General features: G+C 47.7%; 2 protein-coding genes across 7 annotated transcripts; one reads left to right on the top strand and one right to left on the bottom strand.

Moving 5' to 3' along the window:
* The first annotated feature begins 14,581 nt into the window (after positions 1 to 14,581).
* Positions 14,582 to 21,695, top strand: AGT (angiotensinogen). Its single transcript, XM_022553236.3, has 4 exons — positions 14,582 to 15,656; positions 18,729 to 18,996; positions 20,626 to 20,770; positions 21,414 to 21,695. Exons 1-4 carry the CDS (start codon positions 14,747 to 14,749, stop codon positions 21,603 to 21,605), a joined length of 1,515 nt encoding a protein of 504 aa, XP_022408944.2. The 5' UTR covers positions 14,582 to 14,746; the 3' UTR covers positions 21,606 to 21,695.
* Positions 19,908 to 67,009, bottom strand: COG2 (component of oligomeric golgi complex 2). Of its 6 annotated transcripts, XR_016388010.1 has the most exons (20): positions 66,829 to 67,008; positions 58,318 to 58,479; positions 57,123 to 57,188; positions 54,849 to 54,929; positions 52,886 to 52,989; positions 49,924 to 50,032; positions 48,691 to 48,870; positions 46,883 to 47,007; positions 43,174 to 43,300; positions 39,723 to 39,862; positions 35,402 to 35,463; positions 34,027 to 34,178; positions 32,219 to 32,416; positions 31,289 to 31,361; positions 30,846 to 30,988; positions 29,106 to 29,245; positions 27,680 to 27,863; positions 25,142 to 26,125; positions 21,900 to 24,386; positions 19,908 to 21,811 (listed from the first exon to the last, which is right to left on the bottom strand). XR_016388010.1 is itself a non-coding variant. In XM_022553235.3 (18 exons), exons 1-18 carry the CDS (start codon positions 66,898 to 66,900, stop codon positions 26,024 to 26,026), a joined length of 2,217 nt encoding a protein of 738 aa, XP_022408943.1. In that variant the 5' UTR covers positions 66,901 to 67,008; the 3' UTR covers positions 25,013 to 26,023. The 6 variants fall into 6 exon arrangements, 5 of the variants coding, with proteins under 5 accessions (XP_089753516.1, XP_089753515.1, XP_022408943.1 ...); XM_022553235.3 differs by lacking the exons at positions 19,908 to 21,811; positions 21,900 to 24,386 and having other exon boundaries at positions 25,013 to 26,125; positions 30,846 to 30,985; XM_022553233.3 differs by lacking the exons at positions 19,908 to 21,811; positions 21,900 to 24,386 and having other exon boundaries at positions 25,015 to 26,125.
* Positions 67,010 to 70,904: the final 3,895 nt, after the last annotated feature.

The raw sequence follows: 70,904 nt of genomic DNA, 5'->3' as shown, positions 1-70,904 counted from the left end.
AATCAAATCGAGCTCTCTCCCACCTTGGGTGGTAGGGTGACATGTAAGGCCAAGCCTTACGTCCAGTTGGTTTGACCATCTGCCACTGGACCAGTTGTAAGGCAGCTGGGCCCTCTAATGGTGAAGAGGAGAAAAGGGACTGTGGTGGGTGCTCTCCTCACACAGATGTTCAGGCAGGAGGAACCATTTAACTCTCTGCACAACATCATGGGGGTTGGGGGCGCCCAGCGGTGCCTGGGAACCCCCCTCCCTGCTGCTGTGGCCGCCAGCCTTCCCCGCAGACCCGCAGTGACGGCCTCCCCCAGGCTGAGTCCTCCGATTTCTCCTCCTTTGCAGTAGGAAGGCACTAATATGTCTCTTTCCAAATCTCTCTGCATGTTCTTCCTAGAAGAGAAACCGATCATTAAATAAATATTATCTCTGGAGCTTGGTTTCATAAGAGATAGCATCTCAGGCTCACAGCACAGAATTTCTACCATCACAAACAATGCTGCGCTTCAGTGGGAAAAGGGTGACAACATTTTTCCATTTCAACAGCCACGTCTTATCTAAACTTATTAAACGGTGAGTGGAACTGTCCTCCGTAGACTTTTCCCAGCTGCGTGAGCGCCAAAGCAAACACCTGGAGTTCAGCCACCTTGCTTGCAGTAGTATAAGGGCCAGAGAGTCTGAATGGAGAAATGGATTTAGAAATAGTACTTTCTGTATCTGCTTTCACAGCACCTCACTCTACTGACACAGAAATGTCTCCCCAGGCCTGTCCAGGGCCATTCCTGAACTAAGGAGGCACCCACAAAACAAACAGGATACCCGAGAATGTGTCATTTTATTATATTTTTAAATAAATTTATTTATCTTTGGCTGCGTTGGGTCTTCGTTGCTGCGCGCGGGCTTTCTCTAGTTGTGGCGAGCGGGCTTCTCATTGCGGTGGCTTCTCTTGCTGTGGAGCACAGGCTCTAGGCGCATGGGCTTCAGTAGTTGTGGCACTTGGGCCCAGTAGTTGTGGCTCGCGGGCTCAGTAGTTGTGGCGCACGGGCTTAGTTGCTCCGCAGCATGTGGGATCTTCCTGGACCAGGGCTCAGAACCCGTGTCCCCTGTACTGGCAGGCAGATTCTTAACCACTGCGCCACAAGGGAAGTCTCGCCATTTTAAATAAGAATATTGTATGCACTTTTATATGACTCCTGATGAATTTTCCTTGAAAAATGTATTTTCTGGAATAAAACCGATTAAGCCAATTTAATTCCTTAATCAATATCTATATATTGGTTAAATCATTTTTATTTTTCTAAAATTAATTAATGAAACATTTTCCAGGTTGATTTTTCAAAAGTACTTTTCATCAGGATAAATTCTTTTCTCTTTAGAGTTTATAATGAAGAGCTGATTGATCAATTAGCTTTTGTCCTTATCAAATTTTCCTGATTATAACTTCTGCCACTGAAAGCTTTCTTTTATGGCCAGATACAAAATTTCCTTTTGTTTTTCTTTGCTTCCCACCCCACCTTGGTCCATTTTCTAAGGCTTAAATTTTTTTAATCAATTTTTTAATTTTTAAAATCAATTTTCAGGTGGTGACAAAGTGTGTAAGGTGCAGTTTTAGCCATTGTCTGTGGATAGGCTGTGTAGACTATTTCTACCTGTCATATTCATTATGAGTTGAATAAAATATGGTATCTAATTTGTGTGTGTCATTATATTCAGAATTCCCTGAGTAGCCATCCCTTCATGTAGGAATGAAATAATTAAATTATACATGAAATAAGTGCTGTAAATACAGTACATGTTTACAATGCTAATTTTTAAATAAAAGGAGAGAATATACAAGTCTAGATTCATCGCCTCTGTCACTGGCAATCTGAATTAACAGAATAGGTTAGGGGTCAGCAAGTTTTTTCTGTAAAGAGCCAGGTAATAAATATTTTAGGCTTTTCAGGTCATACATTCTCTGTGACAACCATTCAAGTCTGCTGTTGTAGCCTGAAAGCAGCCATAGACTGTATGAAAACTACTGAGCATGGTTGTGTTCCAATAAAACTTTATTTACACATGGTCCAGATATGGCCCGTGGGCTATAGTTTGCCAATCCCTGGAATAGATGTTCATTCTATTTGTTTTATAAAAGTATCCTTTCTTTGCCAAGATTGACCATAGACTACTATGAATAGGGAGGTCCTGGAATACACATTAGAAATGGTTTCTTTTCACCCAGTCATTCAGGATGGTAGCTGTTATTAGAAGACTGTACACATTAGAGAGTGGCAAGGACATATATACACTCCCAAACGTAAGGTAGATAGCTAGTGGGAAGCAGCCGCATAGCACAGGGAGATCAGCTCGGTGCTTTGTGACCACCTAGAGGGGTGGGATAGGGAGGGTGGGAGGGAGGGAGACGCAAGAGGGAGGGGATGGGGGATATATGTATACGTATAGCTGATTCACTTTGTTATAAAGCAGAAACTAACACACCATTGTAAAGCAATTATACTCCAATAAAGATGTAAAAAAAAAAAAAGAAGAAGAAGTCTGTACACCAACAATGTGTGAATCGTCAGAGTCATACCTAGTTTTCTTAGAAGACCTCAACACCCTGCAGTGCTAAATTAAGAACCATAAACCTCCTGGGAATGGATATAGGGAAGGTAACCATATTCCCACCTTATTGAAAGTGAAGGCAGAACGATTGTCCAGACCCTCATCACAGGGTTAATTATATGATAAAATAAAAACTAATAGCAAAGCAAGGTATGACACTTACCTTGTTATTCATTCAAGGTTTAGAGTCATTAACCTCATCTGCGCACAGCAGATTAAGTTCTGAACTTAATTGGGAAATTGCTACACTTCATTACACTTTGCATGCTCCCTTAAAATTAAAACCAACTGAAACAAATATGAAACAGAAAACCCATTACAAAGAGGCTGAAATTTGACAGGAAATATACTATACTCAACGGAGTCGAATTTTTAAAGAATGCTCTTCTGGCCTCTGGGTGGGAGTAAAAGTTGTATTTTTTAGGGGTGTTTTCAGCTGCACATAACTGTCTAAAAATGCCACTAGTTGGGTCCAGACAAGTAGAGGTTAGAGACGGGCAGTTGTTGGTACTAGTGTAGCAGCTCTATATGTCAATCAAAAGTCCAGGTTTTTTCCGTCGCTCCACTCAATCATTCTTGACTTGTTGGCCTTTGGTCCTTACGTTTGTTGTTTCATGGTTGCAGGATGGCTGCTCTGTCTCCAGACATTACATCAACATTTGAGGGAGGAAGAAGGGGTAGAGTCTGAGCCAGTGACTCTGCTAATAAAAGGAAAGCAAAAGCACTTCCAGAAGCCCTCAACAGATTTCTGTTTATGTCCCACTGGCCAGAACTCTTTTATTTGGTCACTAACGGTTACAGAGGAGGCTAAGAAAGCGAGTATTTACTTTTCTCAATTTCTACACGGATGTGGACAAAGGAGAAAGGTGTAGGGGGAGAATGTGTTTTTGGGGTGCGTGTGTTTTTTTGAATTATGGTTTTCTCTGAAAAGTGGTAATAAAGTTTATGCCAAGCACTATTTACAATAGCCAGGTCATGGAAGCAACCTAAATGTCCATCAACAGACGAATGGATAAAGAAGATGTGGTACATATATACAATGGAATATTACTTAGCCATAAAAAGGAATGAAATTGGGTCATTTGTAGAGACGTGGATGGACCTAGAGACTGTCATACAGAGTGAAGTAAGTCAGAAAGAGAAAAACAAATATCGTATATAAACGCATATATGTGGAGTCTAGAAAAATGGTACAGGTGAACCGCTTTGCAAGGCAGAAATAGAGACACAGATGTAGAGAACAGACGTATGGACACCAAGGGGGGAAAGCGGGGGAGGGGGTAGGGTGAATTGGGAGATTGGGATTGACATATATACACTAATATGTATAAAACAGACAGCTAATGAGAACCCACTGTATTGCACAGGAAACTCCACATCGCTGTACAGTAGAAATTAACACAACATTGTAAAACAGCTATACCCCAATTAAAAAAAAAAACAACTTTATTACTACTTTTCAAAAGAACATGCAACTGAATTCACTAATTGTATCACCTCATGTTAAAATTGATAGGGACAAACAACACACTTCTTATTTATAAAACTGTAATTGGTGACCAAGAAAAGCCATCAGTTTGGCTATGACACCTGAAACATGGTCCAATCACAAAATTTCCCAGATCTCATTATCCCAAATCACCATCTTCTCCACTCCATGGTTTGCGGTGTCCAAAGTGGAAGCCACACTTCTGCCAGACAAAGGCGGCCTGCAGCAGTCTGCAGGGCACGGCCCGGAGCATCCTGAGAGGTCTAAAAGGGCTACACGGGGGAGCAGATTCCTCCTGGGGAAATGGGGGAGCTGGGACTGTTTTGTTGTATTTACCAGAAATCTAAAGCTCATTTGAGCCAACTGAGAAAACTCTTTGTATGTGAGTGTTTATTAGAAAGAAGTGGACTTTCCCCTAAAGAGCACATGTTACAAATGCAGAGCCCTCTGGTCTGCCCCGGCTCTCCTGATGCAAGGGAGAAGCAATGAGGACTCCGGAGGAGTGGAAACAGTCCTTGTCATAAACGGAAAACCTTGGACATAGGACAGCGAGCCCCTCCCCATCCTCTGGTTCCAGTAAATGATGAGTTTAGTGGCCATGGGTCTTGCACAAGGCACGTTCATGGTAAAACAGTCTGGTCCAGGCAGAAACAAATCCCCTGTGAAACAATTAATTTTTTCCTAGACGCAAAAATGGAAACCCAGTTCCTGTGTTGACCCCTCCTTGTTTCCTTACCTCGTGCTAGCTGGTTCCAAGCAGGATTGCCTCACATATATAAATAAAGCACCTCCTTCTCTCCTGGTTTGGCTCTGTTTTACTTCACAGCAGGAGTCTGTGTGTATTTGTCCCGTGACTAGCTGGTTGGTCAGGAGCTGGGAAGGCGGGGATTCTGGTTTAGATCAAGCTTCATCTCACAGCCACAGAATAGACTTGAGCCACACAGGCGTCAGCCCGAGGGGCACCTTCTGACCAGTATGTCACCACATCTGCCGACTGTATCCATGGCTGGGTCCCCGGTCCGACTCTGAGAGAAGCCTCCTCCACAGCCAGCGCTCGCTTTCATTCAAGTCTTTATTTAGCCACAGATAAACTGTCCCCAACATCCACTGCTGGGATGAAAGCACGAGAAATAGCACCTATTGCAAAGAAGTCGTCCTAAATCTGACTGGGTCAAAAGTCTGTGGTTTGTTGGAAGGGGCTGCTCTTTCCAGGGATAATTTACATTCTTGATAAAATGCTCTAGCAATTTTCTGATTTATTTTAATGAGCTTAAAAGCCTCGCTTAGAAAACCCACCCATCTGATAGTCACTCTTGAAAGTTGATGAAGGGCCTTGAACCAATCCTGCAGAAAATGTAGGCAGGCGTCCTTTTATTGAGTCCAACCCGACAACGATTATTTCCTTATTTTTCCCCAATATCGTGTCATTACCAAGAGAGAATGTTCTGCCTTGTTTTAGAGCCCCACTCCTCATGACAAGGCTGAAATGAACTTTGACATGGGTTGTGATCCCTGAGAAGCTGCTTCAAATATACTAAAAGATGTATGATCGTGTGGCAGGCTCCCTCAGGGCTGAGGGGGGCCCTCGCCAAGCGGAGTTACACCAGGGCAGGGTTTGCAGAAGCTCCCGGAGCAGCTGGAGGTGACCTGGGTCTGGGGGGTGGGTGGGCACAGCTGAGGCTAGAGATGGGGAGGAGAGCATTTGGTCTGAGGGCTCAGAGGACTGGCCGCCCAGCACAGGCAGGAGCTGCAGGCTTGAACTGGGAAACCGGTGAGTTCACAAACAATAAGATGGATAGAGGGGGCAGGACCCGCAGAGCCTGGACCCAGGGAAAGTCTGGAGAAGAGAGGAAGGAACTGGGCAACGTGGTGTCTATTCCCCTCCAGCTGACAGAGAGGCTGGGGAACAGGCCGGGAGACAAAATTCTGGGTGACCCAGGGAGGCGACGTGTGCACAGAAGAGACACGGGATGGGCAAACACCAGTCAATATGCCCAGCTCCCCACCGCTACACACACCACAACACACACACACACCCTACCGCACACGTATGTACACACAAAAACATACAAGCACCACACACATACATATACACACCACACCTCACACATACAGACACCACACACATACATACGTACACCACACTACACCGTACACGTACATACAGTGCATACACACACACCCCACCACACACATCACGTACCACATCACACACACAGACCATCACATACCACACCCCACCCGCACCCAAACGTATACACACACGTCACACCACACCCACACACCACTCATATGTACACACACCACACTTGTACACATACACACACCCCACATCCTGCTACACACATACAGTGAAGGAAACCTTGTGCCGGGCAGCAAGAGTGACCCTGTTACTAGATGGCTTTCCTAGAACTGGGATACTCCATAGGCAAGAGTCCTGGAGCTACTTGGACATCTGGTCAACCCCTGGTGCCACTTGAGGGATGAGTGCACTGAAGGGGAAAAGCAGCCACCAGGGGCCACACAGGTCATGGTCCTGCCACCCTGCCGGTCCCAGGCACCAGAGAGCTTGGAACACTTAGAGGAAGGTGCCCTGGAGCGTGGCTTGTGGGATCTAAGGGTGGCACTGTCGGGAGGCCCCTTCCGGTTCTGTGGTCCCAAGATTCAACTCTTCACACCTCAGTTTTCCCACTGCTGTTGGGCCATTTTGAGATGATGCAGTAAAACCTAGTTACACACATATTTGGGGTTCAGGGCCCCTCCCCCAAATTCACTAGTTTAATAAAAACCTGTGCATTATGATTTGTCTAGATAGCAGATGTCTCCCACCACCTCTTGATACTATCATTTTTGTGAAACACTTGTGGTCCTTTTGAGAGCTGGGCTAAGACCCATTTCAATGCGACATCAACAAGCACAATCTAAATTTTATCTGTAATGCCCAAACTAAGTGCCTGAGGGGCAAGTGGGGTGCTCAGTGGGAGAGCACTTTCCTCAGCCCAGACCCTCCCCTGGGCTGGGTGCATCTTTCTCTCAGGGCAGGGAAATCTGTGCGGCCAGGTGAGTTGACACGTAGATAAGGGACTCCTAGGGCTAGAAGGGTGCTTGTGGTCACTCAGGACAGAGGGAGGAGTGAGGGGCAGCTCCCAGCCCAGCAGGACAGAGACCTGCCCAGAGGACTATGTTGTCCCTTGGTCCGTCCTGTCTCTGAGAGAGTCGTAGACTGTTAGACGTGGGTCCAGGTTGACCCCGGCCAGTGCAGGTCCGGGCCCCACCAACATTGCTCCCGGGGCCACACCCACTCATCCTCAAGGCCTTGCCCTGCCTTCTCCTTTCTCAAAGTGAGTCTCCCTGACCGTACAGCCTAGACCAGGCTTCCTGTTCTATCCTCAGGTTGCACACGACTCTTCTTCTTCCTAACGTTTATCCCAACTGCAAATAAATCATTATTTATGCAATTACGGATTAATTTTGACACTTTGCAAAACTGTAGGTTTCATGCGGGTGGCGACTGTGCCTGATCTGTTTCCAGTTGTCACCTCAGAGATGAGTTCCATTCTTGGCATGTATTCTAATAGGTTTTCCATAAATAGTTGTTGGGCAAATGAACAAAAGTGGTACAAAAAGAATGGGCGTTGGGGTCAGACAGACCTGGATTCCTTCTGGGTGACGTTTAGCAAATAGCTGAGCCTCTTTGGACCTCAGTTTTCTCTCCCTAGGTGGTGGGTAGAGTAGAATTTATACTGCAGCCATGTTGAAAGATTTATATACCTGGCATGCAGCTGCTGCTCCATAAATATTAATTCTCTCTTCCTTCTCTTTTAGAGTTGAGGATACAGAATAATGCCTCTTCTTTCATTATCACATTCAATAAAAGAGCTCACGGGACTTCCCTGGCGGTCCAGTGGTTAAGACTTCACCTTCCATTGCAGGGGGTGTGGGTTCGATCCCTGGTCAAAGAGCTAAGATCCCACGTGCCTCACGGCCAAGAAACCAAAACATCAAACAGAAGCAATATTGTAGCAAATTCAATAAAGACTTTAAAAATGGTCCACATCAAAAAAAAATCTAAAAGAAAAAAAAAAAGGAGCTCACAGTTCAATCTGCCCACTTCTCCTTCCACTGTCTTCTCAAACCATCTGAGCCTGGTCCCTCCCTCGTCTTTCCCTGAGGCCACTCTCCAACTTGCCCATGACCTCAACCCACCTCCTCTTGGCCTTTGACAAACGCTAAAGGGTTAGTAAATGTTTGATCAAAAATGCTTTGTGTGGACACATCTCAGTACCAATGACTCTAAGCCATGTGACACCCTGCTCAGAAGACCTCTTTCAGGCTGTAACTCCTCACTTATCAGAACTGCCCCCTGGCCTCTGGAACTCCACCTCAAGCTTCTTGCACTGCCCCCTTGGACCCCTCCTAGGCTGGCTGACTCCTATCCCATTCCCTCTCCCCCTGGATTTCCCTAGCGGCTCCTCTCCTCACTTTGACTCTCCCTGGGTAAAACACCTCCTCCCACTGGTCTTGGATTACGTGCTGGTGGTGCACTTGTCTCCCGTGTCTGCGTCCCCAGCCTGGACCGCCCTCTGGAGCGTCAGAACCGTCTCCCCAAGTGCTCAGCACTGGGTTCCGATAGACACCTCAGAAGAAACCCATCCAAACTCAAACTCTGTGCAGTCCTTCCCCAGAGCTCTTGTACCTCCCGTGTCCCTCTCGGGGGTTATTGGTTTCATCGTTCTCTCAGGAGCCTCAGCTTGGAAATGTGATGCCTGTATGTTCTTCGTTTTTCCTCCAGACCTCCTATGACGGTGTCGCTGTTAGAGTGAATTTTTTGAAGGAGAAGTCCAGCATCATGCCCCCCGCTTTGCTCAGAGGTCTTCAATCCCTCCCTCTCCGGGCGTCACCTCTACCCTCCGAAGTGCTCTTCGGGCTCTAACCAACATCCTTCCTTCCCTGTCACTCACTTTACACAGCCCAGACCCAGGCTGGCATCTTGTGTGTCAACTCCAGTTCCTGCAGACTTTGGCCTGAAACTCTATGTCTGGGGGATTCTCGCCATCCCCGGGGGGTGGGGGGCAGCCCAGGAGCAGCAGTAGTTTGGTTGCCATCACTGCCCCCCGCTTCCAGCCCCTGGGCTGGCTGGTGACCCCCAGACAAGCCCCATGCTTCCCCACCTCTGTTACTGTCATATCTGTCTCTACCCTTGAAAAGTGCTTCTTTAACCTCCAAGCCCAACTTATTTATCCTTCAAGGTTTGACTCAAGTGACAGGGAGAACCCTGAGACCTTCCCCAGCTTTGAGGGACTGATGTGTCTCACAATCTGAAAGCATTTTGTGGGCACCTTCCCACCTGTCTAAGTCTAGTTAGTGTCTAATGGTCTCCTCAGGTAAATCACGAGATTCTAGAAGATGCTTTTGCTTGGTTGTGTGTTTCTCCCTACGCCTGTCAGAGGTCCTCGCGTGGAGTGGGCGCCCAGTGGCTATTTGGACAACGGCTGGGCCGCTCAAGGCCGTCGGGTCAGGCCACCCCCAGGCCACCTGAGCGGGGCTTTCCCCTTCCCGCTGCGCCCATGAGCCCGCACGTTCTTGGGGCCTCTCAGAAGCACATCCCAAGGGGACTCCGGCCCAAGGCTTGGGGGGCTGGCCTCGGGCCGTCACATCTGGGGGCCGAGATGCATCACACCACCACACGGGACACTCCTGTGTCCCATAGCAACAGCTTCTGCTCGGGAGAACTTCAGTAAATGTGTAACTCGACCGTGTACCGGCTCAGTCTGTCAGAGGCAACAGCGTGCATCGATCTCCCTGGCTTCCTGGACGGAGGCCCAGCATGAGAGTCGCCTGGCCTGGGGTCTGTCCCCCTAGGCGGGCAGCTGCCTGAAGCTCCCACCCCCATGGCCCGGCGCCGTGATGCAACCCCTCCCCCGAGCCTGAGCACAGGGCAGCCTGGGAACGGCACGGTCCCCACCCTTCAGACATAAATAGGGCCTCAGTGGCCCAGCCAGAGGAAGAGGCCACCCCTGTCTTGGGGACGAGAGCAGAAGGTAAGCGGGAGCCTTCTCCACACCTACCCCTCCCCAGCTCTCTCCCTGCGGGGGGCTTGTCCGCTGTGGGAAGAAAGCTGGGGGCTCTGCTGGGGGCAGGGGAAGAGCTGCTGGAAGGCCACGGCTAAACAGCACCCAGGACGCAGGCGCCAGGGGCCAGTGGCGACCTGGGCTGCGGCGGACATTACCACTGAAGACGCTGAGGCTGTCTCTTCCCCCAGGCCTAGGCGGTCCTTCCTCTGAGCCCACCCTGGGTCTCACCAGGGGACCTGCTCCCCTCAGCGACAGGCAGGCTGGCCTTCCTCTGAGCAGGGCTGGGTCCTGCGGGGCTGGCCTGGGAGAAGACTCACTGTGGTCAACAACAGTCCACTGGGTCCTCTTCTGGCCAGAGGGGCAGCAAGGCTTGTGCAGGCAGTGGAGCTGGGGGGAAGGGCAGGCTCAGTGAACCCAGGGCTGTGTCCGCACAGGGCTCAGGGGAGCGGTGGCCTCGTCTCCTGCAGCTCTGTTGAGGCAGTGCTGGCTCTGGTCCCGGGCTCCCTGAGCCTTGGTTTGCTCATCTATAAAATGGAACCAATGGCAACGCCTGGCTTCCCTTGCTCAGGGACTGTGCTAAAAATTAAGAGTGCTAATGCAACCTGAAAGTGCTTCCTAAACTTTAGAATGAACGAAAAAGACACGGCCTTATTATTTTGGCTCACGTGTAGTATAGATTAGTGCTTGAGAGTGTGGACTGTGGAGTCAGGGGCTCTGGGTTTGAATACTAGATCTGTCTCTTACTGGCTGTGTGACCTTGAGCAAGTCTCTGAACCTCTCTCTGTTCCTCTGCACAACAGCACTAACCCATTCATTTAGCCACTACTTGCTGAGTACTTGTTGACACATTTTGGGGAACGTGGGACACATCCGTGAACAAAACAGAGCAAAAGCCTCACTCCTGTGGGACTTGCATTCGTCGTTTAGCGTTGCAGTACACGCTGAACAGAAGAAATAAAAGAATAACTCAGTGATACAGAGTGTGGCAGGTGACCAGTGGCATGGGGAAGGGAAAGGAGGGCAGGGGGAGTGAGTCCAGAGTGCCAGGCGTGGCGTGGCCAGTCGCAGCATGAAATCTGGCGGCGGCGAGGCGTGGGCAGGAAGGTAGGGCTGCTGTGAGGGTTGGAGGACGATCCTTGAAATCGCTACAACAGTGATCCTCCTTACACATGCCTTAGCTGCCGTCCTCACCATTACCCTTACGCACGGGGCCCTGAGAAGTAGGGAAGCCTAGAAGGAGGGGCTGGTGAAGGGGGAGACCAAGGACGGGTGGGTGGAAGAGAATGGAACCCAAGGAGAGGGCGTCAGGCCAGGCCGGCCGGGTGCCGACTTAGAACCGGGGCTGCGGCCACGGACCACAAGTGAGAGCCAGCGGCAGGCTCGGAAATCACCTGGAACGGTGCTGTGCCTCCAGGACGCCAGCATGGGGCTGCGATCACCTGCCTGGCCCCCACCTGGGACCCTCAGGCCTGTCACTGAAGGAATGCCGCACGCTCGGGCCCCAGCGCTTTCCCCGGCGACCTGACTTGCTGTGGCCTTTTACATCCTTTTACACGAGACGTCAGCCGGCAACTTGGGCCGGCGTACCAGGAGGGCCTATGAAGAGGGGAGAATCTTCTGTCCCTTGTTTCCGTGTCGCGTGGTTCCTCGTGAGAACAGTGGGTTGTGTCAAATGCCTTGGAAGGAGGGGAGGCAGGGGCTGAGACCAGAGGTCAAAGTTCCCTTGGCAACCCGGCGCCTAGAGCAGGGCGAGCACACAACGCGTGGGGGCTGGATACCGAGGGCAGCTGCAGTCAGCACGCTGACCGGCCATGCGTGGGTGTGCAGGAAGCGTCCAGGTCTCGAGGTGACCTGGAGGCGGAGGGGACGTCCCACAGCTCCAAGGAGGCCCAGGCCGGCTCTGGGAGGGCAGCGGGGTGGGGGGGGGGGAAGCTGAGCAGTAGGCTGGTAGCACAGCACATCCCTTCAGAGCCACGAGGGAGGCGTCGTGTGAAAATGGCTAGAACTGAATGAAGCCGTACAGGCGGCATTCGCCCTCTCAGTGAGAACCATCACAGAATCAACGGGCAGAGCTGCCCAGGGGCCTCCTCTCCCAGGGGTTCGGCCCACTGCCGTGCTCTTGGCCAGAGGTGAGGCTGGGGCAGGGTCGCAGGGCTCTTGAGCCCAAAGGGTGCTGGAGACTGTCCCGCCCGCCCCGGGTGACCCGTGTCTAGGGAGAGGCTCTAAACCATTGCGGCACATCCGTGTCGCCTGGGAGAACGCGACCCAGACCAGTGAAATCGGGCTGTCGGTGGGTGGGGCTTGGCGGGGTGACAGAGCTCCTCGGGGATTCCACTAGCAGGGAAGAGGGAGCTGGCGTGGGGTTGACGCAGGTGAGGGATGCCTGGGCTTCCCCGGGCTGAGCCCACGGTGCTTCATCCCAGCTGCATGTTGAGACCGCTGGGAGACTAAAATCCCCTCCCCAGACCCCTCCCCAGGGCCACTTAGCTAGCATCTCTGGTGGTGAGGCCCAGGGCTTCACAGTTTCTAAGGCTTCCCGGGTGAGTCCCCTGAGAACCGGGGGAGAGTAAAGTAGGGTGGAATCGGTTGTCTGTTCCATCCTTGCTGTATGACCTTGGGAACATTTCTCCACACCTTAGAACTCCCCTTTGTGTGTCTGCAAAGGAGGGAAACAATTCCTTCCTTACGCTATCGTGTAACGACTAGATAGGATGATCTATGGGAAAGGGCTTTGGTGAACTGTCACGTACCAAACAAATATAAGGTCTCCTTTCTTAGATTATACACCATAGCTGGGAAACGAGGGGAACATGCCCCAGGGATACTACACAGCTGGATTGCTCTTGCCAGGCTGATTTATAACACAGGAAGAACCTCTGTGTGTGTTAGTCTTGTACTCCAAGCTGGTGTACCACCTACCCTGGGGCTTGGAGGCCCACAAAGACCTGCTGTCTGCCCCACGTTTTGTTCTCTGGGGAAAACTGATAGCCATAACCATGTGGGCATATTAGTGCCGTGGGCTGCCACGAGTACCACACGCTGGGGTCTTAAACAACGGAAATCTATTTTCTCCTGATTCTGGAGGCTGGAAGTCCGAGATCAAGATGTTGGCAGGGGTGGCTTCTTCTGAGGCCTCTCTCCTTGGCCTGCAGGCGGTCGGTCTCCTGGCCGTCTTCTCCTTGTATTTTCGAGTGGTCCTCCCTGTCTGTGTTTTAATCTCCTCTTCGTATAAGGACACCAGTCAGATTGGATTAGGGCCACCCTGATGGCCTCATTTAACCTACACTACTTCTTTAAAGACTCTGTCTCCAAATATAGTCACTTTAAAATATATTTTTTTAAATATTTATTTTTTTTTGTTTTGGCCGCGTCGGGTCTGAGTTGCGGCACGTGGGATCTTTCGTTGCGGCGAGCGGGCTTCTCTCTAGTCACGGTGCGTGGGCTTAGTTGCCCCGCAGCACGTGGGATCTTATTTCCCCGACCAGGGATCGAACCTGCGTCCCCTGCACTGAGAGTCGGATTCTTAACCACTGGACCACCAGGGAAGTCCCTAAATATAGTCACACTTTGAGGCACTGGGGGTCAGAACTTTGTTGATGAAAATAATCAATAAACAATCTATATTAGGAATAGAAAAAACTCTTTGATTTGAGCCAAACTGGGGACTATAGCAGGGAGACACGGATACAGGAAGCACTTGAATTGGGTTCCACCAGGCAACTAAATAGAGGAGGCTTGTAAAGGCAAAAACTGCAAAATTACATAAGCTGTTTGTCAAGAATTAGGATGGGCACTGGCAAGAAGTAAGGGTGTTTGTTTAGCAAGGATTGGTTGGGGTCCAAAAAGGTTGCATAGTTACAAGGGGAGACCTTGAGACCATAAGGCGGCAGCTGGCAACGGCTAGCTGATAGGATTTTGAGAATGGCTGGTGGTGTCCTTGAGTCTGATAGAGTTCAGAAAATTCAAGTTCTCAGTGATGCACGAACATGTCTGAAACCACAACCGCAGTGGCCACCCAGCTCCACTTTGGATAAGCCAGAATGACTTCCCCATACCTCAGTATGTAAACATTTCTCCCATCAACTTCAACATTTGGATTTTTAAATTTTTGCATAAATATCATGATACTTTGTGACTCAAAGTGTTCCTTTAAAAATAAGTTAAAATGTTTCCAGATCACTCTTCTGTTAACCATGCAATTATTGACCAAAGCATCATATCACTAGTTAGCACAAGGTAAAAATAATGCAAGCCACTCACATATTCTTGAAGAAAAATGCTTGCGATATTTTGTGAAAACATTTGTTTACATTTTTTACTTGACTTAATGAGCCATTTCATATTTTTTCTTTAAAATCTACAAATGCCTTCGTATTCAGGCATCCTCACCACTCTAAAATTTAAACAAAACAAAACCCAAACCCAACCCCAAAATAAAACCCCACGAAAGCACAACTCAGCCCATGACAGTGCAGTTTGCACCTGGATCATAGACATAGATATTTTCCGCAGAGCTTTGAACCACTTCCTCTCTGACATTTGTTAAGATGTGGAGGGATTTCTCCTGTGCTGACTGGTTGTAGGGAATATGGCTAGAGGGCATTCAATAATCCTCTTTCACCCTTCACAAAATATTTCAGGGTCCGCAGAAGTGAGCACCCCGTCAGAGATGGCTCCTGCTGGCCTGAGCCTGGGGGCCTCCGTCCTTTGCCTCTTGGCCTGGGCTCGCCTGGCCACTGCAGACCGGGTGTATATACACCCCTTCCACCTCCTTGTTTACAGCAAGAGCAGCTGTGACCAGCTAGAGAAACCCAGGGCGGAGTCGCCCCCAGACCCAACCTTCACACCTGTCCCGATTCAGGCCAAGTCGTCCGCCGTGGACGAGCAGGCCCTGCGGGAGCAGCTGGTTCGAGCCACCCAGCAGCTGGAGGCCGAAGAGCGGCTGCGGGCCGTGAAGGTGGGGGTGTTGCTCAACTTCATGGGCTTCCACATGTACAAGATGCTGAGCGAGACACGGAGCGCGGCCAGCGGGGCTGTGCTCTCCCCGGTGGCTCTCTTTGGCACCCTGACCTCTTTCTACCTGGGGGCCTTGGACCCCACGGCCAGCAGACTACAGGCATTCCTGGGCGTCCCGGGGGAGGATCAGGGCTGCACCTCCCGGCTGGATGGTCACAAGGTCCTGTCCGCCCTGCAGACCATCCAGGGCCTCCTGGTGGCCCAGGGCGGGGCCGGCAGCCGGGCCAGACTGCTCCTGTCCACGGTGGTCGGGCTGTTCACGGCCCCTGGCCTGCGCCTGAAGCAGCCATTCGTGCAGGGCCTGTCTTCCATCTCCCCTGTCACCCTCTCCCGCTCGCTAGACTTGTCCACGGACCCAGATCTCGCTGCTGAGAAGATCAACAGGTTCATGCAGGCTGTGACGGGGTGGGAGATGGGCAGGCCCCTGACAGGGGTCAATCCAGACAGCACCCTGCTCTTCAACACTTACGTCCACTTCCAAGGTAAGGCCAGCCCTCGGGGGGGGCTCTGCCCCCGGCCGGTGCAGGAGGGTGGCAGTTCTTTGTCTGTACGGACTTCATGTCCGACGTCTCAGTTCAGCTGAGCAGGGCTGGGCCTGGAGAGGGGCAGGGTAGCAGATGTGGAGAAGTACCTGGGGCCACCCTCACGGAGGATGAAGTGGCTGCCCCACTGGGCTCCTTGGATGGGCACTGGCCGAGCATCCGCCTCCCCCGCTGCTGCCCTACTATGTGCAGCTACTGCACTGCATCCTTTTACATTCATCGCTGAATCCCCACGTGATGCGGTGAGAGGTGTGATTTGCCTTTGTTTACCAGTGAGGAAACAGACTCAGAGAAACAAAGGGACCGGTCCCAGGTTCTAAACTCACGTCTCGTGGCCGTGGCCCAGCTCCACGCTCAGAAGGGACGGGTGCCTGTCTGTTGAGAAGATCAAGGGTTCTCATCCTTGAGAAGGTCACTGTCCCATGCAAATATAACCAGTTTGCTTACATCACTTTCATATTGAGAGAGGTTATTACCAAAAAAAATGCCTAAGACACAGGCTGTTCATTCATTCAAAAACAATCATTGAGGATGTAGTACTTGTAGGACTCTGAGCTGGCGCCTCAGAGGGGACAAGCAGGGAGGCTGCACAGGCCCCGCCCCCAGCTTGCTGACTGTGGTTTACCAGAAAGCTGGATCCCCCGGACCAGTGCCTCAGCCCCAGAGCTGCAGGTAAGGTGCTCTGGGAAGGTGGCCCGGGGCTCAGCGCACTCGGCGAGGGGCGTCACCTGGGAGAGGACAGAAGGAAGGCCTGGGAAGTGGCACAAGGCTGCCAAGGTCAGGGCGAGGAACCAGAACAGGAGTGGCTTTGTTTGGCCCGAGCTCAGAAGGAGAGAATGGGACAGTGTTAGGCAAGGCCACAAAGATGGGTCAGGGCCAGACTTTGAGACTTTGGATGTGATGCTGGGAGTTTGGAGCTGTGGGTGTCTGGGAGCTGAGTGGCAGACTTTCTGTGCAGAGGTCATCCCTGGCCTGCACTGTGGGGACTGGAGGCTGGGAGAGTGGTTGGAAGGTTATGCAATCGCCCGGCAAACTCTCCTGGGAGCAGGCCCTGAGGTCTCGGCTCTGTGAACGGAGGGGCAGGCTGAGGAGGGCTGCGCGTGAGGTGCTATCAGGACGTGCAACCTAGCAGAGCCGAGAGACAAGGAAGGCGGTCGGAGGGCAGGGCTGTGGGGACAGGCGAAGGCTGAACAGAGCGCGGTCCTTTCCTTACTCTGACAATATCCTGGAAGGCTGAAAATCTACAAAGAAAAGGCCTCCAGCCTGCCTTTGGGAGCAGGGGGATGGTGCTAACCCCAGGAGGGCGCAGGTCCCCGCGCTGACAGGTCCCGGGAGCAGAGTCCAGGCAGGGGCCATGCAGCCAGGGGTGGCCGCACCCCATGGAGGGTGGAGGGGGCCTGTGAGCTCGGCCCGCCGTCCCTAAGAGGAGCCTGGGAGGAGAGCTTAATGCGAAAGGCCTGCCCCCCATAAGGCAGGGCCAGAGAGCCACTGGCGCCAGAAAGGGCCTCACCAGTTTTCCTAACCTGGCGAGACGTCCTTAATCTCTGGATGAGAACAGGGTGCTGTGTTCTTCAGTCGAGCAGAGAGTAGCGGGCAGCCACCTTTGTTTCAGACTCCCATATCTTTTTTGGAGGCAGCATCCTTCTTTCCCTTTTAGTTTGTTGGTGGAAAAAATTTAGTCCTTCTTTCCCTATACACAAACCAGCCGCCTGCCAGGTCTGTGGGCCGGCGTGGAGGTGCCCTGGGGAGCCAGAGGACGGACACTGCAGCTCCTCGTGAGCAGCCCTCCCGAAGCCGAGTTTGTCTGTACACACAGGGCTCCGAGGATGGAGGATAGGGCAGAGGCTGGGTGCCCTGGCCACTCCCTCCTCACAAGACCCAGGCTCCCTGTCCCCAGCTCCCTCACCCCTCTTTCCTTGGAGACCTCGGGCTCAATAAGAAGGGACCCCTGACTCATTTAAGTCACATCTGCTCAGATCTCCCAAGTGCCAGGTGCCCCAGGGCCCCTCTGCGATGGGCTCATCTCTCAACCTCACCTGTTCTCCCAGGGACAACCACACTGGGCCGTTCAAGGGCACTGGGATGACCGCAGAGGGAGGGATGTGCTGGTGCAGCCCCAGGTGCCAGCGCCTTCGGCAAGCTGCTCAGCAACAGCTCAGCTCTGCAACCCCCATGCCACAGCCTGCCCCTGGGGGTGGCAGGGGGCAGGGAGGGCTCGGCCCCCTCAGGGCGCAGCACACAGGTAGCACGTAGCACTTCCGCTCACATCCACTGGTCACCGGATCATCTGTCTGTCCCCAGCAGCAAGCAGTACCGAGAAACGTGAAACGATTCCGTATGCTAGTGTAACGGTGGACACGCCATTGAGCGTTTGTCCAAACCTGTAAAACGTCCAGCACCAGGCATGAACTGTGTGAACTCTGGAACTCTGGGTGACGATGATGTGGCCACATCGGTTCCTCAGTGTTACCCAACGTACCGTCTAGCGGGGATGCTGGTCGTAGGGGGGCTGTGTGCTGGGGAGGGGGGAGTAGCGGACATACAGGAAAGACCTGCACTTTTCTCGTAATTTTGCCGTGAACCTAAACGGCTCTAAGAAATAAAGTGGTTCTTCTGGCTTGTTGTTTGTTTTTTAAAGTGAGCATGGCAGAGCTCAGGCTTGGGGCCAGGACAGCTCTGGGTCTGAGTTTACCTGGTTATTAGCACGGGAGGATCCTCAAGCTCGGCTCCTTTGTGGGCCTCAGGCTGGGGCCTGGTGTGGACTACGCCTTCAACATTGGCCGTTGGTGGATTTTGCAGGAGGAAGAATTGATGGTCAGGGGTCCTGGGGCTGGTGAACTTCGGGGGCCGGGAAAGTGCAGAGCAGCCTGGGGCTGGGGCAGGGGCGAGGCTTTGGTGGGGAAGGGGAGGGGGACGGGAGGGGAGGGGAGGGGAAGGGGGTCTGCGGCCCAGCCCTGTCCCACGCCTTCCCTCTCCTGACTCTTCCCTTCCTGTCTCCTGCCGGGTCCCCAGGAAAGATGAAGGGGTTCTCCCTGCTGCCGGGGCTCCAGGAGTTCTGGGTGGACAACACCACCTCAGTGTCGGTCCCTATGCTCTTGGGCATCGGCACCTTCCACTACTGGAGCGACACCCAGAACAACCTCTCCGTGACCCGCGTGCCCCTCAGCGCCAATGCCTGCCTGCTGCTCATCCAGCCGCACCGCGCTCCCGACTTGCGGCAGGTGGAGGCCCTCACCTTCCAGCACAACTTCCTGACCCGGATGAAGAATCTCTCTCCCCGGTACGGCTCCGGGAAACTGCTTGGACCCTCCTGGGCTGCGCCCCTGGAGTGGGGAGCTGCATGGACGGCTCTGCCCGGGCGGTGGGGGGCATGGGTGGCCACGGGCGCGGTGTGGGCCGAGCCCTGGGCACCCAGAGGGTAGGGTGGCGATGGTGCCTGAGCACCCTCCACCCACCAGTGCACCCTCCATCCGTGGACCCAGCTCTCTGGGTCCTTCTCTGGGTGCAGGAGAGGTAGGGGAGGAGGCCCGCTTTTCCCCGTGCTTCCGTTTACCCGCAGGCTTGGGCGGCCCACGGTCAGTACTCCCTCTGAGAGGGGACCTTTGCCATGTGTGATCCGCTGCATTCCAACAGATTCCTGGGGGCTAACTTTCCAGGAGCCCTGGGGCTCCTTCAAGAGCCCTGGGAGTAGGCAGGCTTTCTCGGGTGCTGCTCTTGACTCCAGGACTCCCCTAGTTTGCTGCCTGGGTCATCTGTTCCTCTTTCCTACTGCGACTGCGGCATCAGACTTGCTTACGTATCAGGCCCAGAGCAGCGGGTCCAGATTCTGAGACAGGCACCAAGGGGCACAGAGGGCCTCCTGAGGTCAAGTCTTTTTAAGTCATTTTTTAAAAACCGTGGTAAACACATAACATAGAATTTATGGCTCAGCCGAGCCATTTTATAGTGTGTATCTCTGTGGCATCAATACCTTCACGTTTTTGTGCTACCAACCATCTGTCTCCAGAAACTTTTCATCTTCCCAAACTGAAGCTCTGTCCCCATTAATCACTAACAACTCATTTCCCCCCGCTGCAGCCCCTGGCGACCACCCTCCTACTTTGTCTCTATGAACTCGACTCCTCTGTGTACCTCCTGTAAGTGGTATCACAGAGTATTTGTCCTTTTGTGTTGGGCTTATTTCACTGAACATAATGTCCTCAAGCCTCATGCATGTTGTATCACGTGTCAGAATGTCCTTCCTCTTTGGCGCTGGGTAGTATTCCAGTGTGGTATCTGCCACGGTCTGTTTATCCAGCCATCCGCTGATGGACACCTGGGTCACTTCCACCTTTTGGCTGTTGTGAATAGCGCTGCTCTGGACATGGGTGTACTGTCAACCCTGTAAGGGTCTGGTGCATTGCTGGAAACATCTATGGGCTCTCAGGGTTGCCCAAGGAAGGCAGAGGTAGTACATGGAGGTGAACTGACTTGACATAAGTGACATGCCCGGCACAGAGGCTGACATCGTACCTTCTCCCCCTCCCACGGGGAGATCACCACTGAAAGGTAGTAAGACACGACACGTTATTTTAGAGGACAGCGTTTTAAAATTAACCAACGAGTATGCTTTCAATGCAGCCAACCTAAAAAAGGAGCAGAAAAAAGAATAGACAACTATTCACATCAACCCCCAGAGAGCACCGTTGTTAAATACTGTACATCCCTCCCGCAGAATTTCAAAGAAAATGAAGGTTTTTTAAATTGCATTTGTTGCTGAAAATTTTCCCGAGACACCCTAGCTGGGTGAGGCTAGCAAACGCCCCCTCATTCGGGGACACACGCCACCCGGCTTCCCGGGTCTTCCGTGAGTCCGGTGTGGCCTGGGGCTTCACAGCTGGAGCTTGGTAACCGTGTGTCATCTCCCCAGGGCCATCCGCCTGACCATGCCCCAGCTGACACTGAAAGGGTCCTACGACCTGCAGGACCTGCTTGCCCAGACCAAGCTGCCCGCCCTGCTGGGCGCCGAGGCAAACCTGGGCAAAATCAGCGATGCCAACCTCAGAGTTGGAAAGGTACCGTGCCGCCGGCGTCTGTGCCTGACGTGGGCTCTGTGTTCCCGGAGTCGGGAGGCACGGGTGGGAGGCAGGAGGAGAGAGAGGAGGGCGTGGCCGGGCGGCTGGAGGCCCAGGGTGGCAGAGAAGTGACCGGAGCTCTCGGGGGCTTGCCAGGGACAGCTGGAGAGCGGCAAACCTCTCCCCACCACGTGCTCTGGGCTCTGTCCCACCTGCCCAGCCTCGGGTCCTCCCCAGATCCTACAGCAGGGTCAGGACGGGGACCCGGGGACTAGTGCCTCTAGGCCGGCTGCCGGCCCTGCCACACAGCTCCTGGCTTCAGGGACGCACTTAGCAGCAGACGGACGGTCCTGGGGCACAGGGGGCGATGGACGCCCGCAACCGAGAAATGCCTGCACGCTGGGAGGGAGGGGAGGCCGGGTGGCTCACAGTCCTGGGCCCGGAGCCCTCTGCGCTGAGTTCGCAGAGAGAAGCACCCGCCCGGGACAGCAGGGGAAGGTGGAGACGGGCGGGTTTGGGGGACACTTTGGGGAGGAGCCATCACATCGTGTGAGTCGGGCCGAGGGAGGGCAGACAGGCTGGAGAGCGGTCCTCCCCCGGGCCCGGGCCTTCAGGAGCGACCCCCAGGCTCGCTGCTTTGCAGGTGCTGAACAGCGTTCTCTTTGAGCTAAAAGCAGACGAGGGAGAGCAGCCCACGGAGTCTGCACCACAGCCAGCTGGGCCCGAGGTCTTGGAGGTGACCCTGAACAGCCCATTCCTGTTGGCCGTCTTGGAGCGAGACTCGGCTGCCCTGCACTTCCTGGGCCGCGTGTCCAACCCGCTGAGCGCTGCGTGAGGCCCGCTGCCCGTGTGTCACCGCCGGTGTCACCACCCGTCCCCGTTCTCTTCCACGGAGTCCACCGAGAGCGGCCGCTCCTCCTGGGAAACGCGCGCTGTGTACAATGAGCATCCTTCTCAGGCGGCTGGGGGGATGCAGGGCCATGAGCCCGTGTTCGGTACAGGCCACTGCTCCTGGAAGAGCTTGAACACACCAGCTTGTTTCTGAAACCCAAAATGGTTTCCTTTATCATCGAGGACAGAAATCGGGCTTTAAGATTAAAACATCCCTTTCTCATTGCCCCAGGCTCACCTTTGGCTTATTGAGTGTGACGATGACCTGCAAGTGGTCCACGATGCGTTCCTTTCTCTGGGTTTCTCAGCTTTTCTTTCCCCTGATACTTGTGGTTTTTGAAAAACACATTACGAAAAACAACACAAGCGTCTGAATGTATGTTAGACTGTAATCCCATGGCTGGCTATCCCTGCGGTGTTAATAAATGTCTTGCAACAGTAAGCAAAAATGAAAACCTCTTTCACTCAGCAGCAGCAGCGGGACTAATGTGTGCAAGGCAGCTGACAGGCTGTACCGACAAAACGGCCTTTTCGGCCTTGGAGCCGTGTCTGGACGGGGCTTTCACGGAAGGCACAGGCTGTCCTCGCCTCATCTGGACAAGTTCCAGGTGCGCAGACCAGCTGCGCGGAGCCCGCTGGGAAGCACCGGGCGGCAGACAGCCAGGCCCTTCCTCCCAGACACGTCCCGGGATTGCTACTTACAGTGGCTGGGCTTGGAAGGCGGAGAGAGAAACCTTCACCCGTGAACGTGGGCACGTCCCTCTCCGTCTGCTGAGTGCCTGCCTGTCCCCCACTTTCTAAGTCTCAGACAGAGCCCGAGAGGGAGGTGGGCCCTCGCAGGCTGGCCCATGCTGCTCGCCCCGAACTGTGAAATGCACGCAGAGCACCTTCGGTCCCTGCCTTCCATGAACAATGAAAGGACTAAGCTGTCTTGAAGTGTGGCCACTACCCATAAGGGCCAAGGAGCAGGGGAGGGAGCCGGAGGCTCGAGGGCTGGGAGTGGACGGCGTCTTTGCTCTGCTTGTAGGAGCTGCCCCGCCCACCCCAGACTGGGCCCCTGCAGCCGCTCCAAGGGCCCGGCTCTTCCGGACGGAACTGTGGCAACGGGGTGGGTGTCTGCTCCTCCGACCACTGAGGCCAGCAGGGGACAGCAGCTCAGCTTCTCTCCCCACACGCCCAAGCCCCCCTCTGTAGTCTAAACACCTCTCCCTAGTTTCGATGTCAGGGGAGACCGCTGTCCTTCCCAGCCGTCTGCTGCGCCGGGCACATGAGAGGCATCCCAGAGATGGGCGGCTGGGCAGGAAGCCCAGCTCCAACACTTACGAACTGCTGTGTGCCCCAGATCCAGTTACTTTGCCTCTCTGGGCCTCCCTGCCTTTATTTGTAAAATGGGAAACACCTGAACGAAAAACTGAATAACCACCACCAATACGTCAATGGCCCTCAGTCCACACAAAGGCCACGACCTCCCTGTCTGGAAGTCCTGCTCCGCAAAAGTACGGCAGGAAGGGGGTGCCTATCTGTGGGCAGCTGTGGCAGGCTAAATAATGGCACCCAAAGACGCCCAGGTCCCAATCCCTAGAACCTCTGAATGTGACCTTAGATGGCAAAGGGGGCTTTGCAGATGTGATTAAAGGTCTTCAGGCGAGAAGGTGATCCTGGATTATCTGCGTGGGCCCTGGGTGCAGTCACAGGTCTCCTTGTAAGAGGGGGGAACAGAGAGACTGGAGGAGGAGAAGGGAGATGTGACACGGGGCCACGGGGCAAGGAGTGAGGACAGCCCCGCGAAGCTGCACAGGAAGGGCAGGGTCCTCCGCTAGCGTCCGGGGGAGCACTGCCCTGGGAGCCTAGGAGAAAGGCAGGCCCCGCAGGCCCCGCCCAGACCTCCTGAGTCGGAATCTGTATCTTTGCAGGAGGCCCGGGGATCACCTAGAATTTAGGAAGCACTGCTTTAAGCGATGCTCAAAACCCCCCCTCCAAGCACATGCTTCTAGACGGGAACGTGGCCACCACCCGTCAGGACCCACCACTTGGAGTTAGGGTCTCGAGGGGACAGAAGCACCTGCAAATCAGAACCACAACCATCGTGGTGTCTCCTGTAATTCCTAAAACAACTTCAGGCGAAAAACGGTTTTTATTTTCAAAACAGGTGCTGACTACTGGATTCAGAGCTGCCTTTCAAAACAATCCTCCCAGCACATGCCTTCCTGCATCTGACAAATATCTGTGACGGCTGCTGGGTGCCCAGCTTTGGGTGAAGTCGCCTGGATAGACCTGGGGCAGCCCCACCACGGCGGCCAGAGGACGAGGATGTTTGTGCTCTGGCCTTATTTCCAAAAGCAACCGGCAGGACACTAACGGACTTGCCGCTCTCCGCTCCGGAGCTCTTTCACAGATGCGCAGAAGGCTCAGGATGCTGCAAGGATACTCAGGACCGACGTCTTGTGCACCACTTGACACAAAAGGATTAACGGATTAACGGTAGGGGTTTGTTTCTCTTACACATTTCTGCAGCCAACCGTGCGTCTTCCCGGGGTTGCGAAGTGCTTATCCAGTGACAAGGTCATCTGACAACTACAGGTCCCTTCAATCTGACATTCCAGCTGCGCACGAGCCCCGGCCCAAGGACGGCCAGGGGACGCGCCTCACGGCTCCCGAGGAATGTCATCAGATCCCAAACCTGTTACCGACTCAACTCCTTAATTTCTGTTTCCTCACCTGCAAACTGGGAACAACAGTGCTGGAGTTGGAGGGGCTAATAAACTGTATCCCTGTCCACCACGTCCTGAAACAACCGATAAAGGCAAAGCAGCCGGGGAGACGGGGACAGCACCGGAGTCTATCGCTGAGACCGGGCCACGTGGCTGCCGAGGCAGGCTGTGTCAGGCGTGCACGAGGCCGCCGAGGCCCCGAGGGAGCCCGCACGATGCGGAGGCAGTGATGCAGCGCGTGCAGCACACCCCGTTACGCCGAGCTGCAGGCTCGCCTCCTGGCACGAGGCCGCGCCCCAACTCCCAGGTGTGCGTGCAGCTCCGGGGCGGCGCCGAGGGGCCGGCTCTCCCCGCCCCGGCCCCTGCTGCCCAGGGGCCCAGCACCGCACAATGGGGCGCCGGCACCCCCGGCCAAGCGGGCTCAGCCCCTTCGCGCCAGGCCCTCCCACGGTCTCACTCGCCCTCCTGTGCCTCTGGCCAGCTTCCTCATGTTGTGCAGAGTTAGGATGCCCATCCGTCCAAGGGCGGGGCCCGGGGCCCACCCTGCGGGGAGCGGAGGAGGCCAGGGCGCTGCCCAGCTGCGCCCGCTGCCCTCCCGGGGGCTCCCCTCCCCTCCCCTCCCCCGCCCCTGCTCTGGCTCCGCTGCCCAATCCCCGCTGATGCCTCCCAGGTCTGCTCCCTTAACTCCCGGTCACCCTTCTCCCCCACAGAGCTAACCTTCGACCAGACTGAGCCACGAGGAAACGCAAAGGCAGAGCAGGAGGCGTACCTGCTCTCGCATCGTCGGCGGGCTCGCACGCGCGTGTGAACCTGCGAACCGACGAACCAGCCACGCGCTTTCAGTACCTCTTTCCAGCACTCCCAACTCTTCTCCCTCCCCGACACGCAGGCGTCGGTCGCCGGGAAGGTGCGTCGGGTCACCCTCCCCTGGACCAGAACTGCCACGCGCCTGAAGGGAGGCTCTGGGTGGACAGGACCCTGCAGGTGCCAAGAAGAGGAGACGTGCCGTCAGAGGCATGACTGTGGAGGAGCATCTGACTTGTGCGGAATTCACACATTAGAGGTACACAGGCTTTGGCAGACTCTTCTTTTATTTAGGAGACCGATCCCCCCGCTGGTTCCCGCTCCTGACAGAGGCCTGGGTGACCTGCACTCTTCCTGAACGCCTAACGGGGGAGTGGGAGCCACCAGGACTGCGTCTTCCAGAAAGTCAGCAAGTGGGCAGTTACTTGCATCGTGGAGAAGGGCGTTTGCACACAGTATGGTCACCCCTCTGCAGCCGGCCACTTCTAACTGCAGGATCAGGGAGATGACTTTTTATATTCATATATATATTTCCTTCAATCATATTTTAGAAATCAGCCCTGCCACGCTAAGATTTACGATAAAAATAAAATAATTTGCTCTGTAAACTATAGTAGAAAGTTTCAAATGTCTTAGTTAAAAACTATCTTCCATACAACGGAAAAAGGCTTTTGTATTCTTTTTGGGTGAAAGAAAACCCAAATACGCTGCGGTGGGAGGCCGTCCTGGCGCGTTGCTGGGACCCTGTGCAAGCGCTTCTTGGCTGCAGGCCGTGAGAGAACAGAGCCGCTTTCTTCCGTGCAGGCGCGAGGCCCGACTTCCTCTCCCCTGGGCTCTTCCAAGATGCTTAAGGCTGCCCCGCCGTTGCCTGGTCCTTCGCAGCGGCAACAAGCTCTGTAAGAGCTGGAAAGCTTCTTATGTCCTTTGTCCGCAGGCCTATCTTTTCGATCTGCAAAGGCCACGGGGATGAATCAAGTTACTGAGATGTGAGCTGAACGTGGAGAAGACCCTTACAAAGAAGGAAACAAAACATGCACCCTCACCTCACCCTCCACGGAACCAGAAAAGGGCAGCTCCCTAGTGACTGGGAGGGTATTTCTTCCTTTCAAATAAATGAAGTAAAAAAGAATTTCCTTATTGTAGAATTTATTTCGGGGGGTCATTCTAAGAAGCCAGTGTTAAGTTATCTCAGTTCATTAAATCAGACTCTCACCAGGATAAGAGCCTCTTGTGCGGACTGGAAGAGAAAATTCACACTAAGAGAAATAATAAAGTAATTTTTTAACTGAATCATTCTCAAAAAACAACCAGCCTGAGACCTTCCTGCCTTAGTGTGTCGTCCACAAGCCTTTCTTAGAAGCGGGTGCAGTCAGACAGCTTTGCACAGCAGCTGCCGTGGGTTATTTCAGTGCCAGAGATGCAGCACGCAGCATCCCTCCCACCTTAACCCCACAGCCGTCAGGAACTACACGTGCACGCGTGCACAAGCGGACCTGGAAAAACCCAGACAGAGTATCGAGTCTCTGCCGGCGTGCTGTGGCTCGTCTGGGGGCTGGGGTCGAGGACTGCCTTTTCTTTCCCTCCCCGGCCCACAACTCCTTTGCTTGTTTGCTCTTCACGTGTCTATAACCAACTTTCCTGCCTGTCCAAAGACTTCTAAGTTTCTCTTGAGAAATAAAGAAACAAGGCAATGGACTTCTGCCAGAATGCATCTCTAAATTCACCCGAAAGGGGAAAAATTGAGATTTTTAGTGATGACCCTGAACTGTATGAAAGAGTGACTAGAAAACAAGGCATCTTCTGATGGGAATGTTATGATCCCACTTTTTCTCTAGCAAAAAGGTCTTCCTTGAGGATCTACTGCTACAGAAAACCTAAGCAGTTGACAAAGCCAGTTTCTGAACACCCCAAAGCTCTGACAGTCTGTGAGGACGCAAGGCCGTGCGCGGAATCCACACCTGCCCCTACGTGACGGTACCTACGCGAATGTCCACACGCTGTGACACCAAAATCTGTGTTTTATAGAAAACCTACAAAACGCAGGCAGGGAAGCAAAGAAGCTGTGCTGAGATATTTTTCAAGCACCGCACTGAGAAGTCAACGGCCTAACTCTTCTCTAGTTATCCTAAAGTCAAACTAACAAATATCTCAAAAGACCCTCATCTGGCACCCGGGACGTATCAGACACGTTCCAGGCAGTGGACCAAAAGGACACCATCTCTGCCCATGGGTACAGCCCCAGTGGCTTCGGGAACATGAATGCCAGCGAGCCAAGAGGATGTCAATTCCCTGGACCTCAAAAAGTCTGTCTTTTCTTTCTCACGTTCCCTAGGGGCCCATCCTCCTCCTTCAAGCGTCTGGGGCCCTGGCCCTCTTTTCCAGCACCGGGAATGGATTCCCGGTTCCTCCCAGCATCTCTGGGCTCAGGCGCACCACCGGCTGGCTGCCGGGCCCTCGGAATGTGGAGTCAGGCCCCCTGGAAGGACGGCGGCGCTCGGGTCACCTGCTCTCCTAAATACGCGACGTCCAAGGCCAACTGCAGCCTGATCTTGTCGTCGTCACTCATGCCGCCGCCACTGGGCCCGGCGGGGGTGGCGGGAGCGGTCCTCCTGGCTTGTTTCAGCCTCTTCAGGCTCTCCTCCATCTTCCTCACGGAGTTCAGGACGTCCGACACGGTCTCATAGTACCTTGAGCACGAGACACACAGACTGGTGAAAGAGACACAACGCCAAACACGCCCGCGAGCTTTGTGGACCAAAACAGGGATTTTTAAGATAAAAATTCAATTCCAGTAAAAAAAAAAAAAAAAAAAAAAACAACCAGCCATGGTAAATACTGTTTCTCAAGACTGGAAGAAAAACAGGGTCTTGACTGTCTAGCACTGCATCCTCTCGGAACATAACAACTATGTACATGAATTCTGTCTAAAATTTCAGTCCTGAACACTAAGCGAGAATCACAGGCCAAACTGTCTTTCTCATATCAAGGGTGAACAGCTGCGGCTCGTTCCCCAAATGCAAGGAACAAACTCATTTACCATCAGTTCTAGGAACAGCTCATCTTTTAAAAAGTATTTCAGAACTTTTAAATAAAACTAATTGCCTTTAAATATCTTCAATATAATTTCCAAATTATAAATGAGTTATATTTCAAAATTTTGTTTACAAGCTGGTTATTTGGCATTTGGAATACATTTCCCCACAGAAAGAGTATTATAACTCACTGTTATGTTCTAAGTTAACTCATACATGCTGCTTAACTCATAACTGGTCGAAAGAAACAAAATAGTACTGCAAAATTAATAATTAAACAAAATCCAACAATAAAATCAAATAATATACTTTCTGACATAACTCAGTGCTGGATTTGGGGAAAAGTAGGGGGAATCGGAAATGAAGAGATGCTCGACCACAGTGATACTGAACACCTCCCCTGTTCTCATTAGTTTTAGGATTTTGACACCCATCCTTCAACAGTTGTAATTTTACTGCACAATGAGTGTTTCCGCTTCCTTGATTACAACGGGTCGCCCCAGCGCAAGTCTGCTGATTATGTGGCATGACTGGAGCCATCATGGACTGACAGAGCTGAAGAGAAAGGACCTGAAAGGAGAAAGCGTGCCCGGACTCGCAGAACATTCCTGCATGAAGCGACGTTAAGGACAGTCCAAGGCAGTGTGCCGGGGGGACTGTGCAATGTGCCTGGGCCCCGAAAGGTGTGTGAGCTGGGAGAGGCCAGGCAGAGCCTTGGGTGGGGTGGAGCGAGCACAGTCGGGGAGGGACTGAGTGCCCGCACCCTGCCTTGTCCAGCGATGAGGCCAATGGATGTTCTTACTACCTTATCTACAAGCAGCCTGTGATGGTCCCAGTGATGTCTGACTTAGGGCTTTTCTAAGCAAGTCCAGAATAGTCCGCTTTTAAGTTACTTACTTATGTGTGCTCTCAGAGAGAGCGCCTTCTAACCACTGCTGAATTATGGCTTGTTTGAGCTTATCCTTGTGCCCGCTCTGAAGCTGGTACAACGGCTTCAGAGCACTGTCCACATAAGAGGAGGCTGTCGTTGGCACCTCCTGGAATAACGTTGGTAGGGGTTAAAGATGAACAGAAAAAAAAAAAAAAGAAGAAAGAGAGTAAGTTACCCAAACCTCACGTTCAAAAGGGCATTACGCAGGTACCAGTTTTGAGACACATACAAGCGTTGTCCACAGAATGACCCCTGGAGACCAAGAGGGAGCCGTGGAGAGACAGCCGGGGAGGACGATGCCCGGAGCGACTGGACTCAGGTTCCCTAACCTGCTGTCCACACAGATCACCTGGCCACCCCGTTAATTCCGGGTCTGATTCGGTGTGTGTGTTGCAGGGAGGGGAACGGGGCCAAGTTTTGAGATGGCACATTTCTAACAAGCTCCCACCAGCGACCATCCGCTGCTGGCCAACAGACCACCATGTGAGAGGTTAGGATCTAGGGTGTCTGACTTTTCTTAGTTTTGGTTTCTTCATCCTTGAGTAAGGACACGGGCACTCACTCTGTAGGACTAATGAGGGTATAAAGTCTTTAGCACGGTGTCTGACCTACGATGCAAGCGCTCGGTAAATGTAACACCCCTTTGAAGAGAAAGGGGAAAGTTGCTAGATTCCTAAAGGAAAAGTAATGAATTTGGCAAAATAAAATAAGTCTCTCCCACTTCAGACCAGAAAATCGGGAGATAAGGTACTCTTGCTAGAAATGGGAATTCTGCTGGAGTGTCCCACATTTTAAAAGGAAAAGGAGAACAGCCCCAGCGGAGGTGAGCTGGGTCTCAGCTCAGCACTCAGCCCAGCCGCTCGCTGCACCCAGAACACGGGCAGGGCGGGACGAGTAACCCCGATAGCAGCAGACCAGACAGCAGCAGACCAGGCCGCAGGCTCAGCGCACAACAAAGACGCGACCCCGCCCAGGCGTGTCTGTAGGAACTCCGGGATATTCCAAAGGAGCACAATGCTGCAGGAGATTCTCACAGTTCCTGAGAATAATTTCAGTTGTAAATGGCCTAAAATCCAACTATCCAACTGGGAGAAAAGAAAATCTAGAGGGAAAATAAGTGAGAACTGACAAAAATGAAATGAGCATAAATAAACGCATGAAAATGGGAGTTCAAGAGGGAAAATTAAAACGCTGGTAAAAACAAATCCGCCCAAATCCCCATTCTACAAAGTGAGGACACAGAACTCGACTTTGAACACCAGTGTGAGCTTAATTTTTCACCTTATAAATGCCTTTAATATTTTTTAATGCAGCTTTTTTTTATACCTTACCCAGTAAAAGACAGGAGAAAGCAGGTACTTCCAATGACAATATAAAAGAAATAAGGTAAATTCAAATCTTTTCAAGTATAAGATATGAAGACCAAAAGAAGGGTAAGACTTAAAAGTATTTTATTAAAATGCTTTCTTTGAAAATACGATTTTTCCTTAAGGCCAGAGGTCCGTGCTGTGCAAGTCCAACTACCTAAGTTGTGTCTGTGCCACATCTACTGAGGAGCCCCCTTCTCACGAATAGGGTTTCTCTCCATGAGACGGATTCTCCCCCCGAGAACCTATTTCTGTCCCTCGCCTAACCACTTCCTCCCTCTCTGGCCTTCCTGATATATATTTCCCAACCTCGAAACCCTTTTCAGCGAGGGCACTGACCTTGTTGGTTCTTCGGTACAGCCTGGGAACCTCCAGGGCACTTTTCAGGTGACTGAAGCAAGACTCACTCAAGTCCTGGGTGACTCTGTCACTCAAGGCAGGCACACAGGCAGACAGAGATAGCCGGGAGTCCTCCAGGGCTGCTGCACACACAGAAGCATGTGTTTAATCACACTATCCAGGCCCAGGGGTGAATTCTATTTGAAATACCATCAACATATTTAGAGAGCATACTACAACAAACCAAATCAAATCAAATTATTAGAATTAAACAAAATATCTCATTCAAGGAAGTTATAAACACAGAACAGAATACAGAAACCACCAAGGACTTACAACTAGAGAAGAAAATGGTTAGTTAAAATTGATCCTACAGTCTCTAAAATTCTATTGTAAATTATTTCTTATTCAAAGATTTGCTGAATCTAAAGATTCATTTTTACCTGAGATAGAAGAAAAATTCTTAAAGCCAATCACTTCAAGTTTTGGCCTGATTGTTTCCAAGAGCTCTGGAAGCTGAAATAAATATGCACTTTATATATTCAGTTACTTTTTATAAATCAAAGGAAGAGTCAATTCTTTATGCATCTACGAACTCTAGAATATTACTAATGAACGATAAAACTAAACTCAGAACTTCCAGTGGTTTTCATCAGAAGAAAACAAAATTCCTAATTAATGCTTTCACTATGAAAGAATCCAACAGCATGGAAAACAGCATTTTCACGGCTATTAACAGACCCAGAAAACATGTGAAATCCTTTTCTATTCTGCAGCTCTCCCCAGTACCAAAAAAACGCGTGGTAAAGACCACGTTTTTGCTCCAAACATACAATATCTGTCCAAGCACCACAAAATATTCAAACTTGAGAAAAGCAGAATTACATATCACAGCACTTAAACACATTCATCCCACAAAGTTCTGTTAATGGTAAAAGCAAGAACATGGAATCTATTTGGAGAAAACAGGAAGAAGTGTTAATAGGTCAACACTTTCAAAGTATAACTGAAGATTACATATTACCCTGAAATACTGGGTAAGCGAATTAGAAACGATTAAAATCCAACCACTAAAGGTCATGCCTGCACAGAGTAAGCGGAGCTAATGCAAAAAACGGCGGTGCCTGGCGTGCTGCTAGACCGTGGCGTCACTGCTGGAAGGGAAGCCGAGGCTCCGGGCTAGCACATCCTAGGCGGGACTGGCAAGCACGGGGGAGCGAGCACGCCGGGCAGGGAAACGGGAGCAACACCCAGAAGCGAGGTGAACGGACGTGCTCTCAGGGTGCCCTGGGCCCACAGTTCTAAGCCCCGTGAGGCCAGCCGTTGCAAACACTGAAGCCGGTACTTCGAACTCCTCCGGGATGCAGGCTCACCTGCTCCTGAAGCCTGTCCAGGTCTGCGACCACGTAAACAAGCTGAGTGCTGGAGACGGGGACGACGGGCTTCGTCTCGGAAGGGCCGCTTCCTCGGTCTTCGCAATTTCCTTGGGCGACGGAAGGATCTTTGCTGCCAGTTACCGAAGGCTTTTTAATATCCTTGGCACTTTCATTAGAGATGGGCCTGAGTAAAAGCTGAACAAAAGGGTTTCAACGATTAAATGTGTTTCCACCAGCAAGATACATGAGCATTTATACAGGTCAATGACTCACCATAAAATGTCAGCTGTCTACAAAGGATTCAGTGAAAGTTCACTCATGACAAAACACCACAACCCTCTCCCCAGGCAGGTGTGGAAAACAGAGAAACAGGACAAACTGCAACCCCATGTGCATTTCCCCTCCTTAAGTAACAGGCAGAAATGAAACAACAGGCCCCTCAACTAAAGGAAAATTAAGATCTGGAACATCATAGGTTTTAAAAAATTAATTAACTGCTTAAGGTAAATAATTTACGGTATCTGCTTAATAAATTTATCATCATCGTAAGGGTAAAAAAATCAAAATCTAAACCTTAATTATGCTTCAAATAACACAAACGACAGAAGTGTTCTTTGCATAATGGATTTTTGCTACAAGGGAAAAAAACCTACGAGACGTGCACTGGGATCGAGAAAAGAATGGAATATTCTGGATGTGAGAAGAACTGCTGGCTAGCATCTTGCTTGGGCGTGGCGTAGCAGGCCCAGGCCTAACAGAAGTGTACCAACCCGACCGTGCCCAGGAGCTGCACGGTCTTCGTGAACAGTTTCATGGAGCACGGTGGCCTCCTGAGACCCCTCTGAGCAGAGAGAGGCAAAGGCGGAGGAGGAAAGGAACTGCCGTGGAGCGCCCCTGTCTGCCAGGCCCCTTGGTTATCAGTTTGCTGGTCAAACCTCTCTCTACTCCTCACGACAAGCACAGATAGAAGCTGTTTTCCTCCTTTACAGATGAAGAATCTGAGACTCAATTTCCCTAAGACCACGAAATTAGATAAGGAGCGGCAGAGCCAAGGTCTGACGCTGTCTCAAGCCTGCGCTCTTTCCACTGAGGCCCTCTGCTCCAGCTGGCAGAGTGCTTTCCCCTCCATGGATGAGGCCTTCCTCGTGTCGTCTTCCCTAAGCTTCCGCTCACATCTTTTATACTCATCACCTTGCTGTGGCCGGGGGGTGCGTCTGTCACTGAGCTGTCCGTGCAGCAGGCATCTCTGAGACACGGGCGCAGGGCCTGGCAGGGCTGGGGGCTCAGCAGCGGACCACACGAGTACTCCCGTGGCTTTACGCACAATATCTAATAAACCATCAGAGGCGTGCGGACGCTTAATGCATCCAACTACTACTTCTGAAATGGAGGGAAGGTTAATTAATTTTACTACCTTTTAATCTCAGCCACTTGGAGTTTTTACACTTCCAAAGACTAGGTACTAAAGTACGCATTTTAAAAATCATTTTCATTTGAATGAGCATTTCTGTTTTAGTCTGGAGGCAAAGATCCTGGTTTTCAGAAGGGAAAAACGAGGTGGCCAGTGTGGGCTTTTCCAAACGACAAAGCACTGACCACGTGACAGCAGACGCCCCTCGAGGCCACACGCACGAGTGAAAAGGAAACCCAGAAGCGGAATTGGGTAGCAACTGAGAAGCTGGCCTGCAGTCCCCGCATCAACCTCTCATGACAACACGGCCTTTAAGACTCCCAGCACGTTCAGCTTCACCCATCTTTAATTCGTTTCGGCCTCGATTAGGGATGAGCCACCCGCCAGCCCTCACCTCCTTGACAAACACGGAGTACCGCGCGAGAATCTGCAGAGTGAGTCTCCACAGACGATGCACCAGCAACGGCAAGAACATCTGGTCAGACCAACACCTCTGCAGGCTGCTCCACGTCCTGTGAGAAGCCAAGAGGCAATACGAACTTCCAGCTAGACAAAAAACATACGGTTAAGGAATCTCAGCTGAAGGGCTAACGGCTAAAATCTTCAACGTACACCCCAAGAGTGAAGGCAGCGGCCTTCTCAAGAACCCTATGTTGTCAGCAAAGCTTTAGGGAGGTGGTTCTAATTTTACATGGCTCCCCCTCCCAGGCATCTGATAAGCATTAAACATGAACGGAATTCAGAAATCATCAGTCGGCAGGCACTTCATACCAAATCAACAAACACAAGCTGGAGAGGCAGTCACTGGCAAGGGTTTCATCTTCGGTTCTGAATTTGTCCTGTCTTCTCCTTCCCTCCTGAATATGCTATTTCAACACAGGATGTCGATTACATATGGCCATTTTTGGCAAAAACAGCTGGAAACTAACTTTGAGGCTAAAAGAGTACAGTTTAGATGGAACTTGGCTGCACGAAAGGGAGCAGAAAGTGGAGTGGAGCTGCCCCAAGACCCTTGTGGCTATAGGAACAGCCACCTACTAGGTGAGTGGCCACCGGGCATGGCTACAACGTGACACAGGTGAACGAGGCTGTAGGGATACAAATGATGCAAACGTGTCTGCAAAGTGTATCCTAACCCTGGTCACCTGCGCACTGTCCCAGCACTGGCCCAAGGGCTCTGGAGGCCCGGGGCAAGGAGCCCCCGCTGTGAGCCATCCCCCCCCCCCCCCCAGAGGGAAGGCCACCCTGGTCCTTCACCTCAGCTTCGGAGAGAAGCGGAGCGTGGCCACTTGGCTACAAAAAGGGCTGCTCCCTTAAGCACAGCAGCAGTTATATCCCCTTGACATGTTATATTGAGGAATGAAAATGAGGTCTCCTTCCTGTGTTCTTAAAGCAGCGTTTTTATCATCTCTGTACAGCAAGAAGCTCTATAAACCTTTTTTTTTTTTCTTTGCGGTACGCGGGCCTCTCACTGCCGTGGCCTATCCTGTTGCGGAGCACAGGCTCCGGAAGCGCAGGCTCAGTGGCCATGGCTCACGGGGCACGAACCCGTGTCCCCTGCATCGGCAGGCGGACTCTCAACCACTGCGCCACCAAGGAAGCCCTATAAACCCTTTTTAAAAAAAGAAGTTAAAGTACATCTTTGGGTCTAACTTATTGGAAGATAGGAAAAGGTGAAAGTGCCCCCAGGGTACTGAGATCCCCAAGATGACTTGGTGAGCCTGCTTAACTCAGTGACAGCCTGTCATTTGTCACTTTGAGGAAGTTACCTGGTGCGTCTTCCAGGACATCTGTAAGTGCTGCTTCTAAGGATCCCGCTATTTCTCTAAATCTGAGAGAAAAACAAGAGCGTAAACTGTTGTTTTCTCTGCTGCAGGCGGCTGTCCCACCCATCCTCCCCTCTCCCCACGACACAGGACCTTCCTCCACTGGCTTGTTGGTGAGGTCAGCGCTGTCAGAGATGCCGCACCAGCCCTGATGCCTGTTCTCCAGACTTTTTTTTACCGAGCAGGAAATAAAACGTGTCTCAATTAATCCACTACGAAGCCATTTCTGGCAAGTCCCACCGGCTATAATCAGGTAATCACTTCAAGGCCGTAAGACTGGTTTTTCCAGTCCCCTTACATCAGCCCTGTCAGAAGAAAGTGAATGTCCCCCAAACTAAGAAATGGGAAAGCTGCATTCTGTGTCTTCGTTCGCAGCTTGAGAAAAATCACTGAAGGTGGAGGCGATTACACCAGAACAGCTCTCTGCCTGGCGCTCCTCGAACATCTGCTGCGGGTCTCTCACGTTGTCATGGTAACTGGCCCACTGGCCCTGAGGCTCAAGATCTGCTTCCTGATGGGTTTTCTTTTTCCTCTGCTGGCCCACTTGTCCCCTCATACCATCCTGTCACAGACTTCTATTTTAATGACTAGTGTGGACACATTTTTGTGACTCTGAAATGAAAACTGTGTGTGTGCGTATTTCCTTAACTGGCTGCTTACGCAGCACCTTTCTTCCCAACTGTACAGCTCTTCCGTCTTCATACTTTCTTTACCACACACTCTTCTGTCACCCGCTAGTTCCTTTGCTAGCAATACATTCTGACCCATGCTTCAATTTACTGAAGTCGTAATTCTGGTTTTTGGATAGCACTCACGTGCTTTTTAAAAGCAGTTCAGAGACTGGTTTTCAGGAGTAAAAGCACTTCACACAAGGAGCAGCCGCCCCGTCCGCCACAAAGGTGCGAGTGGCTGACAGCGGAGGACTCTGGACCGCCCTGGCCACTGGAGCTGGCCGGTGCCTGCAGCGTCCCTACACCACAGGGAGGGAAAGGACTCGCCCTCTGCCCTGTGAAGCCTGCGAAAGGCTAGTGTCTCCAAGCAGCAGGGAGAGGCAGAGAGAGAGCAAGTGACAGAAGGCAAGCGGGGAACAGAAGAGAGCGCCGGGGCCCAGCGAAGGAGGCGGTGGCCCCGAGCACAGTGAGGACGGGGAGAGGCTGCCCCGCAGTGGAGGGAGCAAACCAGCACCTGCGTCAGCCTCAGACCCTCAGCCCACCTTTCCTCCAAATCCACGCAAAACACGGAAAAGGCCTGACAGCTAACACAGCACCATTCACAACAGGGAACACCAGGCCCCAAGGAAGGGAAGGGCCTGTAAACGCGCAGCACATCCATGCTGAGCGCAGCATGAAGAGAGGTCAGCTCGAAGCTCTGTAGCCATGAGAAGAGCAGGTATAATTCAGTGTAAGTAAAGACACGGGATAAAATTATATGTACGTCTGTGACAATTCTGATAAACACACAAACGAGAAAGTGCAAGAAAAATGCAGCAGACCCGACACCAGCGCATTTCACACAGACGGGCTGACTGTGTGGGACCAGCTGTTGGACCCTTGAAAGGAAAGCTGTCTATGTCACGTGACCCAGCTGTCCCCTTAGCCCCCAAGGGCCAGGAGCCCAGCACCAGCCCCTGGCACAGCCTTGCTGGGCAGTAACTTCCAGGATTGAAGTGATACGTTATACTTCTTAGAAAAGAAACAAAGTGAGACGTTACTTTGGTGGAATTTGAAAAGCTGTGCTGTAGTCTTCATGTGTATATGGGATGCTATTCTACTCTTGATAGGAGATTTGTAAGAAAGGCAACCCCAAATACAAACACTCCCAAATTCTTACATTTGGGTTTGGGGAGGGTCTGGAGACGCACTTCCCAACGCATGTCTCTACTTCGCGCAGGCACACACTTGCGGAGGGTGGAGGGAAAGGAAGGTACGTTAGTGCCACACGGACTCCACGTCATAAAGGAGCTACACCATGCTCAGCGCGTGCTGAATGTGACAGACACAGAACACACATGTGACCGTCCTGGGAGCATATAACATTCTAGCGAGATTTCAATTAAAAAAGACCTAACACTTTGCCTGTGGCAGTTAAAGGGCGACCAGCCCAGTTTCCAGGCAGCCACTGATTCGCTCCCATTTGAGACCGTTCTGCGCACATGTACGTTTAATCTCTTCCTATGAGAAACGGAGTCCTAAGCCTACTTTCCGATACTCCTGTAAGAACAAATGAAGCGCAGACACAGTGGGGTACCAGGGGCAGGAGGGGTGCACAAGTGCTCACAGAACGGTGTGTGTGGGCCAGGGCTGCCTTTTTCCTGAAGGTGACGGGGATGCAGGCATAGAGTCAGAGCCGGGAGCATCCACCTGTTACTGGGGGTGCAATATTAATACTTCTTCCTAGAAACATGTCAACACATCATCACCCCACTGGCTTTAGGCTTACTTTAAATGACCCTGAGGTGAATCAGGTAACACTACAACTCTGACCCCAGCGGTGTTCGCAAAACACTGTCATCCCTCAGAATAAACAATCTAATGCCTGAGAAAAATCAACAGAACGGTGTCCTAGAAAGTATTACTTGAATTTATTTCTTAAATGGAAAAACAAATGTATTGAAAGTTATGAAGTTCCACACTTCATAACTCAAACATAATTTTTTAAAAATTTTATACATTAAAAAAAAATTTTATACATTTTAAATAAAACTGTTTACAAAGAAAAGTTAACCAATCCCTTTGAATGCTATGGCTAAAATCTGCTGAAGGTGAAAACGTCTTTCAGGGAGCTGGCTGAGTTCCGACAGAGTTTAAGGCTCAATCACCAGATTTGAGAGAACGTATAATGAGAGGAGAACCTGCCGAGGCCGGGCTGTGCCGTCCCTGCGGGGCCCAGAGCTCCAGGAAGCAAGGTGACAGTGCAAGATTACCAAGCATGGGGCCCTAGGGTCCGGGGAAAATGACTAGAAAAGAGGGGTTCGGAGGCAGTAGACGGGAGTATGGGCTGATGGCATTGGATATCTAAAGCAATCTAACTTTGAACCTGGACTACAAAAGACATGGGACAGTTGAAACATTATTTCTCTACTGCAGTCTTACGCTATAAAATGATGCTTCACCATTTTAAATTCTTCTCACAAACCAAAAGGGCTTCTTGCCCTGGCTTAGTTTTGATCATCACGTAATGATTACTTCCCATGCAGTCCATGAGTATCTTACACACAAAAAAATACTTAATTTCCTACCTACAGGATAATGTAACCTTGAAAAATTAAGCATAAAACCCAGTATTGTGTGTAAAAGGGCATCTTACTAACAGTCTGACAGTTACGATTCCATTATCAAAAGGTGATTACATACATTCTCAATCATGGTGAGTAATTACAAATCAAGGTATCTAGTTCTTAGTATATTTCCCTCTGTAATTATTCCTTAGAACCCTGGGGAAGGACTGCATCATAATTAATGAAAACATCCAACAATTTAAACAAAAAGCCTGAGTCTTTAAAGAGCATTCTAGCTCAAATGCTCTCGTTAATGCCGTTCTATGGAGGAGCTTACCGTGATCTCACTCAAGGGAATCTGCAGAAATGGCTATTATCACCTATTCTTCTAAGGGAACACATATTGTTAAGAATTTATCCTAAATTTCCCCAGTCTACAGAACCACTTACTGACACAGGTGATATCATTACGACATCTGGAAGAAAAGTGTCACCGTTTTCCAGATAGAGAGAAAAAATGTCACAAAGTATTATAAAGGAATCCAAAACAATAGGTAGAATTACTATCAATTGCTAAGACGGAATCAGCTACGGAGACTACTTTAAGAGAGAATACTTCTCCCAACTCCCTCTGAGGACAAAAAATGTTCCAGATGAGCAAAACAACAAATGCAGGGTAGGTCTGCTATTTGAAGCAGGTGATGAGAGAGGAAAACGGGGAGAAAGAGCTGCTAGGTGACCCGCTCTTTCTGTCTCTTCACGACGAACGAGGACGTAGCACGTGGGAATGAAGCCAGGCCTGGTCTAGCTCACTCTGAGTCTAGTGTTCTCAGTTGTCTAATGACCAAGGAGTAAGACTTATCTTTCTGTCATACAAGCCAGAACTTTGGCAATCACGATACTTCCTGTGCACTTCCACTCTACATTTTGTTTCCCAAAGAACAGTATGATGATCAAGAAGGGGCTGTTAGCTGGAGCCAACATACTTAACTGGTGCTCAAATTCTATTTTAGAAGGGTGGAGGTGGGGGGGGGGTAAATTACTGACCTTATTTGAAAATACACAGGCAAGTTCCACTTATTATTGAAGCTGTGATAGGCGGGATGTGCTCTTAATCTTTTTACACTGGCCTGTGATCCACATTGCCGTTCAAATGTTCTTACAAAATCCATACTTATGGTATATTTCTAAAATAAGAACAAACAGGTGGCATTTTCATTTTAAGTGAACTAACCAGAACTGGGATCATATAGTGAAAAAAGCTGTAATCAAGATAAAGATCAACACACAGAATCATAGTTTCTGGATCTGATAAGGACCTTATGGGATCTTCCTTCCAAGGTCCCCGCTTAAAGATCAAGTAATGCCCAAAGTGGTTCTGTGACGTGCTCAAGGTCCTAGGTGGCAAGCCCGTCAGGAGACCCAGGCATCCTAAGTCCAGTGGTCTTTAAGCGACAGCTCTCCCCCATCTTCTAGGGCACCCCTAACCCAGTCCACTGGAATCACAAGAGATTGCAGATTAAGTGGTATAATTTTCATTGCCTCTCCAGAAGAAGAAGTAGAAAATTTTAAAAAGGAAAGAAAGACTCAAACCATGTGAGTAATTACATCCTTTTTATAGATGGCACAGCATGAAGACTGACAGGAGGAATCTAACACCACCATTAAGAGCAGAAGCTAACACTTACTTAATATTTATCATCCTCACACAGCGCTTAAAACTGTCTTACTTACTTTAACCCAGAAAACTGCCCTACCCGGTAACTACTTCTATACCATCCCCCATTTTATAAATGACGCTTCCTCTTCTGCTTAGGCTCAGAGAGAATTTACCCAGAAACAAAGCAAGGAAACAGGAAACAGAACCCTCGCCAGCCAGCAGTGCAAAACTGCAGTTGCACATTCCTTCGGCGAGGGCTCTATTCCCCAGTCCCCAGGCTCTGGGGAGGACACCGCAGGACTTCCCACGCGCTTCTCATTAAGAGGGACTCTGTTCTGGGTCACCAAACCGATCACCTGAATATGATGATGTCTGTGCTTATGTGGGAATTTTAGTGCAGTAACACTACCACAGGTGTTCCATTTCTTTCAACTGGTTTTGAGCTACACTTACTGAATCCCCTGAGTGTGGTCTACATGTGTGGAGTTGAGACAAAGAAAGGTATTACTCATCCCTTTTGGGATAAAACTATACCCCTGCATATAATGCGTGTTGAAAAAATACAAAAATATTTTTCTCTTCACAAAAGCATGTCCCATTAAAACTGAAAGCTGAAAGCATTTCTTGCAAGAAATGTTTGTACCCGCAAACGTTAAGTATCGGTTTAGAATTCTAAAGTCGACACTCTATCAGAAAGCTTCATTTCTGAGCTGAAAAATCTCCTGAGCCTAACACGATCAAAATGATTCTCTAAAGAGGAATGAAAAGGGTCTTAAACAGCTAATGCTTAAGACCTCATATTGTTCAACACACTGTAACACGGGCCAAGAGAACAGATCAGTGGTATTTCTGGGATAATAAAGCTCCCAATTTGTTGTCTTACCTGTTTTGAAGTCTACCAGGCCCCAGGCTCACCACACTCACCTTGTGCCTCTCTACACTTTAAAAATTAATATGCAATTTGACCAAGCAGAGTTAGAAAAAGAAGCAAATAGAACTTCTAGAAACGAACATAAGGGTAAACTGGAAACAGGTGAAAAGGAGTTTAGACAAATCTGAAGAAGGAATCAGTGAACTAGAAGCAAAGTCCCAAGAAATTATCCAGAATGAGCACAAAGAGACAAAAAATTAAAAAGTGAATTCAGGAAACACAAAGGATAAAGTGAGGAAGTCTAATCAAAAGTTCTAGAAGAAAATAATAGAGGAATGAGAGAAAAGCACAACTGAAGCGTTAATGAATAAAAATGAGACAGAGCTGATTAAAAAACCACCAATCCTCAGATTCAGGAAACCCAACAAATCCTAAATACGATAAAGAAAAAGAAGCCCACACTAGATTCTCATAATGAAACAGCACACTAGAGTCACAGGCAAGATTTGGGAGAGACGGCATGATAACTACAAAGAAACAACAGTAACTATTTTCATAACGGAAGTCAAGAGACAATGTTCAAAGTGCAGAGAATTCTACTTCCATCAAAACTACCTTTCAAACACAAAAGGTATAAAGTTATTGTCAGACATACAAACTGAGGGTTTATCACAAAGAAGTGAAACTTATTATCAACAGGCCCTGCTAATAGATGAATTTCAGGAAGAAGGAAAATGATCCAAGAAAAAAGGTCTAACATCCAAGAAGGAACAGGAAGCAAAGGAAATGATAAGCACGTGGAATAATTCTGAGAGGAGAATGACGACCACGTAAAACAATAAAAATAACGCCCAATTTGGGGGATAAAAAAAATCAAAATAGAAATAAGACCCTGGAAACAGTAATAGATACTATGGAATGGGGTGACTGGCATCAAAGTACTCTAAGATCCCTGTGCTGTTTGGGAGGCTGAAAAACACCAGTGAACTTTAGATTCTGTTAAGTAACCACTAATGTTACTTAATACATAAAGAAATAAAGGGTAGAACTTCCAAATTAGTAGAGGGGAAAAACAGAATAAATGAGGAAAACAAATCCCCAAAAGTCCAAAATACAGAGAAGGCGGAAAAGGAAAGAAAAAAAGAAGGGAGAAAGGAAAAGAAGGACAAAAAATGGGACAAATAGGAAGAACCAAAGAAACCCCAAATATATCAGTCACTACGATCATTGTAAATTTAACAAATTACCTAATTAAAAGACAAAGATTGTCATGTTGAATAAAACAATCGAAAACCCAAAAATCAAAATCCAGAGCAGGAAGGAGAGGAGAGGCGCCGAGGGGCTGAGCCACAGAGTACTGAGCAGGGGAGCTGGGCATGGACTCAGGCCACCTGGCCAAGAGCCTTTATTCTTCTCCAGGACCCTACGTACTATCTTTAAAAAATGGTACAACGGAAAATTAACATATGAGTCTACTGAAATATCAACCATGAAGTCTTTTAAATGATGTTTTTTTTAAAAAAAATGAAAATATCGAGGCCTCCTAATCTTTCAAATTATAGAGGACACTTACATATTGCATTTTAAAATCCAATCCAATACTTCGTTTTCCTTCAAAACGATACAGTAGATATCTACAAACTTAATTTTTCATGGAAAACAACTGCAAACAGCCTTGCTTTTAACGGTCCTTAGGATCTTTTTAAAAATTAGAATATTCAGATCTAGTCCCAATTGCATCTAGACTGAATTTTACTTTACATTCTAAAAAATATTCTTATTCCTTGGAGTTATCAGAGACTATGACTTGAATAAAACAGTGCGTGTTTTAAGGTAAATGCTTGCTACGTAACTCAAACTGTGGTTTTTCCTAAAACCACAGAACCAAGACTGTGCAGAAAAGATATGATTATCCTAAAGTCTCAGGTTAACATCTTCAAGAATCAAGACGATGGAGGAAAAGGTACCTGGTGAAAGGCATCGGGATTCCCAGGATTAAAAAGTGAGGGCAATTTTTCTTCTAATCCTCGTACTATTTCTGGCCAGACAGAATTCACCAAAAAATCATATCCGGGAACAGTATTGCCTTTTTCACTGTAAGATAAGAGGAAAATTTCAGTCAAATACACCAGAATCTTCTACTTCCAAAAAGCAAAATTCCACTGTGGTGCTTTTATTAAAATAGAAGTTCCTCAGCCTAAAATTTATTTCAACCTTTTTAAAAAAACGGTATCTGTCAATTAGTTTGTTCTTAGACCCAAACTTCTATTTCACTCCTTGATCTCATTCTCACCTTGAACCTGACACATCCTCTGTGTCCTGACTCCTACATCTATCTATCAAGTAGTAAGCAAGCTGGGGTCAAGGATAATGGAAAACTACACCGACTTAACTTGGCACAATTTTCTCCCCTAAAATGGGCTACCATGTTTATACTCTGTCTTGAAAAAGAAGCAGTTTAATACCACAGGAAAAGCAGTCTTTGTGGGACTTCCCTGGTGGCGCAGTGCTTAAGAATCCGTCTGCCAATGCAGGAGACACGGGTGCGAGCCCTGGTCCAGGAAGATCCCACACGCCGTGGAGCAACTAAGCCCATGCGCCACAGCTACTGAGCCTGCGCTCTAGAGCCCACGAGCCACAACTACCGAGCCTGCGCGCCGCAACTACTGAAGCCCGTGCGCCTAGAGCCCGTGCTCGGCAACAAGAGAAGCCACCTCAATGAGAAGCCCGCGCACCGCAACAAAGAGTAGCCCCCGCTCGCCGCAACTAGAGAAAGCCCGCACGCAGTAACAAAGACCCAACGCAGACAAAAATAAATAATATTTTTTAAAAAAAGAAGAATTATGTTACATCTGCTCTGCCTGTGCTCTGTAAATGGAACAATAATGCCTACAGGACAGCACATATATTTAAAAAAAAAAAAAAGAAAAGCAGTCTTGTATTCAACCTTAACACCACTCAACTCTAAAGCACTATAAATCACGCTAATTGCCCAATTACTAACAACTTTCTGATTCAGCTATCCCTAAGATTACCCTCAGTTCTAAAGTTCTATGACTATTTTACGTAAAATCTCGATCACAAATCTTAATACAAAAAACTGATAACGGGAATGTTTTTTGTGTGTGCATGCTTTATTCTGCATTTTTAGCCAAAAGGCTGGACTCTGGGTTTCTAATTCACAAACTTAGATGAGAGACAACACTGAGATAAAAGCATGCACTCGGGAGCCAGAGTACGTGAGTTCAAATTTTGGGTCATTTAACTTCTCTGTGTTTTGGTTTCTTCATCTTCAAAACAGGGATGATATAATGATACGTACCTCACAGGGTCATTATATGGATTAATATTTGTAAAGCATTTAGGATGGTGCCTAGCATACAATAAGTGCTATGTTAATAGTGGTTAAATACACAAGTACATAAACAAAAAAAGCAGGTTCCTTAAGTTTCTCTTGAACTTAAAGACCTGTAAGTAGCTTTAAGCAACACCATCTCACTGATCGACCCACTCTGACTGCTCCGTTATTGATATGCTCTATATTAAGATAACTGTCTTTAAAATTGATCATCCATGCAATATACGGTCTTATTTTTTAGCAAAACGGGGAGTTGTGTAGCTAAGTGGTGATAACAAATTGGCATTTAACATTCTGATAAGAATTAAAAATAAACAGTAAAAAGTTTTCATAATTTTCCTGCTTAGCAAAAACTATCAAGACAAAGAGCTTATTCAGCTTTACTGTTCAGAAAGAGCTATCAGATAATCTCATTCTATAACAGGTAGGAACTGATGAGAAATTACTGGCAGGATTGGAGGAGGGTCCAGGAGGGAAAGAAGATGCCTGTGTCCCACATACCCAATTCCATGTGTCATATCATATACTTTCAATCGTAATAAGAAGTAGCTCTATTAAGGTATCGGAAGAAAGAAGGAACAGAATTGAAGATTTTAAAATACAAATGCACATAATCTGAACAACACTGAAGGACAAGATCACCTCATTCCCAAAGTAAATGTCTAACTAAAGCCCCAAAGAGAAAACTTAAATCTGTGAGATCAACAGTTAGAAAAGCTAATCCACGTTCTTCGGAAGACAAATCTTGAACATCGCTGGTGTCCCCAGCTATAAAGGGCACCTGGAGGCAGAAGATGAGCAAGGGAAGGTGAGGAGCGGCGGGACGACGGGGCCTCAAGCAAATGCAGGTGGCCCACCAAGGTACAGTTTAGATTCCTCAGATTTCTGAGGCGTCTACATGAATTCTGCCACACTGGAAACCATGGAAAAGAGCACGTGAGGCTCTGCAACTTGACATTTCAGGACCAAGACTAGGCCTGTCAAATCTAATGACTGGTTGTTTCATAACTGTGGCTTCTTTAATTTTACCCCATGACTTCTATTAAATTCTTACCCCAAATCCAAATCCAACTAAATCTTCATGTTACTAAGCAAAAGTGGCAAAACACGGCTTCATCTGAAATCGTGTAGTGGAAATAGGGTACTTCACAAGTCAAGCAGTGTATTTTCTTTTCAAAGAACAAAAATTCAAGACCAAATATAACGTTCACTCCATGAAGACAGGGACCTCATTTGCCTTTCTAATGCTGTAAAGAGGTTAAGTCTTTCACCCTGCAAACATTGGGTAGTTACTGCCTTCAAGACACCGTGCCAGGAGGGAGGTGTGGGCCATGCGGGAGGGGAGCACGCTGTTGAGATGGAAAAAGTGAGAGCGACGTGCAATGGCCTGCAGAGAACAGGATTAAAGGTAGAATCAGGGTAAAAGATGGTCTCTTGAAGGAAGTGGCATCTGAGCTGGGGCTTCACGTGGAGTGACAGGTCAACAAAAAGAGGGACTGGGAAAGGCGGAGGGGACTCCGAGGAAAAACACAGACCCGCCCAGCGTGTGCTGGGGCGGGCAAGTGCAGCTGTGTGCTGGAGAACACCAGGGCGAGGGTACCACAGAGCAGAGGGCCCCACCCGAGGACCACCGGGGCTAGAGCACAAGGGGCCTTGTGTGCTGATCAAGAAGCCTGCATTTTCCGCAATGAGCAATAGGAAGCCACTAAAGACTTAGGAAGAAGGCAGGGCATGAATCTCAGCACTGTGGGTAAATGTGCCAGCAGAGGGGCAGACTGAGACGTGCGAGCAGGTGGGGAAAACCTGTTACTGTGGACAGAGAAATGACAAAGGCCTGGACCAGGACAGTGGCAGTGGTGGAAGGCAGTGGGGTATTTACAAAACAGAACTGAAAACCATGGAAATCAGACAAAAGGAGGGAAAACTGAAGATGACTTTAACCACAATTAACATCTTATAAAACTTGTTGAATTAAACTGAATTGATAATTATTAACAGATTATGACATTAGGATAATGGAAGGAAACCAACTTTTATTTCAAACCTAGTTTAGGGAAATGACAGTGTAGGAAAGGGCAAAGCATGGGCTGTGGATTCAAGAGAGACACACCATTCACCTCCGTTCCACCCACTACAGTTTCCTTCTCTGTAAGACGAGGCTAATGGCCCCTGCCCAGCTCAGAGCACTGTGCTAACACACAGACAGGAAAGGGCATCTGAACCCGGTCCACACGAGACAGCAATAACCAGCAGGGCACGAGCGGCTCCCAGGCGCAGCCCCGGACCGCGGGAGCTCTGAGAACAGCTGCTCAGACTACCTTGAGGTGGCTCCTCCCGTGACCTCTCGAAGGAGGCGGCAGTGGAGGGGAACGAACTCCAGGAGCTTCCTGTACATGAGCTGAAGATCACTCGGATGAGCATCGACAATCTGCTCTACAATCACCTAGTAAAAGGAGCATCATTTTTAAAAAAGACAAGTATGAGTTACATACCACAGGGAAAAGAAGAAAGAAAACCTTAAAAGTGTGTTTCCTCTCGCCCCCCTCCTCCCCAGCTGACATGTTTCCTAACAGTAACAGCCTCACTCAGAGCTAGTTCCAGGATTCGGGTGCATAGCTCTGACCTGGGGGAGACACAGGCTGGGTGACAGAGACTGGCCTGAAGCTGAAAAGCCAGACACATTCGCCTGTTTCCCTCCTGAGCTTGAAAACGAAATAAAACGATGATTTCCCATGACAACAGCTCCTTGCTGTCTTGACCGTGGCCTCTTCTTCTAAATACCATTATTCAGATTAGGGGAAGGTTTGAGACAGAGGAAGATGGAAGGGAATATATTTTATTTTACTTTATTATTATTTTATCTTTTGTGTTAAGGCTGAGAATCAAGAGGCGAATGACAAGCATACGAATTTAAATACAATTAAAATGTGGCCACAGTTTATTTAATATGCCACTGAAACATCAAACGTTTCTTTAATTTAGCACATTAGCTTCAGTTCAATGAAAAACAAAGGCATAAATTAGTAACCATTTTCACTTAGTGATAAAGAAATAGTGTAGGTAATTTGTCTTTTTCACTCCTATAGAGAGACAGCTATGAAGTACAACAGGATACAAACAGAGGAAGTTGACAGATCATTTATTTTTACTAATCCTAATGAAATCCTAATGAAATCCTAACGAAAGCTGACTGGACTATTGAAATTAATCCTTAAGTTTCATTTTTATCAATGACATTCAATTTTCCCCATTTATAAATGGGAGACTTTCACCCCAAAGTCACGGTGAGTAGGGCTTTGTACTTACTGGACAGAAAGAGCGTCCACACTGATGTGGCACTGAAGAAAGTCTGCAAACACTGAGGACGGGCCTGTGACTTCCACCAGTTTGAACCAGACAAAGCTGCCATTTTTGCGTGTCGGAAAATGCTGAGTATTGGCAACTTCACATGGTACAATCTGTAATATATTCTGGCTGCTCAAAGGCAGAACATGCTCACTTCCCAAATTTTAACTATATCCTCGTAGGTGAAGAACACTGGATAGCCAAGTTCTGGATTTAAGGTATTACGCTGCTAATTTGCCTATGAAAGCCCTTCATCTGTGAATATTCCCTCCCTCCCACCTTCCTGGCCCACACACTCCTCAGCACGTCTGTGAAGACAGCCCTCCACGCAGACCTTCCACGCTCAGGGCTCTTGGCCCGCTGTCCCACCATGGGGCACTTGAGCTGCGGTGCTGGCATCTGCTTTACTTGTTCCATTCTACCCACTAGACCAGTAGTTAAAGATTCGTTTTAAAAACTTTATTGGCAAATAATTTACATAGCATAAAACTGACCTAAAAATGTTCTGATACACACCTTCTCCCTAGGGAAGACCTGCCCCCTACTAAATTAAGATAATCCCTGGGCTACGGCATCACTAGAAAATACGAGAGAGGGTGCCTGACTCCTGCATGCTGGTTGTAACCACCAGGGACCAACCTTTTCTTACAACTGATGCTGCAGTAACTATGAGAATCTTTACAGAAGGACCTCTGATCCACCCTCACGCCCAGTGAAGCATCCAGGACACAGCAGACGCTCTATGAACGCCTGCTGAATGAAGGCCTGGGGGTGCACAAACCTCATCCATGTATGGTTTCACTAGGACTTGACCAACTAACGCCTCCGCGTCCCGTGCCTTGTCAATCGTGGCGTAAGTCCGTAAGCAGTGCCGGATTACATCGACACTGGAAGTCCGCAGACCTTCCAAAAGGAGGCCTTCCAGTGACTGCTGTAACATGGCTGTAATGCCAGCTATACGCTGCAAGAAAAACAGGTAAGAAAGCAGCTGGAACAATTTCTAAAGACTCAAATATATACATAACAAATCTCTGGCGGCACTAGAAGAGAATATGTGTAAAATTAAAATCTTAACATTTTCTGGAGCGTAACAATGAATCTCTCCTCCACTCCATATCTCTTTATAAGTAAATCTCTGCTATATCAAAGGAGGATTTAGACAGAATTGCAGAATGAGAAAAGAAGTTATTCTCCTCTTAAGCTACACAGTAAATCTGACAAACATCATGAATCTAAAGCCCAGTCGAGAGTTTCGGATAAATTAACTCTGACTACATCATACAGTGCGTCAAGTTACATGAAATTTAGAATTAATTTTACCCTTATAATTCGGAGAATATGCCTGTGTCTTTACACAAAATCTACAATGTGTGACACTTAGGGGGCAGGGGGTCCAAAAAACAAAAACTGAAGGAAAAAATTCAAAGCTAGTTTCAAAATCCTGCAGATCAACAATTATCACAGGCATTACAGGCATACCTTGGAGATACTGCGAGTGTGGTTCCAGACCACAATAAATCGAGCAGTACCACAATAAAGCGGGGCACTGGGATTTCTTGGTCTCTCAGTGCACGTAAAAGAAATGTTTATACTGTACTGCAGTATATTAAGTCTGCAATAGCATTATGTCTAAAAAAACAAGGTATATACCTTAATTACCTCAATTAAAAAATACTTTATTGCTAAAACATGTCAATCATAATCTGAGCCTTCAGGGAGCTGTAATCATTTTGCTGGTGGAGGGTTTGAAATACTGTGAAAATTACCAGAATGTGATACAAAGACATGGAGTGAGCAAATGCTGTTGGAATGGCGCTGGTAGGCTGATAGACTTGCTTGATGCAGAGTTGCCATAAACCTTCAATTTGTTAAAAAACAAAACAAAACAAAAACATATCTGTGAAGGGCAATAAAGTGAAGGGCAATAAAATGAGGTATGCCTGTATCAGGTAAAACCAAAATTATTTAGCAAATTCCTAAATACCAAAGTGTGAAAATCTAAAACAACACTTACTGGTCTTATTTTGTCCAAAAGAGGCATGCCTTTGCTTTGAACAGCATGAAACTGTAACTGGTTAAATTCTGTGGCAATTCTCTCCAAAATCTGTCCAGTCAGAAGTGGGCTAGTAGAGACAATTAGAGAAATTTAACTCCTAGAGGTTTTAAGTTTCCGAGAGAACACATCACATGATTAGCAATGGTGATGCTTTAGCACCCACTGTGTTTTTCCACAGCCCCCTGTTACAAGGTAGTAGCTAAAGAATCCTTCGTGCCATCAGCTTTCATAAGTCACATGCACAGCATGTTCTAGGACAGTGGGCAACTACTTCAGTATAAGACACTGACGCTGCCTGGCCTCAGCCACAGGGTCCAAGCAAGAAGCAGGAGCTGGACCAGGCCACTGTGGGTGTGACGGGTGTTTCCACCTCCTCCCCCAGGCTCTCCTGTCCATGGCCTTCTTCATCTTTAACCTCCCTTCCCTCTCTTGCCCTATCCTATTATTTACACCTGAATCCCCTTCTACTGCTCTGTCTCATTCTCTCTTCCTCTAAAATACCTCCAGTACTTCTAAAATACCAAATACTGCTGTCTCCTTGATAAAATAAAAGCAGCCCTCTAGCGGCAATACATCAAATAAGTCAGAAGAGCTCTAAATTTTCATTTACCAAAGAGCTGAAAGAGCAGTCAATCTGTATTCTCTGGGTCCTAGTGAAAGGACATTCATTGTGTATCTGCCACAAAGTGTAATAAATGCACTTCTTTCCTCTAAAATACATTGCAACAATACCACTCAAAAGGAAGCTAAATAGCAAAAGAAGAAAAATGTAAAGGCACTGAAGCATCTGCTGGGCTTCTCTTGAGGCATCCTATATCTAATGGTGACCTATCAGTGAGTGAGGGGAAAAAATCCACATCACAAGGAAATGAGATGCTATCCATTTCAGGTCTATCCAGTCCTGTATCTGTAGCATTCAAACTAGTTTAGGGCTTCCCTGGTGGCGCAGTGGTTGAGAGTCCGCCTGCCGATGCAGGGGACACGGGTTCGTGCCCTGGTCCGGGAGGATCCCACGTGCCGCGGAGCGGCTGGGCCCGTGAGCCATGGCCGCTGAGCCTGCGCGTCCGGAGCCTGTGCTCCACAACGGGAGAGGCCACAACAGTGAGGGGCCCGCGTACCGCAAAAAAAAAAAACACAAAAAAACTAGTTTAGAGGGAGAGCAATTCCCCTGCAAGACCAACCCAAAAGGTCAATCCCTCTTTCCTGAGTAACCTAGTGTGGATCTATTAATTATAAATTATCTGAACGTTTCTTGGACTAGGAAGCATGCTGTAGTTACCATTCACTTACATTGCCCTGGTTTTCCTTTCTCTACAGCTCAAAGTTGCTGATCTGAATTTTTAAAAAGTACTCAAAGGTGATTCTGAGCAAGAAACAGCATAATATCTATTACATTAAAGATGGAACATTGAGGGACTTCCCTGGCGGTCCAGCAGTTAAGACTCTGCGCTTCCACTGCAGGGCGATCCCTGGTTGGGGAACTGAGATACCACATGCCATGCGGTGCGGCCAAAAAGGAGAAAAAAAAAAAAAAAAAAAAAGATGGAACATCGCAAAGGAATAGTATCATAGAAAAAGACATCAGTGAGGAAGGGAGTAGGAACGGACCCAAGTGAAAAGAAAACAGGGAGGCAGGTATGGCGGATGTCGAGTGCGGACAAGTTGGCAGGAGCTGCCAATGCTGCTGAGGGTGAGAGAGACGCGGAGCAGCTCAAGACAGACGGCTCCACCGGACGGGTCAGAAGGGACGGGTCAGAAAGGACAGCAGCGGAGATGCTGGCCAGCGGAGGTAAGGGCAGGAGCGCGAGGGCGGGGGGGCTGAAGGGACAGAGACAGCAAGTGCTGACCACTTGTTTGTACATCTTGATTATGAAAGGAAGTAGAGACCCAGGACAGGAGAATCACTTCCTTTTTGGATGCCGCATTCCTCAATCTATACGAGAGATATGGAGCATACTGCCTTTAAGGTGCTCCCAAATCTAACATTTTGATTCCTAAAATTAAGAAATCCAACATGCTTTTATCGTACGGTAAGACTTTGGTATAGGTATATTCAATTTGGCTTTGGTTGGTTTTGCAGCAGATTATCCAATATTACTCAGGGAAAAACGTTATGGCTGTCCACGTGCCTTTAGGAGAAGCTCTTGTCAGACCCAAATTAGATGTGTGAGGGCCTACGACATGCCGGGTGCAGGCTACCGAGCTGACTGTCAGACAGCCCTGCCAGTGGAGTTACTATTAGCCTTACGCTGCCCAAGACACAGGGAGCTGAGGTTCCATGACTCAGGCTGCCCAGTGGTAGACGCGGCACAAACTTGTGCTCCTCCCATGGCACCACGGTGCTGCTGTGATCTACTCATTTTCTGAGCCACTCATCTACCTGGCTGATTTAGAATTCACACTAGGAAGGTAATAAGACGGTCACAGTGTAACAAAGGAAATGGTCATTTTTTTCTAATTTCACAAGGTTTCTTTCCCCTGTTTATAAATTTTAACTAAATGTGTCCTATACCGTTCCTTAACGCTACAATGCTAGTGCAAGATACATGAATGGTGATAGTCTGGGAATGTCTACATAAACTTACGAGAGATGAAAGCCATTCCATACCTGCAAGATCAAAGGATTCTGCCAGTGCTTACACAAGGCGACTCCAAAGATAAAAATCTTCCACTGAAAGCACACTCCTCTGACTCCCTGTAAGGCGACGTGTTGGAACAGTGGTCCATCACCACGAAGGTTTCAGAGGGATGTACTATAAACTCTACCGTCTCACGCCCTCCACTTTTCATAAGCTACGTTCAAAAACACTGAGCCATACACTTGGCTTTTCTTCTTTATCAGAAAGTGTTTTAACTAAAAAAAAAAAGTAGCCTGGGTGTGAAGTACTAATTTATGTGATATTTAGTAAAAAATACTTACCTGCTTGCTTCCAGTGCAGATGTTTCTTTAGAATGTTGAGAATTTAAGATTTTTTCAATTTTCTCAACTGATCGAATAACCTGTATAAGCCTCAACACACATATCTATAAAAATAAAAATGAAGCCAAAAAGAAGTTACCATGCTGTTTAATCTTAATTATCTTATTTCCCCTTTCTAAATGCAGGGAAATACAAAGCCAAAAGTCAACTTAAAGTGTGTAGAGCACTCTACAGTTTGAATACTTCTACATAACACTGAATTCCCAAGAATGTAAAACTTAATTTTAGCTGCCCAGAAGAAGCATATTTCAATATTCTATTACAAGTTAATAGTTAAAAAAAGAAAAAAAACGAGACTTTTTTTGTTTTCTCATTTCCTGCATTTTTATTTCTTCTTTCTTTTCCCCATCTTAAATGAACCCCTGTATAGGCACTACATTTATTTTCTTATGACCCTTTTCTCATGTTTTAATTTTAGTTTCTGGTCATCTTTATCCTATTTACATGTATACGACACAATTATATGCCTAAGCGTCAATTCATTGAAGACATTACTACACAATAAATATTATCAAAGAGGTTGAGGAATATTATAAAAACTCTCATCCTTAAAAGAACAAAAAGAAGGTCATTCGTTAAACAAACAGTTACTAGAACCTACTGTACAGCACAGGGAACTCTACTCAATGCTCTGTGGTGACCTAAATGGGAAGGAAATCGAAAGAAGAGTGGATATACGTATAACTAATTCACTCTGCTGCACAGCAGAAACTAACACTACACTGTAAAGCAACTATACTCCAATAAAAATTAATTTAAAAAAAAGACAAAAAAATTAAAATAGTTACTGAGCACCTATTGTGCACCAGACATTCTTCTAGACAGTGAGGACATGGGTGAATAAAACAGGCAAAAATCCCCTGCCCTCACAAAGCTTACAGTCTTTTCTAGAAAGGCACTGCATTCTTGAAATCTCTGGACGGAAGCTGATATTTAAAGGAGAATTAAACAGAAGGTTTCAAAATAGGCTTCTCTCCCTTGAGATTTTGAAAAATATGCTAATAAATTTAGAAAACACTGACCGAGCACCAGGCTAGCATCAGAAGTCTCAAATTCTAATCCTAACTCTGCCATTACATCCTTAAAGTCAGATAATAAAATTGAAACACAGGACCAGTAAAATGTAAAGGTAGTGCACGCAGAGGTACAGTTAACAAGTGGAAACAAAAGAAGAGAGAAACGTGGCAGAATGAGAGCAACATACTAGTTTTTCAACCTGCAGTAGAACATTGGAAGAGTTGGTCTTAGAAAGCCCACTTACTCCCTAATGTCTAAAATTTTAATATTTTCTTTATAGGGGTGCTGAGAAATTAGTTATATGCCTGTTAAACTGTAAAGTGTTTCACGGATACCAGTTATTACTGTTTCTTCTTTTGGAAAAATTGAGGAATGTTAATTTTGTGACCACTTGGGTACATCTAAAATTCTGTCTTACTATTTCAAACAGTTGACATGACGTTATAAGCGTAAGTATATATAGATACATAGAAAAAGGCTTTGAGAAAAACCACTTTCATAGTACTGAAAAGTGTGAGAAGACACGAGGGAAGGGCTTTTAGCTGGCATGCAGCATAAGAAATCTACAGTTTTCTTTAAAAGTTTTAATGCCGTCATGAATAAATTAACGCACGAGAAGAATACGCGATTTTCTTCGTCTTTTCCTTCTATTAGTTACCTTAGCACACCTCTCTTATTAACAGGACCTTAATCAGCCCAGGAGTGAGAAGACCTGGGCTCCAGCTCTGCCTCGACCCCTCGCGAACTTTGCTGAACACTGATGCCTAAAAATAAGGAGAGACCCCACACTTCCTCTCTGCCAAGGTACCAAGAGAAATAAATCAGACCACATGCGCGGAAGTGCCGTTAACTCCAAGGTGCTACCATGAAGCCATGGGCAACCTACCTTTTTTTTCCTAATGTCCTCTTGTTTAGACATTCGTTCATCTACTGCCCGAATTCCTTCACTGACAGATGACCTAAGACTCTTTAAAAGAATAAAGAAAACATACAGCAGAAACTGTTCTGTGACATTACGAAACTTACACATTTAATTAAATTCCACAGAACTTAGTTTTATCTTCGGGCCGGTATTATGCAGATATGGACAAAAATACATAATATCAGATACAACTGCTGTCGAGGGCACTCATGGTTTGGGGGCAAAATGACATATAAAGCCAAGGTTATGGAGGATTAACGGCCGAAGGAATAATAATACATGTACCGTCAATGTCGTTCAAGAAATCATCTGAATCAAAGGATAGGAGAGTCTGGCACAGGGGATGGGACTTGAGTCTGACCCTGAGAACCTGTGGAAGCTGACGATGGTGGAGAGGAGGTTATCAGAAGACAAAGGTGGGAAGACACAACTGACGGCGCACACTCAGGGTGGGTGAGGCATGCACCTGGGTGCACTGCAGGCTTCATTTTGCAGAGGAGTAGAAATAAACAGGGAGGGGTTGATTTAGGAGGACTTTAGATTCTACACATTTTAGGGAACTAGAGAATCCCGAAGCACTGATATTTCCTGATGAAATGCTGTTTGGGGGATGGTAGGAATCAAGAAGTAAGGAACAGAATGGCCAGGAAAAGCCAGAGGTCATAGGTGGAGAAACATGTCCAGAAGCTAATAAATTAAGCCAAGTATGAAGAATTGAGGCCAAAATGAAGGTAATGGAAACGATCAGAATAAACTAGATAAATCACAAACGTTTTATGGAGAGGTGAATTCATTCATTCAATAAACATTATGAAACGTCTATTAAATGTCAGCTACCGCGGTAGCCAGTGAGGCTACAATGATGAATTAGACAGAAACAGTCTTATCCCTCAATGATCGTAGAATCTCAGAGCAGCGTCGTGAGTTGAGGTCAAAAAGGCAGGTGAGGTCTGTGGCTGGTGAGGAGAAAGGTGGCTATAAAGACAGCTGCAGAATAAGGGAGGCGACGTGGTACTGGCAGGTGGCAGGGCAGGACTAGAGCCCGGAGGCGTGAGAGCAGCCCAGGAAGTTCAAAGCACAGGTCAGCAGAGTGGAGAGAGCGCACAGAGAAGAGTGGGAGGTTACCACAGGCTGAGGCCCAGGAGACGTCAGCCACGAGGCTGGGAGGTGAGGGAGCACCGAGGAGGAGGCAGGAGAGCCACGCAGAAGCTGCCGCGCAGCCCAGCAGCGGGCCACAAACCCCTTTCCTTCCACTCCAAGGAAAAGCACTGTAATGAGCTTTTGTAAAATTCAAAGACATACACTTTCAAACACATCTGCTAGTTCAAGGCACAGCTCAACACTTATCTCTCTTATGAAGTCTTTCCCGCCTACCCCTCCTCGGGACTTCTCAGCTCTGACACTCCCATTACCCTGCATTTCCTTCAGTTCTATCCAGGCAGGGCCTCTTTACCTATGTTACCTACTGAGAGCTTCGCACGTGCCAGGCGCTGTCTCGGGGGCAAGGTGCATGAGGCCACTTGGTCTGGCGTGGTCCAGTGGTGACACACACAGGAAGCGATGGTGCAGTGCATCACAACTAAGGGACAATGGAGGTCGGGGTGCCTAGCACAGACGAGCGGGTGAGGGGAGGGCAGGCCACACGGTCTCCTGTCAGAGGTGATGCCAAAACTCCCGCTCCACTGTCCATCCAGATGGGGTCCCTGTCCTCAAGGCTTACAGGCAGACACTCCCGTTCCCACGGGAGAGAGTTTCTCCCAGAAACTAGGCGTTACATGCTATTTATATTATCCTTCAGTTACATACAGGGGTTAAACAGCTTTTGTAGACTGGTCCAGGAACCTAACCACATGTAAAACACTGTCTGGGAAAACACTTGTAAAATTACAAATTTTAAACTATACGTCAGCCAGTTCTAAGTTGGAGACCACTTACAGATGGGGGAGGTGGTATTAACAAGTTAAATTTTGAAATACCCTTCTTTTCTGCCCTGACATTTAAAAGTGTCTACTCTTTGACGATCTGTCGTCTTCAAACCAAACACGTTTTTAGTCTGTAATATCACATGCAAAAAGTAGAGAATCATTTTCACCAGTTTTGAAGGTGAGTACTATAATCATGGACCATTAAACCACCACCACAACAACCTAACACATTAAAGGAGTTCTTCCTGGAGAAGGCAAACGAGCGTAACGTGCTTTATACATATAGACTGTTTACCGGCACCTGGGGACTTACCAGAACCTCTTCCCGTAACTGTCCCAAAGGCACAGAAAGCTGGCTGAGGGCTCTGTCCATGCCAACCTAAAGGCAAAATCATGTTGGCACAAGCACGTCAGAGTCAGGAGTGACAGTGAAGCTTCTGTTTAACGAGCAAAGCAGTACTAGACTTAGGTTATTCTTTCCGTACAATCACATATTGCTAATAACTAGATAAATAACAGAAATGCTATCTTACCACAAATATTGCTCACAGAAAGTGAAAAAATCTGTTGATATACATGAAACTATGCAAATAGGGAAAGTCGTAATAAATCAAAGATTCCTCGTGTACAGTTTGCCTCTGGATGAAATTTTAAATGAATTAAAAAAACTTTAACAGGAAAAATAGCTATCTCTATACTTATGATGTTCAGCCAGCTGATGTGAAAGTCTGATGAGCTATATCTCTCCTAAGTATTATTAGAGCCTTTGAGAAAAATACAAATTAAATAGAATGGAAATAAAATTTTCAGGGTTTCTAATCCTACTGGAACATTTATCTTACTGGTGTACTTCCCAAAAGCAAACACAGCTCGTTATTCTTAATGCTTCCTGAAATTCCCATGGAGATGGCGACTTTCTATACTTCTTTGGATAAACAGATTTAACAACAAAATAAAGTATGAACAAGAAGACTTTTCCAAGTATTAAAACTCAAGCATTTCTAAACAACTTTTCCAAGTAACTGATGCGCTTCTCACAAACCATTCCTGTGTTTTTATAAAACCAGGCCACCTAAAGGTCAATATTGGCCAATGTTTCCTCAACCTATGTCTGGCTAGCACAGTACCTGAAAGTAAATTAAGCACTTCCTTAGGAATAGTTTGTATCTGCTCTAGCAAATTAGTCTAAACCAGTGAGATTTCATGGTAATCACTTAGCAACTAACAAAAACAACCACTCTTGAGATTGTTATCCTTTACTTTTCACTACTTCTTAATAAGTCATTCAAAATATAATCAAACTAAACTCAAAACAAAAAATGTGTATCAAGAAAGTTTAGTTCTTTTATTAATAAGATTAGTAATCTCTCCAAGTTTCTGGGGGAAAAATCAACTAAAAGGTTTCTAAAAACACTCAGCACTTTTAAGAATAAACATGAGTGAGAAAGAGAGTGTGTAGTACGTATGTAAACACACTGACTGGTAGGAACTCTGGATTTAAAGTTTACCAGGTTCGTTGACAGGTTGACGAAGTCTGCATAGTCCTTGTTGATGAGCTCGACCATGGCCGTTTTAAGCAGCTTATAGTAGAGCTCCAGGTCATCTCTCAGTGCTTCCAGCTGGACCCGCTTCCGACAGTCGGACACAAAGTGATCGACATCGAAGTCTTCCTGAAAATAAAACCAGAAAAAAGAATTACTGCAACGATATCACATTTTACACACAGAAATAAAAGGAGAGAAAGAATAAGAGATAAACGCCATTCTACTCATTTGAAAGGCTACTGCCGTTGGGAGAAAGTCCTTTTAAGTACACGTGACATAAAGGTGCTTGTGCACTATCAAGGCGCCAAGAGGGTGGCCCCTGACCAAGAGCATTCTCTCCTGTTGCCTACATTCTACAAGGGATTTAGTGTTTTTTTAACTACACACGTTAAATAGGCTCCTCACAAAACAGAAATTGCTCCTTTTCCCTTAGTTTTAAAAGTAACAAATGTTCACTGTGAAACTTTCAACCAACAAAGAAATACAGCCATCCCGCAGCATCCATGGGGGCCTGGTTCCAGGATCCCCTAGGACACCAAAATCTGGGGATGCCCAAGTCCCTAATATAAAATGGCGCAGTATTTGCGTATACTTTAAATCATCTCTAGATTACATCATACCTAATAAGATGTAAATGTTATGCAGATAATTGTAAATACAATGGTAACACTATGTAAATAGTTGCCAATTCAGCAAATTCAAGTTTTGCGTTTTGAAACTTTCTGGAATTTTTTTTCCCAAATATTTCTGATGGATGGTTGGTTGAATCCACAGATGTGGAACCCGAGGAGAAGGAGGGTGGGCTATAATGACACAAAAGACAGAGAGTAAAAAAAAAAAAAAATCACTCAGTCCTGATGCTCTACAGATAGGCACTATTAATGTTTTTCTCACTATTTAACATCGTGATTCACATCCTTCCAGACTTTTTTTGACTTTCTCTTTAAAATATAAATTATATTTTAAATTGAGATACAGTTGACATATAACATTATATGGCTTTTAGGTACACAACATGATTCCACATTTGTATCTATTATAAAATGATCACCACAGTAAGTCTAGTCAAAATCCATCACACACCGTTACACACTTCCTTTTCCTGCTATGAGAACTTTTAAGATTACAAAGTGAAAAAAGCTAACCTGGAAAGGGTATATCCTATAGGATTCCAACTATATGGCATTCTGGAAAAGGCAAGACTATGGACGCAGTAAAAAGATGAGCGGCTGCCTGGGGTCGGAGGGAGAAAAGGATGGACAGGCAGAGCACAGAGGGGCTTTAGGGCTATTACATGCAACACTGTGGCTGTACATACAGGTCACTATCCATTTGCCAAAACTCACACCATGTACACCACCAGGAACGAATCTTAATGTAAATGATGCACTTCGGGCGATAATAACTGTACCAACCCTCCACTGCCGAGGACTTGTCGCTGTTGCTGCTTATCGTAGTTGTTATTGTTTAATGACTTTTCTAAACAGACTGAAAAAAAAAAAAGGTTCACTCCCTTCAACTTTCAAATACACAACACGGTATTAACTACAGTCACCATGCTGTACACCACATGCCCAGGCTTACTTACCTGATTAACTGCAAGTTTGTACCATCTGACCCCCTTCGCCCATTCTGCCCACTCCCCACCGGCTGCCTCTGGTAACCACCCATGTGAACAGTACCTGTGGGTCCATTTTTTCTTGCTTTGCTTTTTAGATCCCACACACAAGTGAGACCACGATCATCTTTTCTCTAACTTATGTCACTGAGCACTAATGCCCTCAAGGTCCATCCACGTTGCCACCACAGAGGGCAAGAGTTCTTTCTTTTTCGTGGCTGAATAACATCCCAGTGTGTGGTGTGTGTATCACAGTTTCTTTATCCATTCATCCATCCATGGACACTTAGGCTGCTTCCACGTCTTGACTATTGCAAATAATACTGCAGTGAACACTGGGGACCTACAAGCGTAAACCTCACTGGCCACCAGAGCCAGGTGACCTAAGAGGTGTCCCCAGGCAGCAGCTGCAAAAATCAGGGCGCCAGACCAAGTACACACGTTCCTTTCCAGGAGATACTGTTGAGCGGAGCAAGGAGAGAGAGAGCACAGATGGCCCTGCCGGCCTCCTCCAAGCCCCCAGACGTGGGCGAAGTTAGAAGCCTGCCCCTCAGGCCGATGCTTTAAGATAAACAAGCCTCTTTCACAGCAAGTCTGGGCCCTTTTCAGTTGCTGTGTCTGTGTCAGGCCCTGGGGAGGGTAAGTTCATGCTGCCCCTTCAAGAACTGTTTCTCAGGTCACTGTAGCCTCATGGGTCTTCCAGATGCCAGCTCCATTGACTTTCAAAGCTAGATGTTTTGGGGGCTCATCTCTCAGGTGCAAATCTTGAAAGTAGGGGTGCCAGGGGTGGGGTTCACACCCTTCGCTCCTCGGGGAGCAGCCTGGGATGGGAGTTCCCCCTGATTGTGGGTCACCACACTGGCGGAGGGGTGTATGGTGAGACTGTGTCTCAGCCTCTCCTACCCACTTTGATGTGGGTTTTTGCTTGTTTGCCAGATGTGCAGGAGTTGCTCAGCTAGTTTTGGGGGGTTTTCTCAGAGGAAATTGTTCCATTAAGTAGCTGTCGATTTCGTGTGTCCATGCGAGGAGGTGAGTTCAGGATCCTCCTACGTCACCATCTTCAACGAAACCCCAGACCTCCTCCTGTGTTCACACACACACACACACACACACACACACACACAATCTTAATAAACCTTTTCTAAGCTACTTTTCCCCATATAAAAATACAACTTCAATGTCTTTTCATAATACATATAAATCTGTACTGACATTTTATATGGATGTTGAGTATTCCACTGAACAGATGTTCAGAATCTTTCAAAGCCAACTTCCAAGTACTGGTCTCACAGGTTCGCTATGCCATCTCCCTTTATAACATTCTGATGCCCCTGGTAGGCAGACATGCATACAGCCAGCAGGTTACTGTCTATTGCACCTATGACTCTGCTACTAGCTGAGCTGTTTAGTCATCAAGAATCAGATGTGATGATTCCCGAACTTGTTAAGGTCACTTGTACTTATCATCAAAATTACAAAATTTTATTAAACATTATATAAACCAACAAAATATAAGTGCAAGAAGATAACTGTTTTCATGAAAACTATGATGCTCTGTGAAGACCCAATACTGAGAAATTGATAAGACAATTTTTACTCAATTATCTATCACATGACCATGAACCAGGTAGGGGAGCGGGAAGGGGGGTCATACAAATCTTGGAGGATCCTATACCAGATTCTTTGCAGATGCCTTAGGGTTCTCATCCGACTTAAAGGACAATCTAGAAATCGAATCAGCAGACAAATTTTCAGAGAAAAGAGCTTGGTGCCACATCAATGGAGAATAAGTGTACACATGTATGATTGAAAATAAAACGTTAAGGACTCAAGCACCATCCCTTGAGTACTTTTAAAAACTGACTTTCTTAATTAATCACCCAAACACCTGCTCTGATAGTGTCAGATAAGAGGATTTCTTACCAAACTGTAATTTCACAGCCACTTAGTGAAAACCATCTGCTTCTTTACCTAGAGCCAGAATTAGCCTAGACATTTTGCTGCTTGAGACGACCCCAGGTAACACCTTACATCCATAGTTACACAGCAATCGCAGCAAGAACGTGTGGGCAGGCCTCAGCCTGACATCCTGGCCTTGCTGTTAACCAGCTGTATGACTGTGCAGAGCACTCTGCTTGCCTGAGTACATAATCTTTGAAGGTATGAACTTCAGATGGATGAAGTTCAGGTATGAACTTCATGGTGACATTCTAAATCATATAACTCAACTCTCACAAACAAATGCTATTAGGTAATATTAGCGCTCAACTTGCCAATTATATATTTGTGCTTAGATAAACAAGCGTTGCATTGCACAAGACTAAATTACTTAGAACATCTGTGAATATTGAATTAGGCAGCTTTTGCTATGACAGCAAACAACCCCAAACTCAGTGGTATGTAACAACTGCCACATTTCATTCATCAGAAATAGTTTTACTTTACACTGTAGATTTCCTAAACATTTAAAAAGAAAGAACTTAAAACCCATACATTTATAGTCAACTGATTTCTTACAAGGGCGCCAAGACCATTCAATGGGGAAAGAAGAGTCTCTTCAACAACTGATGTTAAGACAAGAGAATATCTACACGGAAGAGAATGAATTTGGACACCAACCTCACACCATAAACGAAAATTTAAGTCAAGATAGATCAAAAGACTTCAATAGAAGAGCTAAAACTATAAAACTCTTAGAAGAAAACACAGGTGAAAGTCCGTGTGACCTTGAATTAGGCAGTCATTTCTTAGATATGACACAAAAAGCATCAAGATAACAGAAAAATTGAACGCGATCAAAATAAAAACTTTTATGTGTCAAAAGACACTATTAAAAAAGTGAAAAGACAACCCACTGAATGGTGGGAAATATCTGCAAGTCATATATGTGATGAGGGTCTAATATCCAGAATATACAAAAACTCTTACAACTCAACAATAAAAAGACAAATAACCCAATTAAAAAATGAGCAAAGGAGCTGAACAGACACTTCTCCAAAGAAGACACACAAATGGCCAAAAAGCACGGAAGGAAGTAACAACAACTGGAGCATTTGGCTGTAATGTGGAAGAGTGTGACAGGACAGACTAGAGGCAGGAGGGTCAAGGGGAAGAGACTAAAGCAAGAGTGTTTGAAAGCCAGTGGGGAGAGTGCAGGAGGGCCTGGGCTCCAAGCATGGGTGGAAGGAAGGAAGGAAGGAAAACCCCTCTACATAACAGGCGAGGAGGAGAAAGAGAACGGGCACAAATACAAGAAAGAGCCGTCATCGTCAGCAAGATGAAGGAGTTCCCATTCGATGACACTATTTTTGCTATAAAACAGGAAGCGAAGTCGTACGCTGGGCTAGAAGGGAAAAGCTACGATTCCAACAGCACTCCTAGGTAAAGGGATCTAATTTATCTTTGTTAGTAGGCCGCTTTCTCTCCCTGCTACCAAGATCTTAGGTCCTATTTCATCTGATAGCTGACTATCAACGCGCGCTAAAGATTTCTGCAAGGTGACGAAGCTAACGGTATGATGTCATCACCACCTCTGCCCCAAGTGATTCTTCCATCTGCCACTCCTGTCTTTTGATCACCTCCATCTTCCACAAATCTGTCCCCTCCTCTTTCTCATTAGATCTCACAAGGACCACTGAAATAACTTTTTAGTAGCCTCTTTTTTTTTTCTGTGTTCAGAAAGGTAGTTTGCTATTTATTAAGAATTTATTAAATACTTTCCTAAAGGTCTGAGATACCACTAAGGCACTGAGTTAGGACTGAAACACATGTGCAAGAACGGTCCGTATCAAAATATTAGCTCATCAGTTCAAATCCAACACAATTTTCCCTTGAGCTGGAATCCGATATTAACCTGAAGTAACCAGTGGCACAGCGCCCTCTAATGCTGCTCCAATGCAACAGACATGCCCATGTAATCTCCTGCTTTAAACGTGACGGCAGCTGCCGTCCTACCTTTCCGGTCTCACTCCTGGCCAGCCTTCCAGCCTCTCTGGACTAGGTCCAGTTTCTCAGCACACACGGTGGTCTTCCTGTGACCATACTCAACAGCCCAAACCATATCTTATGTACCCTTGTACTATCCCGTCTAGATTGCTGGTTGACACAAAGCAGGTGATCAATGAATGACTGTTTATTAAGTGAGCAACTGCTACCACTGTCCTAACAGGCCCTCGTCATGTATGGCAGACTAATGACACAGTTTCCAACCCAACGACTGGATTTCAAGTAATCTCAACTCTCCTAATGCAAATAGGACATTCCCTAACTTTCCCACAGGAACAAATTACAAAATGTGCTGAATGAGACACAGAGGTAGAAATATAACCCCGACAGCAAGCTCTCCACCCACCATTTCTGCCATGGAACTAAAACTTATAAAATGTCTCTCTGAAGGAAACACAGATCACAAATAACCTTTATCTCCAGGTCTCACCTAGAAAATCAAAAACATTTAACACAGGATAGCTGTCCTAGGTATTTTTCTTCTACATGTGAAGTGGTCACATTTATTAGCACTACAAATTGCAGGGCACATTCAGAGGCTTAGGAGCCATGAAAGAATATGGCCATTCCAGCCACCTTCCCAGTTTGCCCTCTCCTTACTGCAGGTTCTACTTTAGAACTTATATTTTGAGGTTTCTGCTTTCTGCTTTCTGAAGCTGCTCTTGCCAAAGGCATTCTGCCATCTCAGAGCAAGAAACATGGTGGGGCTAGCAAGTCCGAAAGAATGCTGGTACTGAGCCTGAAGGAAGCCTTGAAGAAGGCAAAAGTTGGACAAGTTAAGTTTTCTGTATTCTGAGACTCCTGAAATCAGAAGTCAGAACAAAGCCCCTGATCTCTGCTTGTGCCTTTTCTTCTTCTAGTGCGCCTCTTCTCATCATGGTCTTTCTTTCTACCCTCGCTCCAGGGCAGCTCTCAGCCAGGGGGTGGAACAAAGCATTCCTGGATCAGCAAGTTCACTCCTCCGTCCCTTTCACACATCCCTGACAAGTTACGCTCTTCCTTCCCGTGGTTTAGCAGAAACACCACTGTACGAGAACAAGAGTACATTATTCCTGGGTCTGGACAGCCCCGCATACTAAAAATGATATGGCCACACTGGAGAGAATCCAGATGGAAATACTGTTTTTTACCACATTAAAAAAAATTTTTTTATTGGAGTATAGTTGACTTACAAGATTGTGTTAGTTTCAGGTGTACAGCAAAGTGAATCAGTTATACTTATATCCACTCTTTTTTGGATTCTTTTCCCATATAGTTTATTACATAATATTGAGTAGAGTTCCCTGTGCTATACGGTAGGTCCTTATTAGTTACCTATTTTATACACAGTAGTGAGTATATGTCAATCCCAATCTCCCATCTTATCACTTCCCCGGCACGTTTCCCCTTTGGTAGCCATAAGTATGCTTTTAAGATCTGTGAGTCTGTTTTCTGTTTTGTAAATAAGTTCATTTGTATCATTTTTTAAAATTAGATTCCACATATAAGTGATCTCATATGATATTTGTGTTTCTCTGTCTGACTTACTTCACTTAGTATGATCATCTCTAGGTCCATCCATGTTGCTGCAGATGGCGTTATTTCGTTCTTTTTTAGGAACAGTATAGAGGTGCCTTAAAAAGCGAAATATAGAACTACTATATGATCCAGCAATCCCACTCCTGGGCATATATCCAGAGAAAACCATAATTTGAAAAGTTATGTGCACCCCTATGTTCACTGAAGCACTATTTACAATAGCCAGGACATGGAAGCAACCTAAATGTCCATCAACACAGGAATGGATAAAGAAGGTGTGGTACATATATACAACGGAATATTACTCAGCCATAAAGAAAACAGATATAAATACTTTTAAAAACCAGAGATGTGATCTGACTGCAAATATCAAAAAGGGAGAGAGAGTGATGAACCTAAAATAAGAAAAAACATAGTATGACTTAAAGTCATCAAAAAAGAACAGTAAGGGACTTACACTCACTTCCTTAAAAGTTTAGCGTCTACTGAGCCAAAACGTTTATCTTTTTAACACTGAAAACAGCCACTTAGTGGTATCAAAACCCCCAATCCTTAAATATAAAACATAAATATGTTTCTTGGTAGTTTAAGTACAGACCGAGAGGGTTACACCAAATAGGTATGCAAAGTTCCTCCTAGCTCTGATTCAAATCTTGGATATTTTCAAGGCTGTGCCTGATGAACCTTTATTATCCATAAAATGTTTTCGGTTTATATTGCTATTCTGTTTATGTAAGTTTATGTCCTACAATGACATGCAGACCAACTTCGAGGTCACCTTATAAAGAGCAGTAGGACAACTTTAGAAAAAGAGAATAGCTTGCTTTGTTGTATCGCAACAAAATGAGAAGATTCTCATCTTTTAAATATCTCATTCAGAAGCTTTAGGTGAACGTTAAGGAAAATCTTTCGATTTAGTGCCTTTCCCCCCCACCTGATCCCTCGGTATGGACGTGGGTTCAGAGATTTGGTCAATGCATTAGTACTGAGCTTTTAGGTGCAAGGCGCTGGTCAACAAGCTTCTGTCCGGCCAGGGGACTGGCAATCCTACTGCACTGCATGCTAACGGGGTCGGGTAATAACAGGGGCTTACTATACTTAGCTCAAAACCACTGGCACACAACTTCGAGGCCTTTTCGCTCACTACGCACGATTTCACAGTGGTGCTTTCTCCAGGGTGCCCCGGCCACACCTGAGGCCAAGAGACCCACTGCGAGGAGCAGCGAGGTCCCGCCGGGGGCCGGTCCGGAACGGGCGCGGCCCGAGGAGGCCCCGGAGCGAAAGGAGGGCAGGCCCCCCGCCGCCGGCTCGGGAAGCGGAGCCCCAGCGCGCACCTTCATGAACTCGTCCTTGTCGAAGCAGAGCGTGTCCGGCCCCTTAGGTAGGTTCATCCTACTTTTCTCCATCCCGCCGGCCGCCGCCGCCTCTCAGCGCCGAGACCCGGACGAGGCGAGGGAGCAGGACGCTGAGCGCACGGACTCGGCGGCCGCAGCCACGGTACAGAAGGCGCCGCTTCCGCCAACATGGCAGCGCCCGCGCCGCGGCCAATCAACGAGCGCGCCGCGGGCCGGCCTCCGCCCGCCGCCGCCAAGAGGGGCGCCGGGACGGCCGCCGCCGCACTGCAGGTGCTGCTGCCCCCGTGCGGCGGAGGGCGGCCCTGCAGCTCGGGCCGGCTCCGACCGGGCGGTCCAGGCGGGGGCTGAGCGCTAAGAGCACGGGCTGGAGGACTCCGGGGCTCCCTCTCGATCCACTGACAAAAATCGACCTGCAAGCCCTTCCAGGGCGGAGGGAACAGCCACGGCTGCAGTCGGCCATTCGGTTCTCAGGTCCAGGGTTGGGCTCGGATCCAGGTGGGCGGTCTGAGTGCAACTTTGGGTCTTCAAGGTTCTTAAAGGAGCGCCTCATCACCTGCCTAGTCGGGACACAGCCGACAAATACATGTGCATACATATTCATTTTTAATGTAAACCAGGAATGGGCAAATTTTTGTGTTTGTGGCCAGTATCGGTGCGATTACATCCCCCCCGCCCCCGTTTCTCAGACTTTCTCCCTCCTCCTGCCCTCGTACATCCCAGTTTTATTTTGACGGTTTCTTTGTGTTTCTCTTTTTCCCATTGTCCCTCCCTCCGGCTGTGAATACCATGATCAAATGATGATGATTCATTTCTCTTTTTTTTCCGTGAGACCCTGATAACCCTAACCACGAACCTCAGTAAACACTCTTCACCCTGCCACGTCTTTCCTTCCAGCAGCCCGTTGCCTTTATACACCAGGGTGTAGGCTGTTCCTCCCAAGGCTATTTTCTCCTTGGAGATAACGCTAACCCCTAATAGTCCTTAAAAAGGAGATCAGCTCAGTGCTTCGTGACCACCTAGAGGGGTGGGATAGGGAGGGTGGGAGGGAGGCTCCAGAGGGAGGGGATATGGGGATGTGTGTATACATATAGCTGATTCACTTCGTTATACAGCAGAAACTAACACAACATTGTAAAGCAATTATACTCCAATAAAGGTGTAGGAAAATGAAAAAAAAGAAATGGCAAGCCTACGGGGGGGGGAAGGAGTGGGACAGAGGAAAGCAACACCTTAAGATAAGACACTTGCATTCAAGTTACTGCAAATAGGAAACTGGTGACATTTTTAAAATGTAGGTATAGAATCCAAAACAATATACTCCCTACCACTGGGCCTGGCAAGTCTTGTCAAAGGGAATGTTCCCTGCTAATGTCTAGAGAAGCTGATGGATAGGATGAGAGGTGGGATCTATCTGGAAAATCAAAATAAATTGCAATCATGAAAAGTACATCCTGCTATTCTTTTTAAAATGTGGAGCCAGAAAGGCTCATTATTTGTTTTTTGGTTTGTTTACTCCTTTTATGAAAATTTTCAAGCGCGCACAAAAGTCTGGAGAGCACAAGATACCTCACCCCCTTCCACGTATTCATCACCTTGCTTCAACAATCAACTGTTTTCTCCTACCGCGGCACTACCACTCCCAGTTTTTCATCTGGAATGTATTTTGAGACAAATTGCAAACACCACATCATTTCCTGCTCCCCAAATACCTCTGTTTACACATCAAAGAAAAAGAAGAAAAAAGATACTTCCTTACAAGCCCCCAATGCCATCACCACACCTAATAAAAATCACCAGTTCGAATACTGGCTCTGAGAGGTGTGACTTTTAGCCCAATGCCACGAGGTTACTGAGTGACAGTTGCAAACCCAGGAAGCCCAGACTGCAAAGCCCACACCCTTAACCAAGGCACCAAGATGGGGGGTTGCGGGGAAGGTGCTGGGTAGACCAAGTAAAAATGTCTGGGAAACCCTGCCTTTTCTAGAAGTCTAAATGAACTAGAACTTGAACTCTTTCCTTCCTTCATTATAATTGCCTTCTGAAATTGTTCCCAGGCCTTTAGTAAAGAAATGTACCTAAATTTATACAGGCTGGCATGCTAATCATGGGGATGCTGAAGGGATTAGGGGGTAAAGGAGAGCAAGGGTCCCTACTGCTGCCCGCCGTGATTTTGGACGCATGCAGCAGTGAGCGAGCAGCGGCTTGAAGCGAGACCTTAGTTTCCTGACCAGGGGATTGAACCCTAGTCGCCTGGGTGGAAACCAGGAATCCTAAGCGCTAGACCACGGGGGCCAGCGGCTAGAATTTAAACCCCCAGTCCTTGTCTACCTTGAAAGGAAGGATCTGACAAGGAGAAGGAAGGTATAGAGGAAAGTAAAGCGTTTATTAGAAAAGCAGAGTACATGCGGAAAGACGCACGGGAGAACTCAGCGAGAGAGTCAGGAGAGTCATGCCTTTGGGAAGTTTAAATCCTTTCTAAGGGGTCAGTCTTCTGGGTCTTTGCCTTCTTGGCTAATCGTCTTGCTTTGACCCCATGGCTACTTTGTCCTGGGACCCTCCCCTAGGTGAGCATGCACCCCTCAGTCAAGATGGATTTCATCGCACAGGCGTCTGGCATGGGCAAAGGCAACACTTATTATGGTCTGGCACCCCTGCCTTTTTGACCCCATGAGGCCATTAGGGCATGGGTAGTGTCTCCCTTGCCTCAAGGACGGGAAATGTGTGATCTCTTGATCTCTTAACAGGCTTTAGCCCCTCTCTCCTCCTGCCATAAAAGTGTCCAATGTCCAGTTATCTACCCTATTCCTGTTGTTGTTTCTTATATCAAAGTGCAGATCTTTAAATGCAGACGGGAGCCTGGTCATAAATACGTAGCCAGGAGCCCATTTGTCTCTTGTCTCAGGAAATGTAAATAAGAGGCTGGTAGTGAACAGTAGGCCTGCGGCGCATCTTCTTCTCACCCCAGGAGGTGTGAACTGGAGGCCGGTTGTAAATGTCTAGTCTGGAGCCCATCTATCTCTGGCCTCTACAGGAGCGGCAGAGAAGACCCCTGATGCTAGTGGAGCATCATGGAAAGGACAAAGTGAAGATGGAGATTAAGCCTGAACCTGCCCAGAGGACAGGTGTCACTCAGAGCTGATGTTCAGTTGGTACACATCATTTCACTCACGCAAATGTTGGTGCGTGGCCTTTGTCTAGAGCCTGCTTCCTGTCCCCTTGCTGCCTTGAGCCCTTCCCAAGATCCCTACTGTGACCTGGGAAGCCGATTGATGAAGGGTTAAGGCCTAGCTCAGCAGGGGTCCTCTGTCCAGCTTCTGATTTGTTCATTGTCTGTGCTGCTAAACATTTGAATATCGTCTTTAGTGAGATAGCTATTTCATAGGAAATAGGAACTGAAAGATTAAATTAAAAGTAGATATAAAGTTCCTAACCAGTGCAAGACATAATAAGCAGTCAGTGTATCCTAATTTTCTTCTCTCATTCTCCTTTATTTAAAAATATTTATTTATTTATTTGGTTGCACTGGGTCTTAGTTGCAGCAGGCAGGCTCTTTAGTTGCGGCTCGAGGGCTCCTTAGTTGTGGCACATGAACTCTTAGTTGCGGCATGCATGTGGGATCTAGTTCCCTGACCAGAGATCAAACCCGGGCCCCCTGCCTTGGGAGAATGGAGTCTTAACCACTGTGCCACCAGGGAAGTCCCCTTTTCCCTCATTCTTTGATCTGTACTTTTTGTAAGAGCAGGACTTCAATTTGACACAATTTTCTATCTTCAAGTTTCTCTCTTCTATTCCCTAATTTCACTCTTCTGCCTTTCGTTTCATGCTAAAGCTCATGCCTGCTACTCCAAGTAAATATTAGCCCCCTTTGACTTTGGATCTCAGGAAAGTTCTTAGTTCCCTATTTTCAGTGGCGTCGTGACAGGTCCCCATTTTTCCTTCCCACTCTTCCCTATTTATACTTCTCACACTTTTGGCAGACTTGCCATGGAACACTTAAAATTTGCAAAGAGAAATACTGTGCTCAGGGAATTCATATGAGCATTTTCTCCAGTAAT

This window comes from Delphinapterus leucas, chromosome 16 (assembly GCF_059928025.1).
Source record: "Delphinapterus leucas isolate spDelLeu-1000000601 "Yukka" chromosome 16, BTC_Dleu_Yukka2, whole genome shotgun sequence".
Lineage (NCBI taxonomy): Eukaryota > Metazoa > Chordata > Mammalia > Artiodactyla > Monodontidae > Delphinapterus > Delphinapterus leucas.
The sequence above is the reverse complement of the archived record's forward strand: the minus strand, read 5'-3'. Positions and strand labels throughout refer to the sequence as shown.

Excerpts from the sequence above, each read along its gene's own strand:
- AGT (XM_022553236.3), top strand. The coding sequence starts at position 14,747 with ATGGCTAGAGGGCATTCAATAATCCTCTTTCACCCTTCACAAAATATT. Across the intron at positions 18,997-20,625 it reads ATGAAGAATCTCTCTCCCCG|GGCCATCCGCCTGACCATGC; the intron begins GTACGGCTCCGG and ends TCATCTCCCCAG. Across the intron at positions 20,771-21,413 it reads CCAACCTCAGAGTTGGAAAG|GTGCTGAACAGCGTTCTCTT; the intron begins GTACCGTGCCGC and ends GCTGCTTTGCAG.
- COG2 (XM_022553233.3), bottom strand. The coding sequence starts at position 66,900 with ATGGAGAAAAGTAGGATGAACCTACCTAAGGGGCCGGACACGCTCTGC. Across the intron at positions 52,990-54,848 it reads AGGACATTAGGAAAAAAAAG|ATATGTGTGTTGAGGCTTAT; the intron begins GTAGGTTGCCCA and ends TTATTTTTATAG. Across the intron at positions 29,246-30,845 it reads TGTACCGAAGAACCAACAAG|GAGGTGCCAACGACAGCCTC; the intron begins GTCAGTGCCCTC and ends ACGTTATTCCAG.